The sequence below is a fragment of the Scleropages formosus genome, chromosome 1, assembly GCF_900964775.1.
Source record: "Scleropages formosus chromosome 1, fSclFor1.1, whole genome shotgun sequence".
Lineage (NCBI taxonomy): Eukaryota > Metazoa > Chordata > Actinopteri > Osteoglossiformes > Osteoglossidae > Scleropages > Scleropages formosus.
In genome coordinates this window covers 24,966,232-25,020,069 of record NC_041806.1, presented here as the reverse complement: position 1 = coordinate 25,020,069, position 53,838 = coordinate 24,966,232, and the positions used below count along the sequence as shown (strand labels likewise).

Here is a 53,838-nt window from a genome sequence, read left to right as displayed (position 1 = left end):
TCAAGGTGAATATGATGCGTTGGAAGGTCATATTCGTGCAGCCACAGCTTCTCCTGAAGCATCACCGATAAAAGCAGAAGTTTTGTATTGACCGTGGGCACCATACGGTCGAGGTAGGTGGCAAAGGAAACCAAACTCTTTAACCAAGTAACGTTGGGGTTCCAGCACAGGACCGCATCTACCTGTGTCTGAAGCAGCTTAGACATCCAATGAAGCCCTCTTCTCACCCTATACATATTTTCAGAAAGACGGACGAACACATTCTTCCGACGCACCTTCGGAACGCACTCCAGCCATGCGTTCGCATGAACAAGGAGAGGTGTTATTCAAAGCTCTGAAGGGAAATGTAATTTCAGATGTGCTATTTCCTCACAAAAAGTAAAATACCGGTACAACAAATGAGGAATCAGTGTTTTCATGTGAATTTGCAGTGCTGCCTGTCTTCTCGGAGGGCTTTTGTTCCAAATACGAGTGCACTTTGACTTGACTTTACTCTTAAGTCAGCGAAACCCAAACAGACCTACATCCGTACTGCTTTAAACCCGATCTGGTAAGCGGTAAACCCTTGCAAGGTCTCCGTGGATGGATTCTGGTTTTCAGCTCTTCTCGGTGGGCTGACAAGGGCCCCCTTCAGTCAAACCACATCAAAAAGGGTGAAAGAAAAGGTGATGGAGAAGCGACACACGGTAGAGTGATGGGCCAACACTCCACAGCCAGCCCCTAGGACTGGGCTTTTTTCTTTTCTTTCCTCTCCAATTATTATTTTAAGAGCGCAGAGCGGGCTGCCGACGCTGACAAATCACTGCTTCCGTGCTCGAGTGAAGAGGCCACGAAAGAAAATGTGGTAAAGTACCAGAGGAAGGAGAGCTCTCGGATTTGAAAGAGAAGGAAAATGGCTTGTTGCAGTTCACTCTCAGACGGAACATTCAGAGCTCCTTTGCACAGCAACAACAACAAAAAAAGCGCTCTTTTGTCACTTTGGCACCACTGGGCAGCGGAGGACAGGTGTGCGGGAGGCCGCTCAGGTGCGCGCTCCGTCACCGCGCGCTCGACGAGTACTTGGCCTTGGTGATGAGGTACAGCACGATGTCCTGGTGTCCCCCGAAGGCGGCGATGTGCAAGGCGCTCCAGCCGTCCCTGTTGGCCAGGCGGATGTCGGCGCCGAACTTCACCAGCAGCTTCACCAGCTCCAGGTTGCCGTCGATGACGGACTGGTGCAGCGCCGTCTGCCCCTCGGGTCCGAACGAGTTCACGTTGAACTCGCAGTTGGTCATGTTCTGCAGGAGCGAGTGCAGCTCCTTCGTGTTGCCCTTCTTCACCGCCTCCTGGAAGACCCTCTGCGGAGCGGAGCACGTGGACACGTCCGCCTGGCTCATGATGCTTCGGAGCGACGGCAGCGCGCGGCGGAACCCGTTCTCTTCCTGCGCCTTCGCGACCTCGGATGTCGGCACGGGCTGAGCAGCTACCGCCGAACCGTTCGCATCTAGTGGATCTCGGACGGGGAACGCGTGAGGAGCATCTACCCGATCTACAGCGGGGGTGAGAGGATCCTACACATGTAGGTGCGCAGAGACCTTTCCCGCGGAGAGCCGCGCGCCGCTTACCCACTGATTATAATAATAATAATGACGATGATGATGATGATGATGATATTTATGGCTCGTCTTCTCGGCCCCAGCGCCAGTTCACTGCGGTGCATAAGTGGAAACAGCAGAAGCGTATTCCTCTCTTCCGAGTCAAAGTATTTTCTTAAACAAATATGTCCAAAAACGAAGTCCGCGATTAACTCGGTGGATCATGAAGCTTCATCTTCTATCACTATTTACCTTTTGTTTTTTTTTTTTTTCCCCCCAGAAGTCACATCACGCGCTTCCTTAGGGTGCCCCGAAGCCTCAGACTGAGAGGCTGCAACATAGAAAAAACTGCGCTAATTTGCAGGGCGTCTGGTGTCGGGGGAGCGCTGCTTGCACCGCTTGCACTGCGGCCACTCGCCTGCCGCTTCTCGAGCGCTCGCGGGTGAGGTGGCGCGCAACAACTGTAGCGACGCGCGCGCCGTGCACGTTGGCCCTCGCGCTGCTCCGCTCGGTCTTTCCCTGGAGCGCGCGGAGACACCTATTTTACTTGTCTAATATTTGCATAACAATAACGGTCCTTAAAGTGCTCCACGTGGGCGGAGTCCGACGCAGATCATAGGCCGACGGCTCTGTTCGGGGAGGGTCCACAACCCTGAAAGGGCAGAAGACGGACGTGAACGTCACGAGAAAGGGAGCGGTATGCTAACAACGTGACCTACATGCTAAAAAAAATCGCTTCACAAAAGTAGAGAAAGTGCATCTTAACCGTAGAATACTCTCAGCAAAGTTTCTTGTATTATAAACGTTTCCAGTTGTCACGTAAAGGAATGTCCGTATGTGTAAATGTCGCAAATATATGACTGTGTTTTCATGTCTGCAGCTATTTTCTCCTTCCTTGTCTTAAATAATATAATGCATAAATTGTACTTTTGCTGAGGTGTACGTCGCTTTTGCGACAAAAGCGTCTGCTAAATGAATAAACGTAAAACGTAAATGTATTTCTAGAAAGTTTTTTCAATAGGCGTAGAAGCATAACAATATGTACACCTTCTTAAGGAGCTGCTGCGATTGTGAAACGAAATAACTATTGTGTAAAAAGTAAAAAAAGAATTTAACTTTGTCCACTTACACTGTGCTGTTGCGTGTGATCTACTGGAAAAATGGCTCTCGCGGGTTAATTCTGTTGACCTAAAACTAACGAGCGATTAATAATAGCAGCCTGCTGGCTACTGTAACAAAAACGACTACATGAACACAGCATCTCGGTATTCCCTGTACTGTATCTGCCGTCCCACGCAAGCGTCGCGCGCTGTTTCCGTAGCGCTGCGCGCGATTTGAGCCGCAAGCCTCGTGCTACACCTGCTGTCAGTGCAAAACCCCATATTACAGTCCAAGAAGCTTCTTCACCCGACTCATAGAAAGCGAATTAAATAAGCTACGACGTGTCCTCGGGATGTTTCCGTGAGAGCAATGAATTTTAAAACATATCTGCAGGTGCCGGGGTATTTTTTTTTTTCCGAGATTAACGAGTGAACTAATTACTTTTGCCCGATCGTCTATCTGATCTGCTACAGAAGCATAACTAAATTCAGCGTTTTAGTGCATAATTTGAAGGAAGGAAATAAGTCCCCTTAGAAATGTTCATTCGAGTGTTTATTGCGGTCATTCCGTTTGTTTGGTGACGGCGGCGCCTCAAACGAGCGCGCTGTGTGCACTGTTTCCTGTGCGAGTGAATAGGGCCGCAGACCGACTGACACGCGAGGCGCGAGCACCGTGGGAACTGGACCGGCGCGCCTCCGCGAGCGCGCTCGGCGCGCGGATGCTTCGTGTGGAAAGCCACACGCGTCGCACGGAGCCGTTGGCTTTTTTTTTTTTTTTTTTCTTTCCCGCGCTACGAGGCTCGAACGCGACGATCAACCCCCCTGCTTCTACGGCGCTGCGGTTCCGCGGCGGCTGAAATTCACACGCACGAGCGGCTTGTTGGGAGGAGCGTTTCGCGGCGTTCCGGCTCAGCGAAGTTTATAAACAGCTCTGGAGCGCGGTTACAACTCTGCCAAGTTACTGTACCGTACTCTCCAAAATAAGGAGCCGTGAAGCCGTAGCCGTGGTTCTCAAAAAGATGTTATGTGTGCTCTGTCTCTGGCACAGCCAGGTAAAACCAGTCTGCTTCAGTCAAATGCTTTTCTGTAGTGTAGTTTACTTCAACGAGCGGAGAAAAGGTGTTGTGGAGCTCGTTTGCGGAGACATGATGACTCAGTATTCCGTCAGCATGCCAAGTTCTGTGGTGCTTTTGTCTGCGTTCGGTTCTACACTTTTTGCAACGCGATATTTCCTTCTGAAACGAATCGGGCTGATGTACCTTTCCTGAGGAAGAAACACAGCGGTCCCTCATGGGCTGGAACCTAGCAAATGACTGAGTGTGTCAAGAAAAAAAAGCGACAAAACTTTAGTTGGAGGGAAAGGACTAAGCGATAAACCGAAAGAAAACACACGACACAGACCATAAACATTAAAATTTGACGAATTTCTCTCTTCGGACTGTCTCAGCATGTTGCGGTCAGGCTGTTTTCACTTGTTTTGGCGCCGGAGCCGCTCGGTTGAAGTCGGGGCGCGCGAGGGGGCGCTGTGACGTCTCAATAGAGAGGGCGGGGTTTAGAGGATTCAATTCATTACCACGTGTTTCAGGAGCGTGGGAAAGAGTCGAGCTTTTCTTCCCAGCACAGAGAATGAGGGAGATCAAATAACATGGTGCAAAAAAAGGGGGGGAAAAAAAAAAAAGCCAAGGTTGCTAACACTGTAAAACTTGGGCAAGGTTCTTCGTCCAGAAGAGGAAATTTCGTCAGGCTTTTTTAGAGAGACTGCGGGTGCACGCAGGAAAAACACGCTGTTAATATTTCTGCCTAGTTATAATAATGTGATCGCAAAACTTCAAGCGACCGTCATCATGAGACGTTTATAGTGAAATACATTGAAGACATTTTAACATACAGCTTTGCAACACCTCTTCCTCCAGTATTCATTACATTAAAGTTTAATTTCCTTTTGAAACGCCCATAAACATGAAATAACTATCTTTTGCACAAATGTAAATCATGTTCATTGCAGTGTGCCTGAAGTGTACATGAAGGTTCATAAGGTGTCACCTGTCATTTCCAAGCCCGCCGCCTGAAAAACGAGTCATTACTCTCTATATTTGGTGCTTTAATGTCCTCTGTGGTTTTGGGTTTCCACACAGTACCCCTAAAATTCAAGGTCAGGCTGTTCGGGTAACTTTTTTGAGTCCAAGTTTCCCTTTGGCTGTGTATGATCTTAAATGATCCTGGTGATTCTTACTTTCTCAGGCAGGCAGTAGCTCATCTCACTGAAGAAGTCATGGCCTGAGCAAAAGAGCCAAAATATGATGTAGTTGTCAAACCACATCAGACTTATGTGACCCCTAGGAAGGGTGGCACAGCGAGTAGTGCTGCTGTTTCACAGCGCCTGGGTGGTGCAAGAGGATGTGGGTTTGATCCCCACTCAGTCTGTGGAGTGGAGTTTGCAGGACCTGTGTGGGTTTTCTCCCACAATCCAAAGACATACTATTCAGGTTCCCCCATAGTGTGTGAGTGACAGAGAGCATGTATTCCCCTGATGTATGGATGAGTGACCCATTGTAAGTAGTGTAAGTCACCTTGGTGAATAAGGTGTGGGTGGTTTTTTTACCTCTTCTGAAAGCACTTGACATGCAGGTCAGCCAGTTATTAGTACGCAGAGCCAAAAATTTACTATAGCTGACAGACTCACCTGTCCATCATGGAAAAATCGTCAGAGAGCTTTCTGATACAGGTGTCCACACATTTTAGTTCCTACAGTGAAAGTGAAAGCATGAACGGGAAAAGCGATCCTTTGGTCTTGTGTTGTAGGTATTATTATTATTAATAATAATAATAATAATAATACAATGTAGCAGAAGTACAGTAGTGGAAGAAGAAGATTTCAGATGTTAATCTACAACCAAAAGCTTAACGCCCATGGGAAACCTGAAGGTCACTTTGAGGAATGGGTGTATCCTGCGAGATTCTTGAGAAATGGGTGTGACATGTGAATTGTTAACAGGTGGGCATGCCCTGGGATGATTCATAGAAGATTCCATATTAAATTATGCATGTTCTGCTTTGAGGACCTTTCTGTCAATAATTAGTAACCATGTGTGGTAGGTACCACCCCCCATCCCCCTCTATCACCTCTACCACTATTGCAGTATTTCTTTGAAATTTACAATTGTTTATGAATTAATTCCTTAGTGTTTCAGCCTCTATGGGTTTTATTGCTACATATATATTTTTTTTTTAGGTGACACTTTTCTCAAAAGCAACTTACAATGTTAAGCTACATTGATTTATCCATGTATTCAGCAGGTGGTGGGATTCAAAACTGGGTGCCTAGAGAATAATGAAGCACCCATGGCCGCTTGTTAATAATAGTTACCTGTGGGAGTAGGACTAATTATACTTACCCCAAACCAGTTGAAAGAATTAGTGAAGTACATACTGTACTCACGGGGAGCATGGTGGCGCAGCGGGTTTGGCTGGGTCCTGCTCTCTGGCGGGTCTAGGGTTTAAGTCCTGTTTGGGGTGCCTTGTGATGGACTGGCGTCCTGTCCTGGGTGTGTCCCCTCCCCCTCCGGCCTTCTGCCGTGTGTTGCCGGGTTAGGCTCCGGTTCGCCGTGACCCCGTTTGGGACAAGCGGTTTCAGCCAGTGTGTGTGTGTGTGTGTGTGTGTGTGTGTGTGTGTGTGTGTGTGTGTGTGTGTGTGTGTGTACGTGCATACTGTACTCTCCACTGTCTCATGGAAAACGGATGTTGGTTCAACCACATATGGAGAAACGAGTGCAGAAAAGGTATCTGATGTTCTATCAGGCCTAGTTTCCAAAGCAAGTCAGGGCTCGCAGCAGATGTGCTACCTGTTTCATACACACACACTCAATACCGTGCTCTCACCTCAAACAGTGGCAAATGTTCACATACTCTGTGTGCCCATCTTCCTCTTCTTATAGACGTTTGAGCAAGTACACACATCATACCAGTTTAATTTTCTCTTTTTCTGTTCAGTGGAATGAACACCATCCTTCTTTACATACGTCACTTTGTGAAATGTGTCACGTTTTAAAACAATTTAGTCTTTTTGACTTAAGTACTTTAAAGAACATCAGATATTGACTTGTTGCTATTTTTACTTACATTTTACACTTTTTCTAGTTTTTCCAGTAACCTCTTCAGTCTTTAAATTTCCAAATTTTATAGGATATTCTAAGAGGTTTGCTTAAATATTTGACATAGATTGCATTTATATGGCACTAACCAGCTGAGGAAATCATCGGCACACAGCTACCAGCAGTCGAGGACACCTACACCACACGCTGCCTCAGAAAGATGATGCGCATCTTGCCCCCGCACGGGCACTTTTCTCTTCCCCGCCATCTGCAAAACGGCTTAGGTCTATTCAAACCCGCACAGCTAGGTACAGGAACAGTTTTTAACCCCACTGCTGTAAGAGTATACAACACTAACCAATGTGCTACCTTTAGTAACTAGAGTTGGACTGCTCCACCCAAGCACGTTGGTAAATTACACTGCCACTTTAAGCATTCTCATTCTGAGTTCTGAGTTCTCTGACTGTTACCATTATTGTTAGTACTGTTACCATTATTTATTGTTATTGCTGTCGCTGCTGCTATTGTTGTTTACTGTCATTGACACTGTTTTGTTTGTCATTGTTTTGTTTGTGCAGTATTCCTATTGTCCTTGCCCATAGTCTGTGGAGAAGCATTCAGGAAGATTTTCATGATACATGTACATGGTACTTGTATCTATGACAATAAACTTGAAACTTGTAATATTTTTTTAAAAAACATTTCACCATTTTCTTGCTGTGGTGAGGGGGCACGGTGGTGCAGCAGGTTTGGCCGGGGCCTACTCTCCAGTGAGTCTAGGGTTTGAGTCCTGCTTGGGGTACCTTGCAATGGACTGGCATCCCATCCTGGGTGCGTCCCCTCCTCCTCCTCCAGCCTTGCGCCCTGTGTTGCCGGGTCAGGCACCCTTGTTAAAAAAAACCCTTGTTATTCATGTTTTTTTCAGTTTTTTAAAAATATTATTCACAGTTCAATTCTGCTGTGCAAACACAGCAATGTGAAAATGTGGTAGTTTACCTACTGAAAATAATTTTCATTTGGCACCTCATCTGTATGAAATTACTGTGTCATTAGCTTTAATTAAATCCCAAAACCTTTATTTCACATAGACTTTTCAAGGTCTGTAGACAGGTCCAGGATCTTGTAGATGAGTCTTCCTGTGAATATTCCAGCCTCAGTGTCCTAGATGTAAAACCGTGTAAAACATAGTCCCGGTGTCTCGCCCACATAAGTGTTAGTAACTTGTGATCAGTTGCACATTATTCTGCTTGCATTGTGTAATCCTGCGTTTTTTCTTGCTTATCTGAGGAATGCTGCTGTCACATTTTGTGATATATTGCCTCTGTAAATCCTGCCAAATGCATCAGGGGAAGGAAGGTGTGAGACAAAGTGGTTGAGTAAGGAGTAAACAAACTGTAAACTGTAGACTTCCTTCGTTCTCAAGACTAAATGATAGGAAATCTCTAAAATTATCTCTGAGCAACAACTTAATATCACAGAATCTTTAAAAAAATTCTCCATATGACATTTGATAATTATTTCAAGTGCTGTATTTCTGTAGTAACGTCAAATACAAAAAAAAAAAAAAACAGTTTGAAAAAATACTCAAACCTTGCAAACATTTTTAGGTTTTACTCATGAAAAATTATACAAGTGTCAGTTTTGTTTTATTGCAAAGTTACATGCTCAAACAGAAAATTAAGATAAAATGGTTTATTGCAAATGAAACAAAGGCCAAAACCTAAATATGCTGGTTGAATAAATATTCAACAAATATTGTTAAAGTTATTGTTAGTTATTGTTCAATAAATATATGGTTGAATAAATATTCAATAAATATTTGGCTACAGGAAGAGCTTTGTACACCAGTTAGATGTAATGTTTACCCACTGCTCTTGACAGATTTACTCTAGATTTACTAATTACTGAATTTATTCATGTATAACACCAATAGTTGTTAATTAAATTAGTGCATTTATAATGTTCTTTTCATCATATTAGTTGAAATGATACTGAAGTGACATTGGTCATGATTTGATTATGAAAAGAAAGTCAAAAGCCTGAAGACAAGGGCTCCCCCTTGTTATTTTGTGCTTTTAAATTCAATGGATTAGAAACTGCCTGTATACAGTTTACAGAGAGATAATTATCCTACATATTGCAGCCAAAAATAGGTGCAATTATGCATGTAATCAACTTCTATCTTGTTCTGTCAAAACAATGTGTATCATAGCAGTTCTCAGACTCGGACCTGACTTGTGTGTTCATTACCTCTGGACTTCTGGAGAAAGATTTCGTCAGCAGTGAGTGGAACTGGTTCGGGCATAGACCAGCCCGTCACAGTGAAGACATCATAAAACGGTTGCATCTGTTTTTATTTTAATAAAACACAGTTTTTGAAATGTAAAATATTATGGAAAATCAGTATAAGGATTGAAAAATTGAGATCAGTGTGTATGTTTTGCATTTTACAAGTTAAACAGAAATACTAACATCATTTTTCCTCTATGGGTATTCCATGATGCCCTTGGGCTATTCTTTCATTCCGAGCAGCCAATGCACCGTGAGAGAGTGTGTCATGAGGGTACGTGCTTCACGTTTAAGAAGGCAACACCTGAAAATTATGACCGCTGTAGACACATTGCATTAAGTATTTAATTGTAATACGGACACTCCTGGGACAGACCGGGCTGTGTTGCGCTGTCCGGAAAGCAGATTTGTTTCATATGCAACCTTGCTGTGTTCGGTTCTTTCTCTCAATGTTCCAGTAACCTTTTCAGAGGGGCTGTAACATGAGGGCACTCTCCAACAGGTAGTCTTATATCGCTGACAAAGGTGGGACGTCTCAGGGGTTTTGGGTAAGGAATGCCTGAAAGGAAGGGTTGCAAGCAGGTTTCTTCAATGAGGTACCGAGAGTTAAGAAGGCTGGGAGAGATTCTATGTGACAGCAACCTTGTCCTCCTCCCTAAAAAATCCCTCGAGGGGTGAGGCGGTCCCCTATGAACTGCTATGGCCTGCTAATTATGTGTGGGAACGAAATCTCTCTCGCTCTTAGTACCCCTTTGCCTCTCCAGATCACTCTCACCCCAACATGCTATCCCTCAACGCCCCTGTACGCACACGATTATCTCACAGCGCTGTGCTCGTGATCATGGGAACTTAGCTTCCCCGTCCCTCGCCACTCCCAACAGCCCTGCACCAGCGCCGAGCCCAGCTATGGTGTGGCAAAGTCCCTCCTGCGCCTGCCCAGCCCCCACACTCTCCATCGTGAGCGACGTGCCGTCTTAATTCCGATAACCGCTGTGGGAACTGTTTTGAAAGCAAAACGAGAAAGGCACGAGGACTCATAAAAATCCATGAAGACACAGGTGTCCCAAGTACCCAGCTCTCCATGCAGACCCGCTGAGTGACTTGCCCAGGCAGTTGCACTCTCACCCATAGGTGTCCTGGACCATCCCACGACCGATGTCTAAAGCAGCGGAAGAGAGGTTCTGTGGTTCCTGTGAGAAAAACAGTAGCAGGGACAGACGTCATTGCACATGTTTTATTTTTACAGCAGATATTTTTTCATTATATTTTTATCCACTGACTCCTTCCCTCTTTCCTTTCTATGTCTTGAGGTCTTTCCCAAGCTAGTCTTTCAGACCCTCCTCTCACATTCCCCCTGTCATTGTACCCCTCCTCTCCATCAGGGCCCCAGGGGGTGTCTTGTTTGCCCCTTCCCGCCCCTGACTGCCCAGGGCTCCCAAAACAAACAGGCTACCAACCCTGATAGCATCACCATGGCGGACGGAAATGCAGCCAGGCTAAACTGACCTCCGCTCTCAAGACCAATAGTTACATACTGCGAAGCACGATCTTCCTTTCTCTCTCACCCTTCCTTTCTCATGCACTCAAAGCTACACGCCGGGACATTGCGCTGGTTCTCCAGCGCTTTGCACGACGGTGCTTTAGCTTTCGGAGGACATTCACGTACACTCGATGCAGCCCATTCTTTCATTTTCAACATCTGTATAGATCCTCTTTCACTGGCCACTGTCATCTTCCTGGATGGTTTCCTCACATCAACGGTGGCGAAGTATCCTCCCATCACTCTGCCGGGTCCTGGTGATACTGATGTGACATCAGTTTTACTGTATTTGGCTGTGTGGGTACAGTAGAGCTGTGTACAGTACAATGACTTTCCCTCTTGTGTATGAAGCCATTGATTTATCCAACACAGGGAGCAGCACCAAGATGAATCCTTGAAGTACGGCTGCCTCCCTCCTAACCAAACGTCTCAGAAAGCCTTCCCTGTCGCCTGCACACCACAGGTCTCACATCCGCTGGGAGAATAACGGCGAGCGACATATTGATTTAGCAACAGCTAAATATCGTTCAATATTGTTGCAGAGTGGAGTGGGGAGTGGGTAGCACAGGTGCTTCATATCACCTGGGTTGTGCAATGAGCTGCAGGATCAGTCCCAGCTCAGACTGTCTGGAATTTACATGTTTTGTGTTCATATGAGTTTTTTTTCAATGTGCTCCTATTTCCTCCCACACTGAAAAACATGTGTTTTAGGTGAACTGGCAACCCTAAATTGCCTGTAGCATGTGTATGTGTTAGTGACTGTGCCACCACCCTACAACGGCCTAGCATCGCATCCAGGGAGCACCCCACCTTGCTTCTTGCCTTGTGTTTTCCAGAATAGGCTCTGGACCACTTCAGAAATTAATTGGTTACCTCGTAAAAAAAAAAAAAAAAAAAAAATAGTGTTTCAGGCAAGTGATGCAATAATGCAGATGATTTTTAGGAATTTTTTAATACAAAGTTTGTGTCATCAGAGGGCAGTTTCTTGAAGATCCTAGTTAATATCCTTGTTAATTTGGCTTTGCTCCCTGTGTCCATTTGGGTACTCAGTCACCCATTCCAGCTGGCTGTGGTTAGGAATCCAGAACAACCGGCAGCAGGAATGTCCTGTTTGTGTTGGTGCATGTTTGTGTGCAACCCTCTGTGTTCTGATTGGCTCGCTTGGGACAGTGTGCAAGTGTGTGTGTGTGTGTGTGTGTGTGTGTGTGAGTCGGTGGGACCTGCAAGGGGTGTCGTGTTTGATGTGTCCTATTGTTTGCGCGCTAAGCTGCTTCCTGCCTCGGCACCTCGACAGCCAGAGAGCCAGGAGCCTCAATGGGGCTTTTCCTCCAAGCAGCGCAACAATGGGCCATCTCGTCATTTTCCTGTCCCTCTCCCCTTCCCCACGAGCGTCTCCCTTTTGCCGCGCTCATCTCTCATCAGGTTAGCTCATAAACACATTAACACTGACAGGGATCAGCAGGAGACAAGTGCCAAAGCAGGGCCGCAGCGCCGGGCCTTCTCTTCTTCACACGCTTCCTGTCCATCGCCTCCGCACTTCCACCTGGTTGCTAAAACCGTGCCCTCTGGGGACGGCAGGCACCAGAGCCCGAAGCAGAAAGCAGAACGGTGACGCTGGGGGCAGGGGTTAGGCGAGGAACTCTTCCTTCTTTCGCTGCTGGTTTATAGCTTTGACAGAACATTCCGGTAGAGCGGTGATGTCATGAGAACTGACCCCAGACAGAGCTGTTTATGCTCTTCGGCACAGGAACTGAACTGAAGGGGGGTGCTGGAGGCAGACACCCCTCTCCATACCGGGACAAGGAAAGACAGTGACTTTGAAATGAAGAGCCAGGAGGAGGGAGAAAGAGGCAGAGACAGGAGCACCGTGGCAGAAGCAAAATGCAGCAAAATTCAGCAAAAAAAAGGTAATAAAAAGTCAGCGCTCAGGTTACTTAGTCAAGAAGGACAACAGAGATATTTTTCCATGTTCCACTGCCCTGGAAACTGGTTCCATCACGTTCTTTGGTTCAAAGCACCATAAAACTGAAGACCACGGCTTCCGTTCACTGAGTTACTCTCTGAAAACGTCACTGATTGTATAAATGAGCACAGAATCATCTCAAATTTTTGTTATATATAAAATACTTCTGCATCGATTATATCAGAGGTCCCAGGTGCCTGAATGGTTGAGAGCAATAGTGTGGAACACATTTCACTGACGTCGGACAGATTTCGTGTTGAAACATTTGGAAAACACTTTGTTTTCTTCTGTTACACCCCTGTGAAAAATGTACATGAATCCTATTTGGGTGATTAAACGTATATTCAAAATATTTGTAAAACTGAGTTAAATTGTCTTTTGGCAGCTGGCGTGGATCAACTCATGATTTCGATACTCATGATGGGACTTCGTCTGGACTCAAATACGAGTGGGACGAGTATAGTTTGGCACTTGTCTAGAGTTATCACTGCCTTGCGACAGACTGGCGTCCCGTCCTGGGTGTGTCCCCTCCCCCTCCAACCTTACGCCCCCCGATGCCGGGTTGGGCTCCTGTTCGCCGCGACCCCGCTTGGGACAGGCGGCTTCAGCCAATGTGTGTAATGAATGGTGGGATGCATGCATTTTACAACCCCAGTTACGAAAAAACTGGGACAGTATGGAAAATACTAATAGAAACAAAAAGGAGTGATTTATAAATGTAGTTTGACTTGTATTCAAACAAAAACAGTACAAAGAGAAGCTGTTTCATGTTTCATGTAATCAGCTGCATTTTTTTTTTTGAAGATTTATGTTTATTCTGAAATTACTTTCAATGATTTTTATTGTGTGTATTTATTAATAGACATATACATTGTTCCGGCAGTAATACTACCTCTTAAAATTTTGGAAATAGCTCATTGTTAATGCAAATCTTCATCACTTTAACAGCTCAAATCCTGTCCTTCTTCTGAAAATCAGACATAATCACACATACACACATACTCTCAAGTGTCTCTGTATTTTCCCCATTGGGTTCCTTCATGCCGTAGATCAAAGTTCAGGAATTCCGTCTTCCTTTCCTGGTGGCAGCCTGAAAAGAAAGCTCAGCTAGGGTTCAAATGGGTAGGGAGGCATCTTCCTAAAGCCACACAAAAGTGTAGGAAACCTGTCACACAAACTAAGTTCATCTGGGACTTCATGAATGAAAAAGCTCATGAATGAATGAAAAGAGAAAGCTTGCGGGGCATGGGCCATAAAAAGCCACAGTGAGACATCAGTCAAACTTTGGACTGGGATTTTAGAGAGGGTTGCTGGGCACACAGCCTGGAGACGCTCTTTCATCACTTTTTCTTAGGAGTCATAAATGCCGCATCTTTGGTCCAACCTAAGATGCCTTCTAAGATCCAGCCTAAGACGTCTCTCATTGCACGTATCTGCAGTGGTGCCGGCTGAACATCTCTAAAAGCATCCGAAATTCTTGGAAAGGTACGGATGGATATCTCAGATACCTTATTCTTTTATGGCTGGATTGAGGGACAGAAAATATTATATAAATATCGTCAATGTATGCTTACATTACAACTGATACACACGCCAGCAAAGATATTATAGGACAAATGTAAGTAAAGTTTCACTGTTTTTAATATAGTATTTGGTGCAGTTAAAAGCTTTATTTTATTCATGTATTTATTTCTGATTTTCAAGGAAAAAATCCATTCTAATATTGTTGCTTTAGATAATGAGGAGGTGTTGCTATGCAACCTGACATTAAAAATTGTCTACAAACTGGGCCATATTGTGAGGAGGTCCGTTTTCACTCACTGCACAACGTTTCTCAAAACCGGACATTCGGTGAAATTCTCACCTTTAGAATTTTGAGGAAAACAATACCTCGGCAAAGAGAATAACATTTGCAAAGAATGCACAGCTAAATTAGCTGAATACCTACCATAAATCAACATTCAAAGAGAGGAAATAAATTGTGGGAACACCAAAAAGTACTGACCCCCCCCACCCTTTTCACCACAAGGTTGTGCAATCCCATGGGCTTGAGCTCAGACAGACCTCCGTAACTTGCTTGGCTGAAGAACAAAGTGCCGATAAACACGTTCACGTTCAATAAACACCCAACCGCGGACAGCACTACAATCCCACAGAATACAGTAAACTAACAGGAAGCTTGATGGTATGAATAAGGAACGTGAAGAGCTGTACCTGTCGTGCAGTATAGATATCCAGAAACCATAACCCGACGCACCACTGGTGCAACAGTTTTATCCTAATGAAAAGCCATTCTTAAGTGATCCAAGTGTCAAAATTATTTAAATGTAACAATTGCTAATAAAGGGGGGGGGGGGGGGGGGGTATATCCTACTGCTGCTCATAGCTGGGCACACTCACACCTTTTCCCAGAACTGCGATTTCACTCTTCCTGCTATGCGTGCCTGTGCTACAAAAAAAATGCAGCGTTCTATAATAAGCCCTGGCAGTTTTATGTCAAATAGCAAATTTCTTTCCTGTTTTTAACACGAAGGCTAAAGAATAGAAGAAAGGGTCATATGGAATTGTTTAGTGGGTACTGGCACAAGGTAGGATTACAGAGAAATTTTTCAGGCCTGACACTGAGTGTTGGCCACTCTGTGTGTGTGTGTGTGTGTGTGTGTGTGTGTGTGTGTGTGTGTGTGTGTGTGTGTGTGTGTGTGTGTGTATATATACTTACTTTATATGGGGAGCAGCAAGGCTGAAAGTTTTGACTTGGTTGCAGTTTTCTGTTGTCCTTTAAAGAAGGTTGGGAAGGTTTGTGCATTGAATTCCAAAGAGTTGGAATAACACATCTACCTTGCAATGGCTTCAGCAGCTCTAGTTTGTCCACAACCCCACACTACAGCCCCCACCCCAACCCTTCCAGGCCCTTCCCAGCCTCCTGCTCCGTCCCGTTCACTTAGATTCATTTTCCTGTTCCCCTCTCCCTGTCGGTCTGTGTTTGTCTTAGACTTCCTCAGGAAAAGGCAACGCTGTGGTCATGAAGTAAAAATCTTGCACTGCAGTAACCTTCCTAATGGAGTGCCTGGGAAAGCTGCCACTGGAACCCCTGTCTCAGGCTAAGCTCCTGCTGTACTCCATAGATCTACAAATGAAGGGAGGGCTCCATGGGAAGGCACCTTATGTGCTTCTGCCACTTCTGTCAGCGAACCTGTCAACGTCATCTTGTGAGTCACTAGACCTTCAGTGCGAAGATGGTGTGCATTCAGGCAATCTTCATCCAGGTGCAGCTTGAAGGACCACAAACATGTTGACCTCTAGCCTCTATCCTGCTTTTACAAAGATCACTGCCCTCAGCGGGGTACCAGGCGACCACAACCTAAATTAAGGCAGGAGAACAAAAAGGCTGAATAGAGGTACAACTAATTCAAAAGAGTGAATTTTAAACCCAAAGGTTGCAGGTTTGAATCCCACCTCCAGTTGTAATACTCTTGAGCAAGGTACTTACCCTAAGTTGCTCTAGTAAAGTGACCCAGCTGTATAAATGGGTAAATAATTGTAAGCATAACACTGTAAGTTGCTTTGGAGAAAAGTGTGAGATAAATGAGTGAATGTAAACATTTACACTAAACAACATGTCTACAGCGGTGCACAAGCAATCAGGCTTCAAAGGACCAATATTTGGAGTCATGGACCATACGGTATTTTTAGGTACTGTATTTTAATGTCCACAGTAATTTTGTCACATCTCAGGTCAGTTAGAACAAAATCAGCGAGAAGAAAAACTAAATAATAACAGCAGCTAAATGGAGGGGGGGTGTTTCCAGCTGCAGGTGGGTAATCCCCATGGAGCAGATTGGCAGCAAATCAAAGCCCTTTCACTACTCATTCTCCTGTCCAAACAGGTTCTCGCCAGTAATTGCCTTATACTCTACAGTTCATTATTCTTCCTCTACACAAACCAGTCAGTTCACCGCTCATAAATAACCAATCAATCAAGTCAAGATCAGTGGTTTCCAAACTTCTTGTGGACCCACAGACATTCACTCTGCTGCCACTGGCACACCTGGTTCAGATAGTGAACAATTATGACGTGCTTCAGGTATGGTTGGTAGTGTAGTGGTTAAAGTTACTGGTTTTGGATCCAAAGGTTACAGGTTTAATCCTCACCTCTGACTTTAGTACCCTTGAGCAAGGTACTTACCCTAAAATTACTCTAGAAAAAGTGCTTAGCTGTGTAAATGGGTGAAATAATTGTAACCTTAACATTGTAAGTTGCTTTGGAGTGTCAGCTAAATGAATAAATGTTATGCTTGTCTAGTGAGTCGCACTTGTGGTAGTCTCTTGTCTACTCAAGGGGAGGCGTAGTGGTGTGGCGGGTGCAACTGGTGCCTACTATTTGGTGGGTCTGGGGTTTGAGCTCCGCTTGGGGTACCCTGCAACGGACTGGCACCCTGTCCTGGGAGTGTCCCCCCTCCTCGGCCTTGCACCCTGTGTTGCTGGGATAGGCTTCGGCTTGTCGCAACCTCACTTGAGACAAGTGATTGTTGACGATGGATGGATGGACTTGTCTACTCAGATCTCTATTAAAGCAGATCTTGTTGCTTAAATATGGCTATTTCTCCTTCTGACATGCGCTAACATATTAAATAAGCCCCTGCTTTGGGAGTTCTGGGTAATCGGGTTCAAAATCTAGTGCAGACAACCACTGGGGGGGGTCCTAATTTTCTTTATTGACACCTACTGTGGTGAGCAAGGCATTAAATACCCTGCTGTGAAAAACAACATGCTTCACAGCTTCCAGGTATGTCTAAGCACTCACAGCATGGATGCAGTGCACTGAGAAATTACTGGCCATTTTTGATGAAATCTCGGTAACTGCAAGTGCTCTGATCTGTCACAAACACCAGGTTTTCACACAGCTCTTTGTTCTGAACTTTCTCCTTGGACTTGATCCCCATCTATTGGACATTCTGTGAAGTGTCTTTGAACCCATGGGGCTCTGTCCTTGAGTCATTACACCAATGTTCTCCCCACTTCCTGCAGAACAAGGTCAGCAAACACACAAAACCAATGCAAAGTACACACTGAGCCATGCACCGTTCACACTCTTTGACACGCTGAGCTTGAACAGAGACCTCGATATCAGAGGAGTGACCCTGAGGAGAGGGGCAGCGAAATGAACGCTGCATCCATCCACAGCACGCATTCACACACTACAAGCAATTTAGTCACCAGTACACCTGAGACAGATGTTTTTGGACTGTGTTAGGAAACTAGGGCATCTGGAGAGTGAAATCAGTGCATACAGTCATACAGTATTATAGAGTAAAAAATGAAGGGAAAATGCTTTGTTATGAAAAACAATGTTATTACACACTGGCTAAAACCGCTTGTCCCAAGTGGGGTTGCGGCGAACTGGAGCCTAACCCAGCAACACAGGGCGCAAGGCTGGAGGGGGAGGAGACACACCCAGGACGGGACGCCAGCCTGCCGCAAGGCACCCCAAGTGGGGCTTGAACCCCAGACCCACCAGAGAGCAGCACCCAGCCAAGCCTGCTGTGCCACCATTCCCCCCAACAATGTTATTATTTAAATAATAATAATAACAGTGTTGGAGTAACATAGCATAAAAATGCCTTGTTATGATAAACAATGTTACTATTCACCACCATCATCAACAACCGCTTGCCCCGAGGTGAAACGCGCATGGGACACACCCCGGACGGCACACCAGTCCGTTGCAGGGCACCACAATCAGGGCTCAAACCCAGACCTACCACACAGCGGGCACCAGATGAACTGGCTGAACCCACTGTGCCCCCAATGTTATTATTAATAATAATAATAATAATAATAATAATAATAATAATAATAATATGTGCTCCTCAGCCCCAAAGGTGACACCCATTTCTGCAAAATATTACCAAATCTCATTAAAAAGGATATAGTAAAATGGATATACAGTATATACCAACACTATTATTATCATTAATTAATACAATTCAATTTTATTACTATTATTGAACACATACTGAGGTGTAGTATAGTAAGGTAGATGTAAGGTAGGATTCTGTATTCTGCAGTGAACATTACTAGACAGGGACAGCTGTGTGAAATGGTCCTAGCTCTTCTCACCATCCTACCCATCCCAGGCCACAGCCAAAACACAGGCAGATGTACAGTATATATACACACACACACACACATTTTCAGAACCGCTTGTCCCATATGGGGTCGCGAGGAACCGGAGCCTACCCGGCAACACAGGGCGTAAGGCCGGAGGGGGGAGGGGACACACCCAGGACGGGACGCCAGTCCATCACAAGGTACCCCAAGCGGGACTCGAACCCCAGACCCACCGGACAGCAGGACTGTGGTCCAACCCACTGCACCACCGCACCCCCCTCCAGTATGTATATATATATATATATATATATATATATATATATATATATATATATACATATATCTTACATTTATACATTGATACAATAAATACATTTATTTATTAATATATCTATATACATTATTTTTAATTTATTATATACAAAACTTCATTGATGTGAGACAATGGTCTGTGATCATCATCATGCCCACCGGTCTGTCTGTGAAAGAATGAACCATCTAAGTTAAAAAAAGAAACATTCTTGAAAACAGTTCCTAGGAAAACATGTTTTAGAGAAAAAAAATATTTTCCAGTGACACTAAGATTTAATACTTCCTTGAGAACTGATGCACCTGTAACAAAATCCTCGTTTCTGTATTAGAAGTTTAAATAATTAATGAAATTGATGTAAAATCCAGTCGAGGCGTAGTTAGGCTTTAAATAACTCTTAGCAGCAGTGTTTCACTCCGTAGGAATAAAATATGTTTTTCGTCCGAACTGTATCAATAGCCACGAGGTGGCGGAAAAAATAACGCTGCCGCCCACATTCGACTTTCTGTACTTCAACAGGCTGTCGAGCCACCTCACGCAGGTGTTCCTATTGGCTCATCTGGCTGTCAATTAAAGCCCTCGACGAATCCTAAGACCCAAGTCGGGCAGGACGCGCAGTTGATTCACTATGATTTACTGAAACGAATCGTTCGCAGAAGGTGAATGAGACAAGATGAGTAGGATGTGTGATGGAAACCGTGCGCTACATCCAATGATTTGTGAAAACGTTCTTGTAGAGGTGACAGACTTCTAGTTACATTTCACAGTTGAGAGGTCTCTGGTTAACTGTTCATGTCCGCCTTCGCCGTTTATTTTTATTTTAATTATTCTGCACGCCGCGTTGCTGTTTGCTAACCCGAGCCGTAGTCACTAGGATACTCTCAGCTAGTTTCAATTCAAGACTCTGTGACAAAGTAACCGCACGGGGGACGTGGTCGGTGCAAAGAAAGTAGTAGAACTTAGCAACTAACAGCTGAGCTTTCCGTTGGAAAAAAAACAAACAAACTGGCTAAACACGGATCCCACTCGGAATCTGCTTGCTAGCTAAAGTAGCTAGCTACAACGCCTGAGTAAGTCACGTGTGCTCTTCAGTCACACAGTGTTGACATTTCGCACCCTTTGTTGTTGTCATGATTAACTGCATGTTTCATCAGTGTTGCCTGCTTTTTATCCTCGTATTTTGAGTGACGGTTAACCGTTAACTTAACGTCAGGTTTTGAGATGCTAGACTCGCTCTGTGTCAGTGGCGGTGGGGGAACTAGCAGTGTGTGCATTTTCACGCGCTCTTGTGTTGTGAGACGTTACTTATATGTGAGCAGGTTTTGAAGGAACGTCGTCTGTGTCGTAGTTAGTTTGTTTGTTTAATATATTGGCAAGAACTTCGTGGGGTTCTCTCTTTGGCAGCTCATCTGTTAATATCTTGGCGCTCACAAACGATTTGTGTGGGAAACTTGAATGATCATGATCGATTTGTTAATGACTCGACTTGAGAGAATAAACACAGTGGCTTTTGCTGTTTAAACGCGACCGGAAGTGGCGCTACTAGAAGAATGGTGGGGGGCCTGGAGGAGGAAGGACGGACGGAAGGAATGAAAGGGATGGATTGGGGGGTGCGCATTCACGTGACACGTGACGTGCTCTCAAACCCGCTCACGGGGAGTGCTCGCCGTCCGATCCGGAGCGTGCGCTCTGTCCTCGCGCCTGGCGTGGGGTCTCGTGCCACCGCACCGAAAAACCGATAAAAACCTCTGATTTCCCGTCGTCGAACGCGCACAACGTGACTGTCCGCACGCACTCCGGCGGCGGACACCGACACTCGAGAATTGAGCTCTGTGTATAATATTATTGCATGTTTTTTTTCCAGTCACAGTGTGGTCGCTCTGCCTCTTCACACGTACTAATACGTCACGTGTGTGTGGTTTAATGATCCGCGATATACTGTCTGTGCAAAATTTGCTTTTGACAATAAAATTTGTCTTCGCTGTTGCTCAGTTTTTTTTCCTCTGTGACATTTGATTTTGTTATGCGCAGTATTATTCAGAATGTTAAACTTATGCAGCATATCAAAGTTGAAAATTGGAACCAGTTTTTATCCTTTAGTTTTCTTTAAAAGAAGAAAAGCGCCAACACCCTCAGGTAATTAACTTTGCTGTAATTAAGCCATTCAGCAGGCTATTTCGTAGTGGATAAATTCACGGCCAAATAGCAGGAGTCCGGTAGGAGCCGGGGACCTTCAGCCGTCTAAGGAACAGCTCAGAACACTGCAGTGCCTACAGCTTTATGTGATACATGTATTTTTTCTTTTAGTGTAATTTTGTTTTGGGGAAGGAAAAGAAACAATGATGCTGTGATTAAACTCTTCTGCCTACATTTGTTTATTTAGCAGACTCTTTTCCAAAGCGACTTCCAGTGGATACTATGTAGTGTCATCAGCCCACACACCTTATCACCGCAGTGACTTACACTGCTACATACACTACTTACACTGGGTCACTCATCCATACATCAGTGGATCACGCTCTCTCTACCTCTAACTGAACTCTGTGTACGAGCTCTCTGTGAAGGCAGAGGCTTCGCTCCCATCTAGAATGTAATTCTACGTTATCGCTGCTTTGCTGAGCTACAGTGTGTGCAGGCTTATAACAGCTGCCAAGGCTTTACTCATCCTCGTGTCACATGGCAGCATGGGAGCAACCTTGGTGGAACCCTCTTGATTTTTATGCAAAGGAGGAGCAAAAGGCAGAGCTTTCAGAGTTCACAATGAGCAGGGGACTCGGGTTTGTTCAGTTAAATTGTCTGCTAAGTGAATAAATGTAAATTTGGTTTCTTTTTATAGAGCGCTCTTCTCTCACAATGGCACAGAAAGTTGAGCAAAGGGATAAGACAGTTGGGTATATACTAGAGTATTATTATATTACTGGCCGAGTTGAAGCCGATCCATAGCGACCACTCGCGCCGTTTCCAAGGCAAGTCAAGGGAGGAAACGGAGGTGGGTTGCCAGGTCCTTCCTCTGCATGGCAGGGGAGGCAAACGCAAAGAAAGACAGGGCCACCGCACCCCAAGCAGGACTCGAACCGCAGACCTGCTATGCAGCAAGGCACCGGCCAAACCCACCAAGCCACCACACCCCCCTGGAGTATTACATTACCCATGCAGTTATTAAAGCTGTAAGTATGCCTGCTGGCATGCGGTGGAAAGAAACAAAAATGCCCAACTTAAAGTCAAAGGAGGGGGAAAAAAACCCTCTGGAGTCCAAATACCAGTGGCTGCCTGATTAAAAAAAGATTTGTCAGTTTGCAAGTGATAATGACATTTTAGATGTAATGTAGACATTTAAAAAAAAAAAAAATTCAGGAAGGTGATAGGAATCGTTGATATTCGGGTACTTTTTTTTATAAGATATACGTTGCTTTGGAGAAAAGTGTTTGCTAAATGAATAAATGTAAATTCACATGACTATTAACTTGATGTGCCAGTTCACATAAGTATGTCTCATCTGTCATGGCGGGCGGTCATCAGCTTCAGTCGGCATGGGGTGAGGGTATGATGGCCGGTTGACCTCTTCTGGTCTTATCATAGGGAAACAATGATCAACAAGAAAGAAATTTAGTAAATTATGTCTTAATGACATTAAAGAGGTTAATGCAGATTGGGGGAGAAGCACAGCCAGCAAGACTTGCACTGGTTATTGATATGCCAGAATGAACATGTCTTTAGCCAGGATTTAAAGGCTCAGACAGGCAGGGCATTTCTTACAGTAACTGGTAGACTGTTCCATATTTTAGGTGCTCTATAGCTAAAGGTATGCCCTCCTACTGGGATCTTCTTGCTGACAGGTACTTCATGGTATGATGATGTGTGTCGCATGTGTGTGCATAGTCAGCTGGAAAGCTCCTCAATGTAGAAAGCGGTCAGGTTGAGCCCAGTCAGTAGTTCTCTGATAATGCATCTGCTCCCTTTACCAGGGATGAGGAGCAAAACTACTGTAAATTATGATTTCTTGCCACAGTGGTAAGAGGTTTGAAATGGCAGTGTTACAGTGCCAGCTGAACTTGCTCCTGGAAAGACTGTTGAAAACTTTGTTTTTCTGGTAATAAATTGCAAGATGAAAATGAAGTGTGCAGCACTGGTGCAATTAAATGTACAAATGTCCATTGTGGTGTTTCACGGCATGCTGCTTTGAAGGTGTGCGTAACTAGACAAACTGTTAGGCTTGTGTCTAGTAATCGGTTTTTGTCTTGCATTTTTGGAAAGAGGAAGACCCGCCTGCAGTTACATCTTGTGCAGGACTTTTTTAGCGAGATACTCTCACCATCTCTCTGGTGTACTCTGTTTGTCCACATTGAGCAATAGCTTTACTCTGGTACATAATTGGCATGGATGAAGGCTAAATGTGACTGGTCTGTCTAGGGAGGTTTAATAATATAGTACAGTACTCCTTTGATTAGTGCTACCTCTTATAGTGCTCTTATGCCTCCTGTAGTGCTCTTATAACCCTTTGGGGAATCTGTTGTCATAATTCACTATATTAAGAAAAGTTTTGAAAATGTTTGACAATGAATTAATGACCTCCTGTACAGCTGTCACTTTGTGCCCCATTTCTCAGTAATGCATCTGGAGTGCTCATCAAGGTATTGCTGTGTTGCATTTCTGATCAGATCGTGCCTTAGGAACAGTATGGAACTTCTTAGGTCTGTTTAGTGTGAAATGTCTGTTTATCATGAGTAATCAATATGTCATCTTATCACCTGTACCAAAGAATGGATACTTCACAAAGTCCTACCATAAAAAAATAAACAAGAAGCAGTGATTGTGCACTTCAGGCAGTGCGTTTTGTTCGGGAACATTGTCTTGTTTCTGCTCCTGGGCTCTGTGCATCATGGAAGATTTTAACAACTGAGAACAGGGATTTAAATGAAGTAATATTTCTTGTTTTATTGCTTTTAAAAAGCATCTTTAGCTTGCAAGTCAGTCTCTAAACAAATTAAGATTTGGAATTTGGTTAGATGACACCTCTCATTAATCAAATAACTTGAATTGTAGTAAGAATGCTGGTACCATAGAAACACACCCTTTAAGGATGACTGAGCAGGCACAATAATTTGGAATTTAAGCATGAATGTTATGACACTATCATACAAGAGGGAACTAAAGCTACAATAGAAATGTCATTGGTTATCTTAACAGGAAATCGTGATGAAATACTAAAGGTTCATGTCAAAGCTTATTGTAATTTTCCATAACAAGAATAAATTTGCATGTAATGTTTGCAACGAGCCTTAGTTATTGTACAGAAGATGTGCTTTTACTGTGGAAGTGCAGGTCCATGTGTAAGGGCCACCTTTTTATTGTTTTGTTGACACTAACAATGGCAAACACTTCTTTGGGCTGAGAGGAATAGATCACATTTAGCAGTCTCCATAGCCAAGGGCTCACCGAACCTTGCTGGTAGCTCCCTGCTTAACGGTTCATATTTGACTTCATAGCACGTGATGGGAAAAATCTGTAGATGTCAAACTAGGGGGGAAATCCAGTGTTGTTTAGTAACTGAAGCTGAATTAAGTTCAATGACCCCTTTGTATGATCGCAAAAGCAAAACATCTCCTGTCTTCTAAGGCACAGCAGTGTTGCCTAGAGTGTTTAATAGTCCTGTACCTGCCTGCTAGGTATGAGCAGAACATTTGAAGACTTGTAGCAAAGGCACACATCAGAGAAGGAAAAGAATGATGAGGTAATATGCTTTTTCTCTGTTTCAGATGTTACATTTGTCCCATTTGTTACACGACTCAAGCATCATTTCACTTGCTGTTGTACACGTTTCAGCTATGTGGGGCTTTCCTTCTAGTGGAGTCAGTGATACGGAAAAGTGTCACTGCTGGTGAAGATGCACTCCTCACTGCTTGCATCTGAGGGTTTTGTCACATTCTTCCTTTTGCGCGCCCTTTGACGGTCCAGACAGGCCAGCTGTGAATGAGCTGAGGACCCACGCCATATTGTTTGGAAATGGCTTTATAATCCTTCCCAGACTGCAGTAAATGGCTTATTTGTCATGAGGTGAGATTTATGTGTTGGCGCTTGGCACGGATGAGAATTATTTGTCATAATATTTAATTCCACGGAACTGTCAGAGGGTGCAGGTACTTTTCCGCATCACTGTATCGGACACATGCATTGAGCACATCGTGCAAATTCTAGCCACCTTGAACGAGGAAAACTCTACTAGTCAATCCAGAAGGGACTGGATTAACCGTAACATTTGCCTGGTTTGCTTCAGCCTTGAATTCTAACAAAAATACTAAGCATTTACATTGACTTTACAGTTTCTTGGGTTTTTTTTTTTTTTTTTGTGGCCTCTTCCCACCTTTTACCTTAGGAGACAGTGAAGCCAGACAGATGGTTCCACCGTTCTTTAGCCGCTGTATCCTAAAGAGCTCTAACAGCTGCTGTTCTTGGCCGAATTCATTTGGTCTATCTGCTCGGTGCCTGAACTGTTTTGCCTGCAATCTTAACTCTGGGCTGAGTGGGAGACAGATGTTCATCCAGGGGTCAGGGGTTTTCATGCCCTCCTTGGATTACATCCACGCTTGCCTTTCTGCAAAAGTCAACGTGACTAGTCAGTACTGAGGGCACTATGTATTAGGCTCTTGTGTGGTATTTCATGACATTCCATGACATTTAACCCAGGAAATGAATTTCTGGTCTGTGACAGACATATTTGAGCGTGTTGGGCTGCTGAAGACTGTTGACTGTGGTTTTAGCGGGAAATGGGATTTTCTTCATGATGCCACATGCCTTCGGATCCCCGGAGCGACAGTCCTCTTTAACGTCATCTCCTTTGTACTGTGTCTCCAACTTCTGCAGTTTGATGGCTTGTTTTTACCCACTTTAACTGATGGGCAAAGACAGGTGTATTACTGATTGTCCAAGCCTTGGTCATACTGCAGTTTTAATTGTGCCCAGTTGTCTTTCCTGCCAGAAAACCAGAGCCTTTAAGTGCCTTGTGTCTACTGCTGTACCATAGTACAGTTTAGAAGCTGTGTGACACAAGACCTGATCACTCTCAGTACACCCCAGCCAGACTTCTGTACTCTTCTGCTGCTGCCCTCCTAGTGGTCCCACCCCATAGGTCCAAAGTGAAAAGCAAAATGGTATTTGGTTTTAGCTCCAGCATGGTGGCGTGACCGCCCCCTCTCACTCAGAACTGCTGAATCTCTCTCTGTATTCAAGAAGGGTCTCAGAATACATCTGTTTCGAACTTGCTTCTCCCCTCAATCTCTTACGTGCTCGATAAACGTCTATTACCTCTTTAATAATTGAAAAAGAAAAACTATCCAGCTACTCGTAATGTATACTGCTTTAAAATGTGGTATGTGACAGATTGATTACTCAGTCACGTGTCTGCATCCATATGTTAGCTTCTGCTTGTGTAATACATTGTTGTTCTCTGAGATGTACGTGTCTTTCGAGAAACGCATCAGTTAAATGAATAAATGTAAATGTAACGTTTCACTTTTTTCCTGTTGTCTTTTTCATATAGCAGTTGGATATTTTGGCAGATATGAGTTTTATTTACAGATGGGGAACTCCAGCTGTATTGGCAGTTGTATGCTAAATAACTGTAGTTATCAAAGTCATGGATTTATGGTGACTGGTATCATTGCCTTGTTCATCTGTAGTTCTGCTCTTTCTGCTGTGCAGCCTGCTTTTGAGTCATCGTTGTTAGCGACTGAAAATGTTTTTTTTTTTTTTTTTAAAAAAACTTGTCATTAGTCATCAGTATTGCATCAGTACAGCGTTGCCCATCTCCTGAAAGTCTCATATCTTCCAGTTGTGTTTTCACCCCTTCTTTCCTCCCAGCTTCTGAGTTAATGTGAGGTCATATATGACTTGACAGAGAAGTGAAAATAGCATTTGCTTCCTGTAAATCACTCCAGGAGTGCAGGAAGGTTGCTGTTCCAGCACATGCTCGCTGACCGTCTCCGAGGTGGGAAATTTCCGCTTGGCGTTGACCACGTGCAACGCTTACGGGCTCGGCCGAGGTTTGCAGAGCGCTTGAGTTCGCTGAGGTGCTGCATGTCATTTTAGAGCTTTGCTGAAAAAAAGTCGTTGTACGTGTTTGTTGTTGAATATGCCTCATGTGGGCTGCATATAGTGTTCTCCTGTGTCCTTAGCAAATGTAGACTTGTCAGTGGGAATGGCCACACGGCTGATGTTTACCTGTAGTGCACAACAGCAGATTCCAGTCGTCGTCGTCCTGCCGATTCTTCCGTTTTTTTTATTGAACGGAGAGGGATCAGATGTGGTTACTGAGCTGGTAATTGAACTAGCTACACATTTCAAACATTATTCATTAGCTGAGGACTTGTTTAATTTCCAAAAGCAAAATTTCAAGAGAGCAGTATAAGAGCAAACTCCTGGTCGTGCTCAGTTGTGAATCATCCACAAAACGTATAATTGCCCTCTAACCTGTATGACCAGCGCGTGTTTTACACAAACTCGCACATCCTTCATGCAGTTCCACTTCTGCTTCCTCTCTAGCACTGTTTTTGCTCTGTGTGCCTGCCTTCCATTCTGCCCCCGACCTCTGGCAGCCCTCACTCACTGCGTTTTGGCGCTGTGAACAGCAGGCTTTGCCAGGTGATCCTGTTGCGGTGAGTCTCACACCGTTCCCGTCTTTCTGCTGCCATCTCCACCACCCTCTTCAACTCTGCTGTTGCCACCCACAGTTGCATTCTTTTTTCCTCAGCTCCATGTCTAGTACCGCGTTTCTGCTGTTGGGCTTTCCAAATACCTTTACTTATTTAGCTGATGCATTTTGTCTAATGGAGCTTATAATGGCAAAGGGGTAACTTTGCCATTGCAGGGTATTCTTACTGGAGTGTTCAAGGTAAATTTCTTGCTCAAGCATATTACATTATCTTCTGACTGCAAGGGAACAGCTCTGTCCACTACACCCTATACACAAATTATAGTATACTCTCAGTTTGCATGATTTTTTATTTTTTTTTTTATTATTTTTTAAATGCAATAACTCTACTGATGACCATTTGTGTTAACAGAGGGTGTTGGAGCTTCAGAATCTATTCTAGCGGCACAGGGTACTTACTTATTGCCATCCATTCCATGAAATCTCTCTTTCACACACACACACACACACACACACACACACACACACACACACACACACAGAGTCTGAAACCACTTGTCCCAATCAGGGTTGCGGCGAACTGGAGCCTAACCCGACAACACACGGCACAAGGCTAGAGGGGGAGGGGACAAACCCAGGACGGGATGCCAATGCGTTGCAAGGCACCCTAAGTAGGGCTTGAACCCCAGACCCACCAGAGAGCAGGACCTGGCTAAGCCCACTGCGCCACCGTGCCCTCCCTCCATGAAATCACTCAAGGAGACCTCTACGTTAATTCTTCTTTGAGTTCATGTGAGGTGCTGGTTTTCTTCATTGGAAGACCCTTCATTTACTTACTTGTCAGTTTCAGTTATTTTTAGGACATGTCTTTTGTTGCATTGGGTAAGATTAGGTAAGACTGCAGGAAGGAACCTTTTTTCGAACAAATTGAAATCCAGTTATGCATCTGGGGACTCATGCCCAAGTCTCATCTGTGTTGCCTTATACTTCAGGGGTGAGGAGGCCCAGTGAATACAAACCTGACAGATAACCACTGTATGGGTTCGCTGCTTTCCCTTCTGCCTTACTGACCACAACTGCATCGGTAGCTTACTGGGAATCTGATCTTCAGATCTGCTACACCACCCCACAAAGCCTGCAATTTGTAGAGTTAAAAGAAGCAGATGGTCTGCAGTACATACCTTAAAGGAGTGTTGTGCTTGTGCACCCAACAGTAAACTAGTGAAGGTTTTATGGTTTTAAGGGAGTACCTAATTGGGCAATGGCTATAGCCAAAGTTGGAGAAAATCTCAGAAATGAAGAAAAGAAATTACAGCTGTTGAAGTGTTATTTGATGTCAAAGCAGCATAAATCTTTTTACTATATAGTTGGTCAGATAGGTTAAAATATTGCTTGTTTGCTGGCTAATTTTTCATGAACGGTTGTGGACGAGTCCTGCTGCTGTTGACGCCACAGTTGGATCGTGTGCTAGACCTTTCACAGGCTTCACAAAGAGTTATCTTTCATGACCAAATACGTACGCATTTACTGAGGCATTTACCGTCTTTAGCAAGTACGCAGACAAATGGCGGACAATGACAATTGAACTGAAAATTCAGATTGGAGAAAAAAATTCAACAAACCGCAATTTTCATTCCAACCTTATTTTTCAAGGTTTGTCATTTCTGTAGTGTTTTTTTCCCCCTCACTGTGCCTTGGGGTTCTTTGGTGTGCAGGCTTTTTGTTTATCTTTATTTACCCATCAGTTTCCGGTTCTTAGAAACTTTACTAGAAAAACCAATATCAGTCTTCATACCGTTCTTCATTCTTCATTTATATCGATGTCTGTTTTAAAAGGATGACGCAAGTAACAGGTAGCAAAACTCGTGTCGGTGTTTCACTTGAGAACGAAGAAGCAGTGGAGTATGTAATTTGTGCGGCGAGGTGTTTTTAATGTGTTGTACGCTGCGAGAGTTTCCACTGATGGTGCTCGCACTCTTTCCTAGGCTGTGTGAAGTGTTTGGTATCTCAGGACGGATGTCTTGACCCCCATCTATGTAGGACAACATGGTAGCGAAACCATGCAGCATTATTTCGCACCTCATTGCAGTGTCTAGAAACACCGAATACCATCTTTCTGACATTCTTCAGGGTAATTTGACATCCTTAAGACATGTCAGCCTCTTTTACATTCTACATAGTACAGCTTTTCTATGGATGAAAGTAAAATTCAGTGTAAAGATCTGTAATGCGGCAGGCCCGGTACAGTAAATGTTCTGACAGGATGCTCATAGAGCGTTTTAAATGTAAAGGATTGTGATTGATTGGATTGTAATGCTGTTCATTAAGCAAGTCTTATGAAATAATTTTATTCAAAGATGATTTTTTTGCAAAAGAGGAGTAACTGACAAAAATAACCTGCAAACTGTAAGAAGGCTCAGGGAATTTATTTTTTAAAAATTAATTTAAAAAAAATGTTGAATACTACACTTAATTTCTGGTTTGCAAGATTTGGTCATATTCTGATTTGCTGAATGATTTATTTGACAATGTACTCAACTTTATGCAAAATATTCAGGACTTTCTACTTGAAATTATTTACCACTAATAGGAGAGTTCAGACAGTTAATAATGTGAACTTAGCTGTCTTCAATAAATCAACCTCATGGTTTCCGGTGTTGATCGTTTGCCATCCAGCTTACCTCTTTATCTCCTGTAAGTTTGAAGCAATGCAACCAAAAAAGAAGTTAAATTTATGCGGGAAGATTATTTCAGCAGATTCACTGAGCTGTACAGCAGCAAGACACACGTTTATATTTAATCTCCTGTTCTCGGTGGTTTAACCCTGTGCGTGCGCGCATACACGCAATCTCTCCTCCTGATCCTCTCCTGTCTTCACTGTTACGGGGTGCCATTGTGCGTACGATGGCCGCGTGTTCTGGGTTCCTTGCAGCCACCTGAACAGTAAAGGTGTGGGACGCCAAAGGCTGCACATTTAGATGAAATTAGATTTGTCTTTTGTCACTGAACCATGCTTTCGCTGCTGTGGAACCTTTCCAAAGTGTGACCTAGTCTTCGTGCCATTGTCCCCTAAGAGCTGCAGCTGACAGCTACGCAGTGTGGAGTTGTACACCGAGACCAGAAGAGCCATCCTCCTCACTATCACTTGCTACCGCCAGGCTCAATGTAGAGTTTGGCAGATCAGGAGGGTCTTGGAGGGTTCCGTATGCTATGTCATGTACGCTACCTGCGGGTGAAACCCTGTTCCCATGATACACGCTGAACTGGTAACGTTCACCCTTCCTTTCTCTTCAGGTGGATGTCAGCTCCTGGGACCCCATGGTCTGGCAGTAGCCATGGAAACCATGGCGTTCTCTGCTCCACACCAGAATGGTGAGGTCCACAGGAGCAGCCACAAGCCGGCGCTCACCGTCCATCTTTACTATGATAGGCACAACAAGCAGCGCTGTGCCTCCCTCAGCTACCCACCAGGGGAATATGTCGCTGAGGAGATTTGCATTCATGCTGCAAAGGAGTGTGGTGAGTGATGAAGCAGGAGGGAGAGCTCCAATACCTTGGGAAGGGAAGGAAACTGAAAAAGATGTGTGTTTAAAAAAAAAAAAAAAAAAAAAAAAAAAAAGTGCGATAAGGCCAGTTTGTAGTTTTTCCCTCTGATTATTATGTGACTGGAAATCCCATATCTAAATACCATATACATACATACATGAATTTCTATGTTGGCAGAATCTGTGAAGATATTTACAGCACTGGATCTCAAGAACTAATTCAGACTGTTCTTAAAATGCTGTGCAAGCATTCTGCTTTTCAAAGACATCTTTCTAGTCGGTCCTATCACATCCGGATGTGTGCTGTAACCCAGCAAATGTTGACTTTTTCTACAGAGATAGAGGTTTTCAATTTTTTAAAAAAAAAATCAAGTTTATGAATAACTAACAATGCTGTTTTCAGGCATAATATCTCTTTCAGTATCTAGTTGGATTTGTGGTCTCGTTGGTTGTTTTTACATATTTCTAATAATTACAAGAATAAGGTCACAGTTCAGTAGGCAGTGCTCACAGACATACTCAGGATTGTTTGCCTCTTTATACCTGTACCCCCCCCCTGCAACAGGTGTGACACCTGTCTATTACAACCTCTTTGGACTCATGAGAGAGAGTGATGGTATATGGTTCCCACCCAACCACGTCTTCCGTCTGGAGACTTCAGCTGAAGAGAGCGTGCTTTTTAGGATCAGGTGAGGGGCCTCCCTGGTCCAGCTCTCAGAAATGCTGTATTTTGTTCCAAGAGAGTCTGGTCTGGCTTGCTGTAGGAATTGGTAACATCTTTCACCCCTGGCTCGTGCAGATTCTACTTTCCTGGCTGGTACAACTCTGGCACCTACAGGGCATTTCGCTATGGCGTCACGAAGAGTTCTGAAAGTCCGGTGCTGGACGACTGTGTTATGGAGTACCTCTTTGCCCAGGTACGACTCTGCTTCTTCACTCTGCCAGTTATCAACAGCTTAGCGCAAGCTGAAGTTGTTCTCTTGTGCGTGTGTCTTTTTGTTTGTTGTTGGTGCTCTTGGAAGTGTCTTTTCATTGTCTCAACAACATTGTATTTTCTGTCCCCCTCTTTGTTTTTATAATTTTAATAATGCATTCCCAGTTTTCAAATGGTACAGAAGCTAAATGAGCAGATTGTCACTAAGGGTTGAGATCATGGACATAAACCAGCAAAGGAATAATGATGCGTATTAAAAAGTTGTGTGAATAGCAATTATTTGCACAGTTTGATACAAATGTGTTTTTGTGTTGCTGCAGTATACAGTATTTTACCTTGTTTGTTCTGGAAAAACAGCCATTAGGAAATAACATGCTGGCCGTCCAGGATGGTACAAGTTGTACTCATTAGCACACTGCGTGAGTCTCCCACCTCTCTGCCAGCCTGTCTCTTGTGACGCCACATGCACAGCACCCCTCGCTCATTTCCAAATGTCCGGGCGGTGCTCCTGTGCACGTGAATTTGCAGAGAAAAGGAGGAGAACTTGTCCTTAAACAATCTGCAGGTCACCCTGATCAACCCTGGGCCAAATTCTGCTTGAGTCACGAGATTCCATACATTGATTTTTCTGAGAGCGGTTGAAGGTCTGCAGTAGGACAAGCGGTTATTGAGAGTGCGTGTGTGTAACTCTTACCAGCCAATGTCTTGTAATGGACTTTGTCTGCCCTTGTTTCACCCGTTTTCGCGTGGATTTCCTCTCACAGCGCAGACTCATGCAAAAGAAAGCAACAGTAAACCACTTCCGTTCCCACTCTTACCTTGGAAACCACACAAGTAGTCACCAAGAACTTCAACTCGATGGCACTTAAACTTACCTACTGTTAGACTAGAGCATATCCTGCATAACCAGCACAACCTTTGAGCAGTGTGTTCGTATCAAAAAGTGTTAACAATTCTTGGTGGAATGAGACCAGTGAAGAGATTCATGTTCATTTTTGTGCTGCCATGACTCTCAACCAGGGGAAAAACCTGAATACGTTTAAGTTTTCCCCATAATGAGAGTTAGCAAAGAAGTAACTTTACCGCAGGGTATAGTTTGGCGAGTTCACACAGGTATTATTCTTTACAGACAGTTATTTGGTGAGTGCCTCTAATTTTATTAATTTTTCAACCTAGAAAATATCTAAAATACTAATTGTAAAAACAAAATGTACACAGATTAAAGCAATGGTTAATTTTATCTAAATACACCGGATCTGTTACTCTAAAGTATTTTAGTTTGCTTGTAACTGCTACTGGAGGACTGAGCATGAACATCTACCTGTAAAATGAAGTTGTGGAATTTTGGAATATATTAACATTTACATTTGTTCATTTAGCAGATGCTTTTAATAGCAACTTACACTGTTAAGATACTGCTATACTTAGAGCTTGTGCGCTGCCCTCCTCTCCCAGTGCCAGAGCGACTTTGTGAACAGCCGGGTGAAGGTTGCAATCAGCCATGAGACACTAGAGGAGTGCCTGGGCATGGCAGTCTTGGACATCATGCGGGTGGCCAAGGAGAACGAGAAGTCCCCACTGGACATCTACAGCGCCACCAGGTGAGGGGGCTTAGAAAGTAGTACGTTACATTACATTAACATTCATTCATTTATTTATTTATTTAGCAGATGCTTTTCTCCAAAGCGACTTCCAATGAAGTCTATGTAGTACCAGCCCACACACCTTATTCACCAAGGTGACTTACACTGCTATATACACTAGTTACAATGGGTCACTCATCCATACATCAGTGGAACACACTCTCTCTGTCACTCACACACTATGGGGGAACCTGAACAGCATGTCTTTGGACTGCGGGAGGAAACCAGAGCACCCAGAGGAAACCCACACAGGGACAACATGAAAACTCCACACAGACTGAGTGGGGATCAAACCCACGTCCTCTTGCACCACCCCGGTGCTGTGAGACAGTAGCGCTACTCTCTGTGCCACCGTGCTGTCCCGTAGCATTTCTTTGAACACTTAAGTAAATATGATTTAGTGGTATCAAACACAGTCCATGAACAGTAATGATAATTTGACCCAAAACAGACAGCGAACTTGATTTCTTCCCCAGTTACAAGTCCTTCCTGCCCCAGAACGTACGAGCCTGTATCCAGGACTACCACTTTGTGACCCGGAAGCGCATCCGCTACCGCTTCAGGAAGTTCGTTGAGCAGTTAAACCTGTGCAAGGTGACGGCCCGTGACCTGAAGCTCAAGTACCTCATCAACCTGGAGTCACTCCAGTCTGCCTTCTACTTGGAGCGCTTCCAGGTGAAGGAGCCCACGATAGGGCAGGTCACTGTTATTGTCACCGGCAACGGTGGCCTCCAGTGGACTCGTGACAGCCAGACAGCCTCGGGGTCAGAGAAGGTACAGCCTCATTGAGCTGCTTCAGCTTTCTTTCCTCTTCCTTACTGCATAGCAGGGTGTTTTACACACATACTGTCAAAGCACTTTGAGCATTTATTGTCCCACTGAGGGAGTCCTGGGTTTTTCTTCACTCCTGTCCTGGATGCTTGTTTTGATGATGGCATGATTTCAGCTTGGTTCTGTACCTGCAAAGTTGTGCAGTGGGATTTGTGTTTGATGTCTTTGTTTTGGAGGGGGCGCGGTGGCGCAGTGGGTTGGACCGGGTCCTGCTCTCCAGTGGGTCTGGGGTTCGAGTCCCGCTTGGGGTGCCTTGCGATGGACTGGCGTCCCGTCCTGGGTGTGTCCCCTCCCCCTCCGGCCTTACGCCCTCTGTTGCCGGGTAGGCTCCGGTTCCCCGTGACCCCATATGGGACAAGCGGTTCTGAAGATGTGTGTGTGTGTGTGTCTTTGTTTTGGAAAAATGTCTTGCTTTGTATATTTTTGATTTTTGGTTAAATGTCCTATAGAAATCACATGTCAACAGTTGAGTTCATCTGTCTGGTTACTGCTGTCCTCTTTTTACCCTATTTTTCCAAACATTACCCTGTTGTGAAAAGATTCAAACGTTTGCAATATGTGTCCAAAGTAATAGCACAATTGTCCTTAACATTTTGTGTTTCACCTTGCTTTGTGCACAGGAGTTGCAGACGTATTGTGATTTCCCAGATATCATTGACTTAATCATCAAGCAGCCCAACAAAGAAGGGGTCAGCAGTAGTCATACTGTCACTATCAATAGACAGGACAGCCAGACACTGGTAAGATAATCTTTGTTACATTTAAAAAGCAGAACCCTCTTGCTTGATATACAGAAGTGAAGGATTTCACTTTATGTGGTACTTTGAGATAAATGTAGTTTCATGCCTACTATACATTGTACTATACTATACATTGTGTACTAAATATTGACTTACTGGGGTGTCCAAACTTTTGCACATGCCACAATTACTATTCTTTGTTCCCTGTTTTAAAAATCATAAAATAAAAAAGTAACTGTGCATAAAAATGTTTAATACACTGTTTCCTGCAGCAGTTGTTTATTACATTTCACTTACAAAATTAACTAAAAATCTAATTTGGTCAGAGGTGTCCAAACTTTTGCATAAAACAATGCCATTTAAAAAAAAAAAAAAAAAAAAAAAAAATCTTAACTTTTTGATCACATCTTGTACAATAGCAGAAAGTCTAGTGCAAGCCATGCATAAAATAGGAAGGCTTCCTATTACCTGTGTGCACTTCAGGTAATTTCCCACGAGTAGTTAAGATTACCTGTATATAGTGTGTGTTGTAAGCGCTGTCAAAATTTATAAGAGGATCTTGAAAGGAGTCAGTGATTCATGTCCATGAGCTACCATATGTTATACTAATTTGCATTTTAAGGGTAACTGGTAGGGTAAATGGAGAAACATAAGTTTGAAGTATTCCTATTAAATTACAGCAAATTTCACATGCATACGAATATGCTTTTCAGCCTTTTTTTTACGTTTTGTTTCGTATTCCCCCACCCCCCCTTCCCCCTGATTGGTGAATGTTTTGTTTCCTGATTGCTCACATGTGAATTATACTAGGACAGTTGGTAGCATAGCGTAATGACTAGAGCTGCTGCCTTTTGACCCAAAGGTCTCAGGTTCGAATCTGCCCTTCAGCTGTAGTACTTCTGAGTAACGTATTTACCCTAAATTGCTCCAGCAAAATTACCCAGCTGTAGAAATGGGGAAATAATTGTGAGTAGTTTAACATTGTAAGCCACTTTGCTGAAAAGTGTCAGATAAATGTAAACAGTTCAATGGACACAGAACACTTGTCTTACCAGGATTGAGAAACCTATTTTGCCAAAAAGCCAGTTCCCCTGTTTTTACTATCTGAAGATATTACCCATTGCAGAATAACTTCCACATGTCTGCAGTGACTATGGGGTATTGCTTATTATTTCTCTGTCTTACTGCTATCTCTGCACTTCCCTTAAAGGAGCTAGAATTCCCATCTGCTGCTGAAGTCCTCTCCTTCGTGTCACTCATTGACGGATACTACCGGCTCACTTGTGATGCCCATCACTACCTCTGTAAGGAGGTTGCTTCGCCCAGGCTCTTGGAATCTCTTGAGAGCTACTGCCATGGCCCCATAACGTGAGTTGGTACTTGAAAAGAGCTTACAGCAGTCCCATGTTCACTTGCTAGTCAACACACGCCTAGATACCACAGCACATGCTTTAAATATCCATCCAGTGCCACTCAGCAAACGCAAATGAGCCCAATGCTCAGGCCAGCATGCATACCTGACTCTCAGCACATGTGCACAACTGAGCACACGGCCTCTCTTTGTTCTCCTGCTGCACAGTTTGAGATGCCATAAGATCCCTTCCACATGGTGAATGGTGATTCCAGTTTCAAATAACACTCCTCTCCTAGTTACCCTGCATACTTGCATTGCATTGTTTGTCATGGTAAACTTTTCATTTTACCTCAGTTACATAGTGTCTGATGTTCTTGTTTTCGCATTAATATTGGATTTGGCCTCCAGTCTTTAGAGTGACACCTTGTACTGAGTTACTTTTTCATGCTTGCTGTTCTGAGTGTCTCGTGTGCTCTCTCCTCATCCACAGGAGTGAGTTTGCCATAAGCAAGCTTCGGAAGTGTGAGAATCACAAAGGCCTTTACATCTTGCGCTCAAGCCCCAAAGAGTTCAATAAGTACTTCCTGTCCTTTCCTGTAGCGGTGAGTGCAGTTACCAGGTGTGCTTGGACGTGGTCTAGAAAAAATACAAAAGACAGAAAAGTATTACAGTTCTCATATATACTATTAAAGTTCATAACATCAACAGGAGAGTTTTGGGTGCAGACACATGATTCTTGAGTATAGTCATTTTGTGACCACCATATGAACCAGCATACATTGTAATTTTATATTTACATGAAATCTCTTGTTTTAAAATAGGCAGCTGTAAGCGTAGTGGTTAGAGCTGCTGCCTTTAGACCCAAAGGTCACAGGTTCGATTCCCACCTTCAGCTATAGTACCCTTGAGCAAAGTACATACCCTAAATTGCTCCAGTAAAAATTACCTAGGGGTATAAATGGGTAAATAATTGTAAATAGCTTAACAGTGTAAGTCACTATGGAGAAAAATGTCAGCTAAATGAATAAATGTAAAACGATCAATCATCCGCTTTTTTGCCGCTCGCTCAGCTAGTGGATGGAGCTATGGAGTATAAGCACTGCCAAATCACCATGACAGAAGACAGGAAGTACAGTCTCTGTGGGGCGAAGAGGAGCTTCTGCAGCCTTCGAGAGCTGCTGGCCTGTTACCAGAAGGAGACTGTGCACTGCGATGGCTTTGACTTCCGGTTTACCCGGTGCTGCCCTCCAAAAGCCAAAGGTCTGATCTCAGTGCAAGAGGGAAGAGGTTTAGAGATACCTATCAAGGCAATAGGAATGTGTGGGGCTGTTCACAAGTATGCATTATGTGAGCTGTATGTTGTATCCTTAATGAATAGTGACAATGTATGAAAAAGAAAGCATAAGCCTACCAGACTTTATGGAGAACATCTAATTGTAGGCCCCTGTGATAAATGATCCAAGTGGGACCCTGTCCTCTCATTGTGTCTCTTATCCTGTCTCTTGTGTCCCTGGCAGAAAAGTCCAATCTGCTGGTTTGTCGGAGCAACAGGAGCACAGAAACTTTGCTCTCCTCCTCAATACATAGGCACAACATCAGCCAAATGGTGTTCCACAAGATCCGCAGGGAAGACTTAGAAATTGTAAGCACATTCAATTCTGTACCGACTGCGCTGTCTGTTGTGTGGCTGCGTAGGCTTCAGCCCTTTTGCCTGCGGTGTCAGTTGCTATGCCTCACAATACCTTGAAGGCTGCTAGGTGTGGCAATAACTCAAAAGTGGTGCACTATTGTTCACAGTATGAGCGAAGATTTGTCCTAATTAATGCCAAGGGTTGCATGATTGGGTGAAATTTACATAAAAAATTAAAGCAGCTATTTTTCCCCATCGTTTTTAAGAATAGGGTTCCCTTCACTGATGGCATTTGAAAACGCGAGATACCAGAATATTTATGTACATTTAGTGCATCAGCATCCTTCCACCAGAGTTCACTGGGGTAATTTACCACCATCTGATGGACCGCTTACAGCATTTCACCACCTCCTCTTCCTGTTTTAACCAATGACAACATAAAGCCATTGCCCTATCTTGGTTAAGGTGTATTTTGCAGATGGGCACAGAATAAAACTTGCTGATAAACATCTTATTTAAATGTTATGTACTACTTTCTTTTTTGGGAAAAAGAAACCACTACAATGTTTTGAGTTACAGATTAAAATATTTACATGATTTCCCCCCCCCTCAAGGAAAGTACAGTATAATTTTAAAATATTAGTAACTTATTTAGTGCTTTCCTGTAAACTGTAATTAAGTTTATGACTTTGAGTGGAAAAAGAACTGTTGTTTTCATTTGGTTCACAAATTTGTATTCTGGATGCACTTTCAAAGAAGTATTTAATCATCCATCACAGCACAACAAAAATGATGTACAGGAACTGTAGGTGGAAAATGAAGAATTTTACTCTGATTTGCTTTGCATCAGGGTGCTCTGTCCAAATACCATATGTGACTTCAGGTAAGAGCTGAAACATTGTGCTTAGTGGCTTGCATCAGTTTTATATCATACTGGTTTGAATGTTCTGTATCACCTTTCTGACGGTTGCCTCTTTCCCTTTTCATGTCTCTCTCCATTGACTGAGAGGTATACAATATTTTGCTTGTTTTTTTTGCTCAGCCAGTGATCCCATTCGTTGTTTTGTTTCTATAAGAACGAAAGTCAGGGCCAGGGAACATTCACAAAGATCTTCAGAGGAATCCGCCAAGATCTGGGAGACTATGGAGAGATGCACAAGACAGAGGTCATTTTGAAGATCCTTGACAAGGCACACCGAAATTACTCAGAGGTCAGTGGCACACCAGTGTTTGTGTTTTCTCAAAAGAAGTCAGTAAGTGAGTAGTTGGCAGGTTACCTTGTCTCAGGGTAAACCAGAAAGGATCATAGAGAACCTACTTGGCCAACATGTGCTGATGTTTGTTTCTGTGCTCTGAATCTCATCTTCCACAGTCCTTCTTTGAGGCTGCCAGCATGATGAGTCAGCTGTCTCACAAGCACTTGCTATTGAACTATGGTGTCTGTGTCTGCGCAGAAGAAAGTAAGTGTGCTTCAGTAGCATGGACCGCAGCCACCAGAAATGATATGCCTATTGATTAATTAAATTCAACATAAGCCCAACATGCAGCCGTGAAGGGTCACCTCTTCTACACATTTGGGAGTTCCCTCTTGCAGTGGCCTAGAATCATTTTGTTAACATTTGTATTGCATTGGGTTAATTTGGAAGTTGGGGTTTGCTTCTTATGGTTTATAAATTGGCATTTTAGTCTTGCCAGTTCTGCAAGCCATTTTGCCATTTTGGTATTATTGGAGAAACTGACACTCAATGTAAAAACAATGAAGAGCACTAATGAGAACATTTAGAAGGGCACATTTGGTAAAGGTTGGACTTAATCTTTCTGATGAAGGTCTTGCATATTTAAGGATTTTCATAACAAACCAAAGCTGACTTGTCAGTGTTAACAAGTTTTTAATGTCTTAGTAAATCTGTTTTTCAGATATAATGGTGCAGGAATATGTCAAATTTGGTTCCCTGGACACATACATGAAGAAGAACAAGAACTCTGTGGACATTGCATGGAAATTGGAGGTGGCCAAGCAACTGGCATGGGCCATGCACTTCCTGGTAAGGCAGGATGCACTAGATCAGGGGTGTCCAAAGTTTTTTTGGTGAGGGCCAAATACAGAAAAATAAGCAAAGGCCCGGGCCACACACAAGAGGTGACATATTGACACATGATTACTGTGTGTATTTCTAACTCACCTATAATGTGAAGAACATTGCTCTCAGTGGGAGCAGTGATGCTGTCCTTTGGATTGAAGGATGGCTGGGATGTCAGGAGAAAGTTTGGTGGTTGAGACACGAAGGACTTCACAGAGATGGCTATCAGTCATTATACTCTCGTCTCATAGTGCCGACGGACATTATACTCTTTCATCACGGCAACATCTTCATTGCAAATCAAACAGACACACTTTCCGTTGATTTCTTTAAAGAAATATTCATTTTCCCACCGTGTTTGAAATCTTCTACACTCACTTGCTATCTTGCGTTTCTTCGGTGCTGCCATTTCTGGTGACTCGTGGTAAATATTTTTCTTTGCTTAATTTTGTTTAGTGGAGAAGCACCTTTTCTGTGACTGGCTCCATCTAGTGTTGAAACTGAGAAGTGCAACAGAGTTGAGCTCAAGCGCCATGTGCGGGCCATATTCAATTATATTTTCAGAATTTGCTGCGGGCCAATAAAAACTGACCCCGCGGGCCGTAGTTTGGACACCCCTGCACTAGATGGTGTTGAGATGGATGTACTCTAGCCAACAGTGGAGGGCAGCCTTTCAGACCTTTTTTAGCCTGGCCTTGATCACCAGAGATTCATACAAGCAAAGCTGATGTTGTCTACATTTGACAGACATCCCTTACCCTGCCTTTGGAGGTGATGGGTAATGTATTTCAAGCTGAAATGTTAACTAGACAGCTAGCTTTTCATTATTTTGGGGGCAATTCCTCTATCACAACATACTGACAGATCAGCTTGCAAGGCTGACCATCAACACGTATGGTCACCTAAACTTGTGTTTTAAGCAGGGAGTCTTGGCTGGTTGAGAAGAAATTGTAGCTGAGAATTAATGATCCACAAATGCTAAACTTTGAACAATTTGATGCCCCAATATAAATGCATTTACATTAACATTTATTTATGGAGGAGACACTTATTTAGCGCTTAGCTTATCAGGGGAGAAGTGAGTCCAAAAGAGGTTAGTTTTGAGAGCATTCTTAAAAGAGAGGAATTCAGCAGTTCTGAGTGAGAGGGGGAGGTTGTTCCACCACATTGGAGCCAGAACTGAAAACCTTTGTGCTTTTGCTTTTGGACCTTTTGTGCATGGCATCACCAAGTGGGCAGAGGTGGAGGTGCGTAGCAGTCTGGTAGGGGTGTAGTGAGAGTGATCAAGTCTTGTAGATATTTCATTAATTAAGTACTTTTCCCAAGGATGTATGTTTACAAAGATTTTAAAATGCAGTAGATGGTATAAAATATTTTGTTCCTCCAGATTTAACTTTTCCAAAAAAAATTCCTCTTAAATGTGTACAATGAGTTCTTTAATTAGAGGAAAGGGGTTAAACCTAATGAAATTATTAAAAGTGTAAATGACACATCATAAAATGTATTTTTTATTTATGATTTTCCCATTTCTGATGAGAGCAGTGGTCCATTTGGGATTTATTTGTGATCACAGTGATTTCTTAGAGCAATACGCACTGTTTAGTCACTTCACTCAAGGGTTTAAGCACGTGGCTCCTATAGATTGAATTTTTCTTTTTTCTAGTTTAAAAGGTGTGACATCTATCTTTGCTAATGTCCGTTGTTTGTGCTTTACATTCATTCATGTTGTGACTGATGAATCTTAAAGTTCAGATTCATTAGTTTTGATCTCCGTCTCACCTCTCGTTGTCCATTGTATCCTATAGGAGGAAAAGAAGATTGTACATGGGAACGTCTGTGCCAAAAACGTCCTGCTGACCCGAGAGGAGGACCGTAAGAATGGGAATCCTCCCTTCATTAAGCTGAGCGACCCAGGCATCGGCATCACTGTGCTGCCCAAAGAAAGTGAGCCTGCCGAACACCACACTCCTCTGCCCTCTTTTAATAACTCGTGTCACGGCTGAGAGTAAACTCTCCTTTAAAACCATCCTAGCTATTTGTCCATGGTTTTTTCTTCTCACCTGTCGTCTTGTCCAGCAGTCGCAATGCTACCCCATGCGACACACACGACAGGATAGCAGTGTCGCATAGTGTGACCACAGTGGAGAAGAGACACTCGGCTCTTCATAATTGTACATTTTTTTTAAAAACACAGTTTTACTTTTTCAGTTTGTTCCTAGAGGATTTCATAGTTTCACTTTTATTCAGTCTCCAAAAATATTTCTTAAAATATGCGCAGTTGTAGCAAATATGCATCTGTATACTAAAAAGTTTTGTCACCATTTTACATGTGAGGGGTTTTTAAAGGCTACATTTGGAATAGATGTAGGAACAATAAATTTTCATTTTATTTCATGTTCTTTTTTCTTTTACAAATAAATGTCGTATTGAAAGATTTCTTATTTCTAGTCACCATTTTTTGAGGTTTATTGGGTCTGTGTGGCAACAGTCAACTATTGAAGGAAATTTAGGAATCTTATGCTCCAAACCCCCATGAGAATGAAGGGTCCAGTATGTTCAGATAACATTAATCAGTTGTCTTGCAGTTTTTAAAGATATCATCACCACAATCCAGAGTGGCCTTCTGTTTAGTCATTGGAGGGTTCTCCCATCTCCCAGTTTTGATAGAGCGAATACCTTGGGTGCCCCCTGAGTGCATAGAGGACCCCTGGAGCTTGAGCCTTGCAGCAGACAAGTGGGGTTTTGGCACCACGTTGTGGGAGATCTGCAGTGGTGGAGAAAAGCCCCTGGGTGTGTTGGATTGCTTCAAGGTGAGTGATATTCACAGGGTAACTTTAGTCCAGGATGGGGGCTCCATGTGTCAAGCCCAGACACAGGCTGGTGATTTTAGTCACAGTTTTGTTTAGTTTTTCTTTGTAAGACAACCCCATGTAACTTTTCCCATTTATTAAAGACCTAAACCATTTGTGTAATTTTTTGTGATTATGTAAAAATCATCTCACATGTTCATCTCACTCAACTCACATGCTGGATGAGGTCCAAGTAGTAACCAAATTTAAATAAAAAGCTATACAGGCTTCTCTCATATAACAAAGGTTTCTTTTACAAAAGCTTTCTTAAACATGTAATTTGTGCCTTGAAATTACAATTCAAAATAACCACCTTTGTTGACAGTGAGCACCACTCAAGGCAAGCAGCCCTAGAGTTCTGTTGAAAGGCAGTATCATTACAGATTACTTGTGTTTGAATTACATTTTTGTCACATTTAAATTAGGGTTTAGGGGTTTAGTTAGCAGGTTTAGGACTAAATCAAAATTAGGATGTTTGGAAAAAATTGACAACCAGAGTTCTTTTTATGAGAATTCACTTCATGGCGCATTCTCTAAATCTAATGATGTTCATTAGGTGCCGAAAGCCTGTTGTGTCTCTTTAAAATATATTTCCATGACTGCACTGCTGCAGAAAAAGCTGTTCTACGAGGACCGGCAACAGCTACCTGCCCCATCGTGGACCGAGCTAGCCAACTTAATCAATAACTGCATGGACTACCAGCCCATGTTGCGGCCCTCCTTCCAGGCCATCATCCGAGACCTCAATTGCCTTTTCATCCCAGGTAAGTGGCAGGGCAGCATGAGACTGCTTTCTGTTGCAGTACAGAATGATTTCTGAAAAATGCCCAGCTGAATTTTTTTTTTTAATGTAAAACCGTAAGCTGTGTAAATCGCCCCCCACCCCCCCCCCCTTCTTTTCTTGCTTCTCTTCAAGATCATGAGCTGCTGGCAGAAAGCGACTTGTTACCGAACCGGACTGTGGGGTTTGGGTTTACTGGTGCGTTTGAGACCCATCAGACGGGCCATTTTGAAGAACGACACTTGATATTCCTACAGCAGTTGGGCAAGGTAAGTCACTTTGGAGAAAAGTGTCAGCTAAATGAATAAATGTAAATGTAAAACAAGAAGTCAGCACTGATGATGAACAGTGTTTTCTGTACCACTCTTTACCTGCGATATGCCCTTACTAGCTCCAGATTTTTTTGTCCCTTGTTCCATGGTAGTTTTGTGGGAAAAGCTGAACATGATCAGCTGGGTTTGTGTTAATGTAGAGGGTCTCCAATGAAGGTCAGGCAGTGCACCTTCAAGGCCGGAGTGTGGGATTGTTTCCGTTTTGGTGCTGAGCCCTTTGCTCGGGCTCTCGGTGGTTGATCAGCTCCACCCCTCCCATTGTCTCAGGGTAACTTTGGCAGTGTGGAGATGTGCCGATACGACCCCCTCCAGGACAGCACAGGTGAGGTGGTGGCCGTGAAGAAGCTGCAGCACAGCACAGCGGAGCACCTGCGTGACTTTGAGCGCGAGATCAAGATCTTGAAATCTCTCCAGCATGAGAACATCGTCAAGTACAAGGGAGTGTGTTACAGTGCAGGTCAGTCGTGTGCCAAGGGTGTAAGAGGGGACCGAAACTTTGGAGATGAGATATTTCCTATGGTTGCAGGTCATTTGCAACAGTGGAGGAAATTATGGTGATATTTCAGAGGAAATGCAAGTTAATGGCAGTCGTTACGAAAACCAGCTTACTGTCAAAAAAAGAACCCGATGGACTTACTGTTGATGGCATCACCAGGTTGGATTGACAGTAGTTTGTTTACAGATCTAACAGCTCTGAGCCATTTTTCAGGTTATTTTTTTAATGTACTTGGTATTTATCTACAAAGATCAACTTCTTTGTTCAGAAAGAATGATATTTTGTGATTTGGAATAATAAATCCCCGAACATGACATCAGTGTCTGTAAATAGTAACACATCTTTTTTTGGTCATATCAAATCAGTTGTCAAAAAAAGCAGGAAAAAATTTTTTTTTTTTTTTTTTTTTTTGGTTCTGTAAAATTCAGTTTGTCAGATATTATGAAGGACTGGTTTAGCAGCAAGTGTGAACTTTCACTAAAAGTAAAATGTTTTCACAGTTCAGAGCAAGCGGTAACTGAAGAATTCTAAGTTGCTACAGGCAAAAGCACCTTCAGATGATAATAATAATACTGCCTTGACATTTACTGAAAATAAACAGCATGTATTAGTTACCAGCATTTTCTTCTTGTCTCACTGAAAAGGCAAACTATTTTGCAGTCAGTTAAGATGACCGTAAAATCAGCCTTAAGTGTACGAATATCTTTAAGAATGAAACTTGAGTATCACACTCACAGCCCAGCAACCAGGTCATTGTTTCTTATCCATTGTGAAGTGGTTCCATCAGCTATAAGAGCACTCATTCATAATCCCCCCCCCCCCCCCCCCCCCCAAATTCTTTGAGTAATGTTGGCATGTAATACGTTGTGTTAAATGCTCCATATTAGGCCTTGATGAGAAGGGCAGTTAATTAAAAATAAACCACCGCTAGCTATACCTAGCCTTACGGAGGTGCTGTTGTCTTAAGGATCTCAGTGTAAGACTCGGACATTAGCGTCGATACCGGTACTTTCCGAACTGCTTCAAGGATGATCTGAAACTCGAACTGTCAGTTTGTCTTTGAACTCACTTAACCTCAGTCCAGTTTATATGTCAAGCTGTGTAAATGCATGAGTGCAGTGAAGTACACTCTGCTCCTTTCAGTGTTGCATCAGAGCCACATGATAAAATACTCATTGAGTTTTTGTTTTTTCTTGGGTCTCCGCAGGTCGGCGAAACCTGCGGCTCATCATGGAGTACCTTCCCTTTGGCAGTCTGCGGGATTATCTCATAAAGCACAAGGAGTTAACTGACCACTCAAAGCTCCTGCACTACGCCTCGCAGATCTGCAAGGTACGAACTCAACGGACAGTAGGTTCACTAACAGCGTTTCTAATTATTCTATATATTTGTTTCTACGTATAAGAACTCGGGGTAAGAATTGTTCCTTTTGAGTTCTGTGATTATGTCTATGTCAAAGTGTGATCCTTCACTAGGGCCTAGTTACTCTGAAGGCACAGTTTTACTCCGATGGATGTTCCAGTTGAGAGTCACTGCTGGCTGTGGCTCTTTCTCCCGGCAGGGGATGGACTACCTTTCTTCGAAGCGCTACATCCACAGGGACCTCGCCACTCGCAACATCCTGGTTGAGAGTGAGAACAGGGTGAAGATCGGGGACTTTGGCCTCACCAAGGTCCTGCCCCAGGGCAAGGACTACTACAAGGTCAAGGAGCCAGGGGAGAGTCCCATCTTCTGGTGAGAGGCTTCACTTGCCTTGGTGTGTTTCAACACTTCAGCCAGTCTCTGAACTGGTTTTTATCGTCTGAACAAATTTTTCTAATTGTTCCTGTCACTATGTCATTGGGTGAGTAGTTACATTTGAATACTCTGTAATTCAGCTGTTCTACCAACTCTACAGTCCTTCCACTGATATTGTCATGTGACCCAACTCACCAGGAACGTTGCGTTTTACAGGTATGCCCCAGAGTCTCTGACGGAGAGCAAGTTTTCCGTGGCATCTGACATCTGGAGTTTCGGTGTGGTGCTCTATGAGCTCTTCACCCACAGCAGCAAGAGCTGCAGTCCACCCACCGTGAGTCAGCCTCGTTGTTCTGCGCCAGTAGGTCATGTGAAATCTAGCTTGCTGTCAGTATAAATGTAGTGCAAAGCACTTGGTCACAACAGTCTCACCTGAGTGACTGTACCAGGGTAACAGGAATGAATGTTTTACATAGCTGACTATTTTGTGATGATGAAGGCAGTTCTCATTCTCATGCAAAAGGCTCTTCATTTAACCAGCACTGCTTCTTCTGTTTAGGTCTTTATGGGCATGATTGGGGCTGACAAACAGGGACAGTTGATTGTATACCACCTGATTGAGCTCCTGAGATCAGGTGTACGGTTGCCCCAGCCAGCAGGTTGTCCTGATGAGGTAGGGACCCCATCCTTTCTTACCTTGTCATTACCCTACTGAACCACAGGACTACCTGGGCTCTCATCTCCAGGTCTTCCAGGGTTCCCTACCATCCAGTTATTCATCTTATTCAGCTCAGTTCTGTGCTCCAAGCTGAAAGTTAGGATTATAAACCAGCCTGCATTGACACAGTAACCATTTATAAGCAACTGATTTTAAGAAAGAAAGAAAAAAAAAAAAAGAGCTAAGCTGCTGACAGCTATCTGGTTTCCTGCTTCATACTCTCAGTAGTTTGCCACGGGGTGGCGCAAACGGGACGCTCTCCTGCTGCTGCCCAGCACAAAATGTACAGTAATAGTCACAGAATGATGATCTAAGATCAGTACTGTGGAAATACTGATTTTGCTAAAGAGCTTTGGTGTTCAGTGTTATGTTAATTGTTACTTAAAAGGTCAACCAACAAGAGAAGTGTATATAAATCAGTTTTTTTTTATTTCAGATGTAGTGTGTGTACATCAAAAATGCAAATACTGTATTTTTTAATTCAGATACATACTTTACTTAATGATGATCATGTAATTTAGAGGTTTTAGTAGCCTGACAACACCTGGAATAGGTGATCAAGGTCTGTGAGAGCAGGTGGTGAGCTTCACTGAGGAGGACTAGTGGAATGCAGGAAGAGGGTTGTGCAGGAGTATGATTCCCAACAGAAAAGCAGAACGATTAATCGGAAGAACAGATGTCTCTCACAGACACGGCGTGCATTTCTCACCTTCCTCAGATATATGAGATGATGGAGGACTGTTGGAACAAGGAGCTGTCCCTCCGACCAGCCTTCAGGGAGCTCTCCCTCCGGGTGGACCTGTTGCGGGATGGCAAGGAAAGCTGAGCACTGTGGAACACCCCCCCCAGTCGCACAAGTGAAATTTTATAGCAGCGGGCCTCACGATGAAGGACTGGCACAGACACTCGGGGGTTCCCTGTTGCGGGTTCAGGGTACAAAAACAGCCACTTGAGTAATGTCCTCTTGTGGGTTATGTTCCAGCAGAACTGAATACACAACCCTCTCCCACTGCCCTCAAGATCTGAGAAATCAGAGAATTGTTTTTTTGTTTTTTTTTTTTTATTTTATTTTATTTCATATTTTTTGTCTCCCCCCATTGTACTTCCCTGTGTTTCACTCTCCATCCTATGACAGTGCTGGTTGCACTTAGTGATGGAAAAGTAACATGTTTATATACTCCCTTGAAGAGGTGTTTTTTTATATACTGAGTACACTGCTGATTGTTGCTGAGCAGTCATAAAGCAGTGAATGTAAATGAAGCACTTAATATATTGCAAATTTCTTGTAAAATACAAAATGAACAATTTTAATTGTTTTCATTATGTACATGCTGTCAGATTAAACGGGAGGATTCTGTGTACGTAGCTTGAATTTCTTTCCTGTTTTTAATTTTTCCTTTTCTCCAGTTCTGTGTAAGACGCCCTTGATGCTGATGCTCCCCCCCTTCACCAACACACACAGACTCCCAACAGCTTCCATCCATCATCTTCTTCCGCTTATCCGGGACCGGGTCGCGGGGGCAGTAGTCCAAGCAGAGCCCCCCAGACTTCCCTTTCCCCACACACCACCTCCAGCTCCTCTGGGGGAACCCCAAGGCGTTCCCAGGCCAGCTGGGAGACGTAGTCTCTCCAACGTGTCCTGGGTCTGCCCCGAGGCCTCCTCCCAGTGGGACATGCCCGCAACACCTCACCAGGGAGAGGCGTCCAGGAGGCACCCGGAACAGATGCCCGAGCCACCTCAACTGGCTCCTCTCGATGCGGAGGAGCAGCGGCTCTACTCCGAGCTCCTCCCGGGTGACTGAGCTCCTCACCCTATCCCTAAGGGTGCGCCCAGCCGCTCTGCGGAGGAAACTCATTTCTGCCGCTTGTATCCGCGAGCTCATTCTTTCGGTCATGATCCAGAGTTCATGACCATAAGTGAGGGTAGGAACGTAGATCGACCGGTAAATTTGAGAGCTTCGCCTTACGACTCAGCTCCTTCTTCACCACAACAGACCGGTACAACGACCACATTACTGCGGACGCCGCACCGATCCATCTGTCAACCTGCCGCTCCATTTTTCCCTCACTCGTGAACAAGACCCCGAGATACTTAAACTCCTCCACTTGAGGGAGCAACTCCTCCCTAATGTGGAGGGCGCAGTCCACCTTTTTCCAACTGAGAACCATGGCCTCGGATTTGGAGGTGCTGATTCTCACCCCCGCCACTTCGCACTCGGCTGCAAACCTCTCCAGTGCACGCTGTAAGTCTTGATTCGATGAAGCCAACAGGACCACATCGTCTGCAAAAAGCAGAGATGAGATCCTGCAGCCACCAAAACAGACACCCTCCGTTCCCTGGCTGCGCCTAGAAATTCTGTCCATGAAGATAATGAACAGAATCGGTGACAAAGGGCAACCCTGGCGGAGTCCAACATGCACCGGGAACAGGTCTGACTTACTGCCGGCAATGCGAACCAAGCTCCTGCTCCGGTCATACAGGGAACGAACAGCCCGTAGCAGCGAGCCCTGAACCCCATAATCCCGAAGTACCTCCCACAGGATGCCATGAGGGACACGGTCGAATGCCTTCTCCAGGTCCACACAACACATATGGACTAGTTGGGCAAACTCTCATGAACCCTCCAACACCCTAGTGAGGGTAGAGAGCTGGTCCAGTGTTCCACGGCCAGGGCAAAAACCGCATTGCTCCTCCCGAATCCGAGGTTCGACTCGGTCGGATTCTCCTCTCCAGTACCCCGGCATAGACTTTCCCAGGGAGGCTAAGGAGTGTGATCCCTCTATAGTTGGAACACAATCTCCGGTCCCCCTTCTTAAAAAGAGGGACCACCACCCCGGTCTGCCAGTCCAGAGGCACCGTTCCCGAACTCCACGCAATGCTGCAGAGGCGTGTCAGCCAAGACAGCCCCACAACATCCAGAGACTTGAGAAACTCAGGGCAAATATCATCCAACCCCTGAGCCTTGCCACCGAGGAGTTTTTTGACTACCTCAGCAACTTCAGCCAGAGTAATGGACGAGTCCCCCTCCGAGTCCCCAGCCTCAGCTTCCTCTACGGAAGGCGTGTCGGAGGGATTGAGGAGATCCTCAAAGTACTCCTTCCACCGCCCGAGAACATCCTCAGCTGAGGTCAGCAGCGCACCACTTCCACTGTAAACAGTGTTGGCGGAACACCGCTTCCCCCTCTGAGTCGCCGGATGGTTTGCCAGAATCTCTTTGAGGCTGACCGAAAGTCTTCCTCCATGGCCTCACCGAACTCCTTCCAGGCCTAAGTTTTTGCCATGGCGACTGCCAGAGCCGCGTTCCGTCTGGCCCGCCGGTACCCGTCAGCTGCTTCAGGAGTCCTATGAGCCAGTCAGGCCCGATAGAACTCCTCCTTCAGCTTGACAGCATCCCTTACTTCCGGTGTCCACCACCGTGTTCGGGATTGCCGCCACGACAGGCGTCAGAGATTTTATGGCCGCAGCTCCGAACCGCCGCCCCAACAATGGAGGTGTGGAACATAGTCCATTCGGACTCAATGTCCTCAGTCTCCCTTGGGACCTGGTTGAAGCTCTGTCGGAGGTGGGAGTTGAAGACCTCTCTGACAGGGGCCTCCGCCAAACATTCCTAACAGACCCTCACTTTGCGTTTGGGCCTGCCAGGTCTGTCCAGCTTTTTCCCCCGCCATCGAATCCAACTGACCACCAGGTGGTGATCAGTTGACAACTCAGCCCCTCTCTTCACCCGAGTGTCCAAGACATATGGCCGAAGGTCAGAAGAAACAACTACAAAGTCGATCATCGACCTCCGACTTAGGGTGTCCTGGTGCCAAGTGCACTGATGGACACCCTTATGCATGAACATGGTGTTTGTTATGGACAAACCGTTACTAGCACAGAAATCCAATAACAACTCGCCACTCTGATTCAGATCAGGAAGGCCGTTTCTCCCAATCACGCCCCTCCAGGTGTCACTGTCGCTGCCCACGTGGGCGTTAAAGTCCCCCAGTAGAACGACAGAGTCCCCAGTGGGAGCGCTTTCCAGCACGCCCCCCAGGGACTCCCAAAAGGCCGGGTACTCTGCATTGCCGCTAGGCGCATAAGCACAAACGACAGTGAGAGACCGTTCCCTGACCTGAAGGTGCAGGGAGACAACCCTCATTCACCGGGGTAGACTCCAACACATGGCGGCTGAACTGGGGGGCTATTAACAAGCCCACACCCGCCCGCCGCCTCTCACCCTGGGCAACGCCAGAATAGTGGAGAGTCCAACCTTTGGTCGAGAAGAGTGGTTCCAGAACCCAAGCTGTCAGTGGAAGTGAGCCCCGACTATATCTAGACGGTATCTCTCAACCTTCTGCACTAGCTCAGGCTCCTTCCCCACCAGTGAGGTGACATTCCAAGTCCCAAAAGCCAGAGTTGGCGCCCGAGGTCTGGGTCGGCCGGGCACTCGGCCCCGACCACCGCCCAAACTCCAACAGCTTTGTTTCTTTGAAGTTGTTGATCGGGGGAGGATGGGTAACTGCAATCGAACGCCGTTGAAATCATCAAGACAGTTACCGGGGCGCTGTCGTCAGACTCGGTGAAATCGATGAACATGTTACAACTATGTAGACAAAGTACACTTTGCATTTAGAATTCTCTGCACAATGGCCTTACATCACTTTAAGTTTTGCCTTTTGAAACCGCTGGAGTACTTCAGGTTTAGTTAGTATTATAATCAGGGTGAAGGACCTTGTTCATGACTTTGCTCTGATCACAGATTTGTCCTTTTTATCCGACCTACAGATTCTTTATTACAATGATCGTGCTGGTAAGCTGTCTGTAGTCAAACAGTACCATACACTTTTACTGAATACACTATACTAAGATGAACTTTTACCACCTTCCCAGTAACACATAATAGGGAGTCATTGCCATAATTACTTTAATCTCATGTTAGAACATGTTAGAAGACTGGAGGGGGAGGGGACACACCCAGGACAGGACACCAGTCCGTCACAAGGCACCCCAAGCAAGACTTGAATCCCAGACCCGCCAAAGAGCAGAACCCAGTCAAACTCACTGCACCACCGCGCCCCCTTAAAGTTTGTACACAGCCCGCACGGGTGTGATTTAAGGAAAGCGGTAAGTTTTCTAAGGGACACGACCTTTATCTCAACCTGTGGTTGATGGAGATGATACACAGGATCACTGGTAGCATCTGCCCTTATTCTAGAGTACTCTTGTATTTTTATTTTTACTTTATGCTTTTTTAGATGACATGTCAAGATGTTTAATTCCTCGATCGTCTCCTGTCATGTAATAGTCGCTGAATCGCGGCAGTGTCTGTCAATGACCGTCAGCAAAATCCTCTTCAGAAACAACCTCTGCATTCTGTCTGGGTCTCTGTTTTGGCTTTGTCTTCTCAGCGAATGTGTTTTATTTACCAACTCTTTGTGAACCAGGGTATTTTTTTTCTTGTTTTTCTGGTTCCTCCCTACTTCTCTGTGATTTATCATCAATGCTGCCTTTGTCAAACTTATTTGCAGATCACTAGTAGCTACCTGGATATTCATCAGCTTTTTCAAGCAGTGCTTCATAGGGTTTATGGTAACCTGCTTGTGAAGTAGTATTTTTGTAGATTTTCTAAATTGGAACTTGGAGCCAGTTGTAATTTAGATTCTGTATAAATACATTTTTACTTTTATCCTCATTTTTATTGATTATCAAGGTGTTTCTAACAGAGATGAAGAGAAAAATACAGATATATGATGTCTGTCTCTGTGCACTGTTGCTGAATGTTTTCACATCTTTAAAAGTAAACAAAGCTTACTTAGGGAAGGCATATGGATAGTCCACCATGTACAAGAGGTCCAAAATCAAAAGGTTTTTGGTTCTGGCTCTGATGTGGTAGAATGACCTCCCCTTGTCACTCAGAACTGCTAAATCGCTCTACATTTGAGAAGGGTCTCAAAACTCACCTCTTTCAGACTCACTTCTCCCTGATGAGTGCTTGCTCAGTGTGTCTGTGTTTAATCATTTTTATAAATGAAAAGCCTATATGCAGCTATTTGTCTAATGTACACTGGTTCATACTATGGTATGAGACAAATTGACTGTAGTCTAGAGTCACGTGTCTGCATCAAAATCTATCCCACTATTGATGTAATGAACTCTTATTTTGTTCTCTGAGATGTACAATACTTTGCAAAAATCTTAGGCACTTTGATGTTTCACAAAAATATTTTAGATGGTTATTTACAGTAGTGTCAATGGGAAAGAGCATATTTTAGATTTCCAAGCATTCCTTTTGTGAAAAGTTACAGAATTACAGTAAGGGTTTTGTATATCGTTAAAGTACGTACACACACACACACACACACACACACACACACACACTCTCACTGTCTGAGACCTTTTGTCCTGAGCGGAGTTGCGGCGAACCAGAGCTTAACCTAACAACACAGGGCGCACACCCAGGATGGGATGCCAGTCTATCGCAAGGCACCCCAAGCAGGGCTTGAACCCCTGACCCACCAGAGAGCGGGACCCCGCTCGGGACAAGCGATTGTTAACGATG

The 53,838-nt window shown here is 44.2% G+C and overlaps 2 protein-coding genes across 3 annotated transcripts in view; one reads left to right on the top strand and one right to left on the bottom strand.

Annotated features, from left to right (window-relative positions):
• Positions 1–2,465, bottom strand: part of nrarpb (NOTCH regulated ankyrin repeat protein b) — a 3,953-nt gene extending 1,488 nt beyond the window's left edge. Inside the window, exon 1 of the mRNA XM_018746466.2 lies at positions 1–2,465. This exon is cut by the window's left edge and continues 1,488 nt beyond it. Within this exon, the coding sequence (XP_018601982.2) occupies positions 1,038–1,376 (339 nt within the window). The 5' untranslated portion in view covers positions 1,377–2,465 and the 3' untranslated portion in view covers positions 1–1,037.
• A 17,154-nt stretch (positions 2,466–19,619) lies between these two features.
• Positions 19,620–48,751, top strand: jak2b (Janus kinase 2b). Of its 2 annotated transcripts, none has more exons than XM_018746501.2 (24): positions 19,620–19,717; positions 30,920–31,144; positions 31,736–31,859; positions 31,970–32,087; positions 33,560–33,705; positions 34,224–34,521; positions 35,199–35,318; positions 36,529–36,686; positions 37,163–37,274; positions 37,743–37,932; positions 38,190–38,314; positions 39,379–39,513; positions 39,675–39,762; positions 40,220–40,347; positions 42,189–42,327; positions 43,042–43,193; positions 43,846–43,996; positions 44,149–44,282; positions 44,613–44,802; positions 46,049–46,173; positions 46,403–46,575; positions 46,795–46,912; positions 47,138–47,251; positions 48,015–48,751. In XM_018746501.2, exons 2-24 carry the CDS (start codon positions 30,961–30,963, stop codon positions 48,120–48,122), a joined length of 3,330 nt encoding a protein of 1,109 aa, XP_018602017.2. In that variant the 5' UTR covers positions 19,620–19,717; positions 30,920–30,960; the 3' UTR covers positions 48,123–48,751. The 2 variants fall into 2 exon arrangements, with proteins under 2 accessions (XP_018602017.2, XP_018602016.2); XM_018746500.2 differs by having other exon boundaries at positions 19,620–20,048.
• Positions 48,752–53,838: the final 5,087 nt, after the last annotated feature.

Excerpts from the sequence above, each read along its gene's own strand:
- jak2b (XM_018746501.2), top strand. The coding sequence starts at position 30,961 with ATGGAAACCATGGCGTTCTCTGCTCCACACCAGAATGGTGAGGTCCAC. Across the intron at positions 33,706-34,223 it reads GACATCTACAGCGCCACCAG|TTACAAGTCCTTCCTGCCCC; the intron begins GTGAGGGGGCTT and ends TTTCTTCCCCAG. Across the intron at positions 42,328-43,041 it reads CACTGTGCTGCCCAAAGAAA|TTTTGATAGAGCGAATACCT; the intron begins GTGAGCCTGCCG and ends CCCATCTCCCAG.